The sequence below is a fragment of the Mauremys mutica genome, unplaced genomic scaffold (genome assembly GCF_020497125.1).
Source record: "Mauremys mutica isolate MM-2020 ecotype Southern unplaced genomic scaffold, ASM2049712v1 000891F_np12_obj, whole genome shotgun sequence".
Classification (NCBI taxonomy): Eukaryota; Metazoa; Chordata; order Testudines; family Geoemydidae; genus Mauremys; species Mauremys mutica.
In genome coordinates this window covers 1-70,892 of record NW_025423068.1, presented here as the reverse complement: position 1 = coordinate 70,892, position 70,892 = coordinate 1, and the positions used below count along the sequence as shown (strand labels likewise).

Genomic DNA, 70,892 nt, shown 5'->3' with positions numbered 1-70,892 from the left:
GAAAGGGTTAGTGCTGTTATACAAGGCACCAATGAGACCTCATCTGAAATATACCTCTACGTTCTGCCTTAAAGTCTGTGAGTCTATAAGCTGTGCCTTGTGTTGCACAGACACTGATGGAGATCAGGGCCCCATCATGCAGCACATGGCAGAGAACCTGACTGAGATCAGCAGCCCCATTGTGCTGGGCACTGCACAGACAGAGAGGGACAGTCCTTGCCCCAAAGAGATCACAATCCAAGTAGACAATGGGGAGGAGGAAAACAGAGAGGGGCTGTGACTTCCCCCAGGTCACCAAGCAGGTCAGGGACAGAGCCAGGAACAGACCCCGGTAACGCCAGAGCCACATCACCCGCAGCTTGGAAAGGTCCCCAGACCCCACTGTATTAGGCTGCAGGAAGAGGTGGTTTGTCCATAGATGCACAGGCTGTCTTGGCAGGCAGCTCAGCTGCGGTCCCTGCACACAGCTGGGTGTGTGGGTCATGGGTCAGGAGAAGTCAGTGTCCAGCCCTGTGGGGCTGTGCTCCTGGCTCCTACCTCCAGCACTCACTGCTGCCCCTCCCTTACCAGCTGCACTGTTCAGCCAGCCCCAGGCCTCTGGGAGGTCACTGCCCCCCCTCCCCTATCCCCTGCAAGCCTTCAAACAGGGACATGGTGCACCAGTACCAATCAGAGTGCACTAGTGTAAATTCTGTCTGTACTAAGGGTTTCCACCAGTGCCTAAAACACCAGGGTGGCAGAGACCTTCAGTGCCCAAAACAGCAGTACGGTGGCACTAGAACTGGGATCTAGTTCTAGCTCCATCACGGACAGCCTGGGTGACCTTGGACACGTCAATGTGTCTCCTCCCATCTTTAGTCTCTTTACCCAGCTGCCACTCACTGGGGTCTCCTCTCTCCAGAGCTGCTCACCACTACAGTCTGTGTGGGTGTCCCCAGAGCTAAGGCAGGTCAGCTCTGGAATAGTCTTACAAGGGGGGCTGGGGAGTCTCTTTCCCTGGAAGTTTTTAAGAACAAGTAGGACAAAGCTCTGTCAGAGACAATCTACATATACTTGGTCCTGCCTTGGCAGAGAGAGCTGGACATGACAACAACTTGAGGTCCTGTCCAGCTTTACATTTCTATGATGTTATGCAATATAGATACATAAAAAACAACAAGATGAAACCAAATAAAAACGTGGTGTCAGGCCATTCAAAAAACAACAACAAAAAACTACACTGCACAGCATAAAATGACACAATACTAAGGAGAAGAAAGCAACGCAAAGCAAACTAACACACCTTAGGATAAAAGTACACAACGCAAAAGAGCTCAACTCAATCCAACACAACGAAGACACCAAACAAGCTGAGGCAAAACAATGCACCATAAAACTATGCAACACAACATGGGGCAATCCCAGTTCCAAATGGCACTATGCAAAACAGCTCAGCGTAGAACAGGACACAGCACAAAAGAGAATTATTTCAATGTACGCCTGGAAGGGATCTTGAGAGGGCGTCTACTCCAGCCCCCTGTGCTGAGGCAGAACCAAGTGTTAGGCTATAGATATTCAGGCCTGTCTGCAAAGGCCTGTACTTTAAGAATGTAGATGTATTCTTATCACTTAGCTAGTTACAGAGGTATAAAAGAAGGAATCAAAGATCACTGTCCGTGGAATGGCCTTCTCTTACTGTGACAGGCTAAGGCCTTCAGCCAGTACAGTGGTGCAACGTGATCTGGGTCGGAGTCAGTGCAGTGCCAGACCCAACGGGGACATAGATCACAGTTGAGGTCTCTGAAGTGCCCAGCACAATAGAGGCAGTGGTTTGGGTCGCAGTCGTTCACTGCCTGGCACAAGGGGGGCCGTGATCTCGGTCCAGGTCTCAGTTTTACCTGGCACAACAGTGGGGTCTGATCTCACCTGCCGTCTCTTCAGTGCCTGGCAGAACAGGGCCCAGATCTCAGTTGGGGTCTCTGCAGCAGCTGTCAGAACAGGGCCACGCTCAGTACGATAAGAGCCCTGATCTCAGTCACACACCTGGAGAGAAAAGCGGGAAGATTTTTGAGCATTAGATATCAGTATTTCAGAACTGAGGAGAAAATGGGGCACAAACTAAATATTTGCCAATATAAGAGAGAAGCACCAACCTCTGGGAGATTTTGTGTCACCATTTAACAGTTGAAGAGAAAAGATGGGAAATTTGAGGGGATTATACAAGGATATTGAATCAACAACAGAATGGGATGGATTCTTCTTGCCCCACACTCACATGGCCGGCAGGGAGCCCTGGGTGATGTCTTTTCACAGGGGAAAGGAGTGGGGCTGGAGTGAGAAAGTCACTATCAGTGGGGAGGGTTGGCAGTGGGGTCTGGGAATGTGACTAGCAAGTGGTGGGGGGTGCAGTGTATATTGGAAAAGGGGTAAAAGAAATACAAACAAAACATGGTACTTAATTAAAATCCTGTTAGGGCTCCAAAAGGAGCATAGTAGATTGTGCTTCTTTTTCAGATCTTTGGAGCAGTGTTTTGGAGCAGAAGATGAAAGTGAACAGTAATAAGAACCCTGGTGGAAGTGAAATGTGTCCCTTTTGAAACAGTCTCTGAGCTGCTGATAGCTTTGAATCCAGAGGCAAGCCAAGAAAGACTCTGTGTGGATGCAATACCCAGCTGATGGGGGAAGGAGGAAACTGCCATTTGCAGCACAAAGAACCTGAGAATAATGAATGCATCTGGTCAGCAAACAAGCTACTAGAAGACTCAGATTATGGCCCCCCAGAAAAGGGAGGTGAAAAAACAAGTCAAGCCTGAAAATAAGGGGGACAGGTTAACCCTAAGGAGCGTGTGTGTGTGTGTGTACAGAGCAGAAATCTGAAGCTGTGGGAAACTGAGGCACGCCACCTCATAAATTTCATGAATGATCAGTGAGTGGGGTAATTCACTAGTCTGACTATAGAACAGAATAAGGCCAGCCTGAAGGTAATTCTTCTGTTTTTCCTGCAATTAGCAAGGAAATTTATAAAAGGAATTGGTATTATTATTAAGAAATAATCTGATCCCACCAGGGGGGTGGAAATTGTTTCTTTTGTTTTTCAGACACTCTACAACCATGCTGGCGCCAGCGGAAGAATAACCCAGAATACAATGGATCTATGTTTTGTGATGTTTGTCTGTGGTGTTGGTCTTGCTGCTAGCATGATGTGGGTGGGGGATGGCTTCAAAAGCCTGACCTGGGGGGAGAGGAAGATGTGTGTGGGAATGCAAAATGCTCAACTGGGAGGCCAGCACCTGGGTAATGGCTACTATGGTGCCTGGAAATAGAACGGCAACTAAGGTGGGCCCCACAAGCCCTATGGGAATAATGAGAAGGGGAGGAGCTCACTGGGAATCAATGGAGGGGTGATGAAAAATGGTGCACATCAAAGGAAATGTTTGGCCGTGCCCCTCTCCTATGACTATGCAGGAGCAGGATCAATGGCCTATGGCAAGGGGTGGACAATTGGGTGTACTGTGTAGGAGGGGTTTTGCTGGAAATGTACATATTTCTGGGGGCACAATTACACCAGCCCCAACCAAACTACACACATACACATGCTGCTATCTGGACTTTGGTGCACAAATGGATCTGTAAATCTTATTGCTGTGAATAATTGCCTATTTAGCCTTTGAGCTTTTTGTGGCAAGGCCTCTCTGTCCCTGTGGGCATGTCCACACTGCAGTCAGACACCGGCGGCTGGCCCGTGCCCGCTGACTTGGGCTCACACGGCTCAGGCTGTGGGGCTGTTTAATTGTGGTGTCCATGTTCCAGCTGGGGCTGCAGCCCAAGGTCTGGCCCCCTCCCACCTCGCAGGGTCCTACAGCCTGGCCCCAGCCCGAGCCCAGACACCTACACTGCAATTAAACAGCCCCTTCGCCTCAGCCTGTGAGCCTGAGTCACCTGGCATGGGCCAGCTGGGGGTTTTAGTGGCAGGGTAGAGATACCCTTGGTGTCTGTTCAGCACCTGTCACAATGGGGACCCTGATCTTGGTCAGTGTCTGTGCAGAGCCCTGCACAACAGGAAGCCTGATCTCAGTCGGGGGCTCTGCAACTCCCAGCATTACAGGATCCCGGATTTTGTTTAGGGCCCCTGCAGCATCTGGCAAAATGTGGGGGCAGGATCTCTGTCAGGGTCTGTGCAGTGCCCAGTACAGTGGTGGGGCGTGATCTGGGTCGGGGTCAGTGCAGGGCCAGGCCCAACGGGGACACAGATCTCAGTCGAGGTCTCTGAAGTGCCCAGCACAATGGAGGCAGCGGTTTGGGTCACAGTCGTGCGCTGCCTGGTATAAAGGGGGTCATGATCTCGGTCCAGGTCTGTTTTCCTGGCACAACAGTGGGGTCTGATCTCACCTGGGGTCTCTGCAGCGCCTGGCAGAACAGGGCCCAGATCTCAGTTGGGGTCTCTGCAGCAGCTGTCAGAACAGGGCCACGCTCAGTACGATAAGAGCCCTGATCTCAGTCACACACCTGGGGAGAAAAGTGGGAAGATTTTTAAGAATTCGGTATCAGTATTTCAGAACGGAGGAGAAAATGGGGCACAAACTAAATATTTGCTAATGTAAGACGGAAGAACCAACATCTGGGGAGATTTTATGTCACCATTTAACAGTTCAAGAGAAAAGATGGGAAACTGGAGATGATTTTACAGGGTTATTCAATCAACAACAGACTGGGACAGATTCTTCTTGTCACATAGTCACATGGCCAGCAGAGCCCTCGGTGATGTGGCTTTCACAGGGGACAGGAGTGGGAACTTGACTAGCAGGTGATGGGGTTGGGGGGGCTGCTGGGTTGGGCAGGGTGGGGGAGGGGAAGTAGCTGGGAGGGGAAACCTGGGGCGGGGCCGTCTCCATGGGGGACACTTGCTCCTCCCTCCCCTTCCTGGCCCTTCCCAGGCCCCGTTGCCAGCAGAGAGTGGCCCCCCCCAGCCCAGCCCAGAGGTGTCCCTGTCTCAGGGCCCCCCCAGCCTCTGCCCATTCACCCTCTGCCCAGCTCAGGAATCACTCGGGGGAACCATTTCCCACCCGCACAAGGACAAATCCCTGCAGGTGGAAATGGGGGAAACCCCCCAAACCTGAGACCTGAACTGGCCACTGGCGAAGGGGAGAGAAAACGGGGCACAATCAGGGGGGGGGGCAGGGAACTTCTCAGGGGTTGGGGGAGGGGGGGTCACCCTGGGCGCTGCTCGTGGCTCTCTAGGGAGAAAGGGGGCAGGACGGGGGAGGAGGGGGGTCCCCACGGGAGGGGGCAGCGGTAAATCCGAGGGGATCTCAGCCCCCCCCTTTCTCTCCCCGCTCCTCGGGGGTCACCTGCCCCCCCCCGGCCATGTCCGGGCTGCACCGACATTTCCCGCCCGCCCGATCTCACCCCCCAGCCCCGCCCCACGCAGGGACCCCAGGGTTAATGAAGGGCTCTCCCGCCGCGATCTGCGCATGCCCAGAGCTCCAACGGCACCAACCCTTCTCCGGCCCCCCCGGGAGAGGCTCCAACGGCCCCGCGCGAGACAGGCAGAGCCGCAGCGCCCAACGCTCCTTCACAGCCCGGTTCCGGCTCCCCGATGACGTCACTTCCGCTCCGGGAGAGTCAGGAACTACATCTCCCAGCCTGCCCCGGGGCCGCTTCCGCTCTCTCTTGCCCAGGGAAGGGAGGGTTCCAGGAGCTGTTACTGCGCATGCTCCGTGCGAGCCCCGCTAGGGCCGGAAGAACAAAGTTGCTGCTGCTGCCGCCTCCGCGTGAGCCGGGCCCGGGCTGAGCCGCTGCTGCTCCCCGGGGGGTCTGTGCGGGGGGGCCCGGCCGGGGGGGGTTTCTCCAGCTGGGCCCCGCCCCCCGGGCAGCCCCGGGCTCTGCCCGCCCCAGCCCCGCCCGGAGCCCCCGGTGAGTGAGAGACCCCGGGGGGGGGGGCTGGGGGGGCGGGCACGTGACTCTGCCCCGGGGAACCCGGGAGAAGCCTCGGAGCCGCCTCGGCCCCAGCGGAGCCGCAGCAGGATCCGACCCCCCCCCCGCTGGGATGGGGGGGGCGGGGCGGTGCATTAAATTGCTCTCAATAGCGCTGTGCTGGTCCCGGGCACTGCGCATGCTAAGTAGCAGCTGCTGAAGCCGTTGCCCTTCCCCTCTGCCCGTATCAGCCGGAATGTTCCGCTGGGAGGGGAGGGGCGGGGGCTGAGCAGGGAATTGATGGTGGGGGGAGTCGGGCAGGTGGGGGCGGGGCTGGGGGGGCTAAAGGGAAGATCCGGGCTGGGGGGGGGCACTGGAGTTGAGCTGGGGGCACAGGGGGGGAAGGTCATTGGGGTGGGAAATATGAATTGGTTTGTGTAGCCAGGAAATTCCCGTGGGGGGGTGGGGAGTTCACTGAATCCTGCCCTGTTTGTGCCCCGTCCTCCCACATACAAAGTCTCTCCAGCTTTTCCCCTTTTCCCCCTGGTCTCTCTGTATTTCTCAAGTGTCCATTCAAAATCTCTCCAATGGGGCAGCTTTTCCCACCCGTTTTATCTGCAGCGATTTGTCCTCATTTAGGTGGGAAATTGTTGCCCTGAGTCATTCCCCAGCACATGGCTGCCCCTGGAGTGGGGGTGGGAGGAGGTGCCCGTTCTCTGCCAAGGTGGGGATGAGAAGAGCACGTGTCCCCCATGGAGACTGTCCAGACCCCATTTCCCAATCCCACCACTGCCCCCAAACTACCAACACAGTTTCCCCCAGCCCTCAGTTGCCAGTCACCTCCCCGTCCCCCACTTCCACCCCCTTCCTTTATCCAGGGTGCCTTCCAGCTCCCCCCGCCCCTTAAATCAGCTCCTCACAGGGCTCCCTAGAAGGGAAGGAGAAAACTCGAAAGAGGTTCCTCCTGGCACTCACGTCCGTGAACCCAAATACTCCCTCAGTCCTCAAAGAGAGACCTGGAGAAGGAGACTTGCTGGAGCAAAGCCACAGGGGTCTCTGAGGTTTCCCTGGCCCCTCGCCCTTGTCCTGCCTGGCTGATGTCAGCATCTCTCTGTGAGGTCACCATCTCCCCACCACCTTGGACCAATAGTCTGAGGTCCTGCCAAAGGCCTTTGTGAGGTCACTGCCGCACCCCCTCCCTTGCTGGGCTAATGTCCTGCCCTGGCCAGGCCCTTTGGAGGTTTGAGCAACTCCCTGTGGATCACCCCACTCAGGGAGCTTTTCTGCAGAGCATCCTCAGATGTCTGAGCACACGAGTGCCATGGCAACGAACTGACACACATGACACCAAAATGAGATCATTAATATACTAACCTAGAGGAGAAGGACACTGCAGCATTAGTAGGGGAGAACCCCCTACTGAACATGCATTACACCTGGCAGCGTCAGCAGAACATATCGGCTACACAACTAAAGAAAGGGATCTGCACGTTGCTGTAGACCCTAATGAAGATCACACCCCACCACTGTACTGGGCACTGCACAGAACCTGACAGAGATCCTGGCCCCACATTTTGCCAGATACTGCAGGGGCCCTAAACAAAATCAGGGATCCTGTAATGCTGGGAGTTGCAGAGCCCCCAGCTGAGCCCAGGCTCCCCTGTTGGTCAGGACTCTGCACACTGACCAAGATCAGGGTCCCCATTGTAACAGGTGTTGAACAGAGACCAAGGGTATCTTTACCCTGCTATTAAAACCCCCCAGCTGGCCCATGCCAGGTGACTCAGGCTCATAGGGTTCAGGCGAAGGGGCTGTTTAATTGCAGTGTAGATGTCTGGGCTCGGGCTGGGGCCAGGCTGTAGGACCCTGCGAGGTGGGAGGGTGCCAGACCTTGGGCTGCAGCCCCAGCCGGAAAATGGACACCACAATTAAACTGCCCCACAGCCTGAGCCGTATGAGCTCAAGTCAGTGGGCACGGGCCAGCCGCCGGTATCTAACAAGTTTGCATGGAGAATTTGGGGCAAAACTGGGAACTGAACCCAGATTGTTTGAATTCTTGCCTCTCCCCTTAACCCCAGGCCCAGCGTGTGTGTGTGCAGCGTTGTTTTGGTCTGTGTTTGCCTTGCATTGGCTTCCAAGGGAGACTGTGGAATTTCCTTCATTGGAGGTTTTTAAGACCAGGTTAGAGATACACCAGTCTGGGAATGTCTAGGGATACTTGGTCCTGCCTCAGCACAGGCGGCTGGAGTAGACGCCCTCTCAAGATCCCTTCCAGGCCTACACTGAAAGAATTCTCTTTTGTGCTGTGTCCTGTTCTACGCTGAGCTGTTTTGCATGGTGCCATTTGGAACTGTGATCGCACCATGTTGTGGAGCAGTTTTACGGTGAATTGTTTTGCCTCAGCATGTTTGGTGCCTGTGTTGTGCTGGTTTGAGATGAGCTCTTTTTTTTTTTTTTTTCATTGTGTAATATTGTCCTAGGGTGTGTTAGTTTGCATCGTGTTTTCTTTTCCTCTGTATTGTCATTTTATGCTGTGGCTTTTGTTGTTTGTTTTTTCTTTTTTTTTCCTGAGTTTCCTGACATTATGTTGTGGTAGGTTTTACTCTGGATGTTGTGTTTTGTACGTATATATCGCATGGCATCCTAGAAATGTAGTGCTGGACAGAACCTCAAGATGTCATCAAGTCCAGCTGTCTCTGCCGAGGCAGGACCAAGTATCTGTAGATTGTCTCTGACAGAGCTTTGTCCTATTTGTTCTTAAAAACTTCCAGGGAAAGAGACTCCCCAGCCTCCCTTGTAAGACTATTCCAGAGCTGACCTGCCTTAGCTCTGGGGACACCCACACAGACTGTAGTGGTGAGCAGCTCTGGAGAGAGGAGACCCCGGTGAGTGGGCAGCTGGGGAAAGAGACTAAAGTTGGGAGGAGAAACATTGATGTGGCCAAGGTCACCCAGGCTGTCTGTGACCGAGCTAGAAATAGGTTCTAGTGCCACCGCACTGCTGTTTTGGCACTGAAGGTCTCTGCCACCCTGGTGTTTTAGGCACTGGTGCAAACCCTTAGTGTAGACAGAAGTTACACTAGTGCACTCTGATTGGTACTGGTGCACCATGTCCCAGTTTGAAGGTTTGAGGTGGTGGAGGCGGGGGGAAGTGACCTCACAGAGGCCTGGGGCTGGCTGACCAGTGCAGCTGGGAAGGGAGGGGCAGCAGTGAGTGCTGGAGGTATGAGCCAGGAGCACAGCCCCACAGGGCTGGACACTGACTTCTCCTGACCCAGGGGACACCTCCTAGCGAGGTGGTTTGTCCAGGGATGCACAGGCTGTCTTGGCAGGACAGCTCAGCTGCAGTCCCTGCACACCTCTTCCTGCAGCCTAATACAGTGTGCTCGGGGGCCCTTCCAAGCTGCGGGTGACGGGGCTGTGGAGTTAACAGGGTCTGTTCCTGGCTCTGTCACAGGATTGCATTATGTTTTGAAACAGGCATTTAAACTATGGGTTTTTTATTGTTTTGGGGGGGTAATGAAGTGAACTATGCACATTTCTTGCAGTTGTACTCTTTCTTCTCATCTGTCAGGTTTTCTTGATTGGTTCCTTCTGTAATGCAGGGTATACGTGCCCACCTCTTGCAAGAATCACACTGGACCTTTGATAAGTAACAATTAAGAAATGAAATCACAGAAGTTATAATGTTACACATACTTTGCATTCACTCATGCTGTTCCTTCCACATGGGAGCGTTACCTAATATATGACTATCAGCATGAAGAAAATGATTACTGTTGTGGAATTTTTACAGGAATTATGATCCTTAGCCAGTTTATGGCATATATTTCTCATTCAATCCTACATTTCTTACCATTGTGCAATCCTCAATTTCTTTTTCACAGTTGATAAAGTTGCAGTATATGCAGTAGTCCTCCACGCTTTCTTAAAAATAATTATAGTGTTATGAAATGATGAATATAATACAACCAACTCTGAAAATGCAAACCTTAATTTATTACTTGTCAATATTTTAATGCAGTCAATGGTTTGAACTTTTTTTTTCTTTTTTTGGAATCATATTTTCTCAAATTTTTACTTTACTGCACCTGTATCTAAAAATGCAAATTTCATTCAACTGGTCGATCAATAGCAATCATTCACCCCATTCAAATTTTTGAGTACTTAGAGATATTATTGATTCACAGTCACCATTATAGAACCAAACCTATGAGATATCCCATTTTAGGGGTATTAAAATAACTGTCTACTATGTGACAAAGTTCCACTCTTCATGTTATCTTCACATGTGCCCAATGAGTCCACAAGACATGGAAGAAAGTAATTACCTGACTCCTTCATTAGAAGAATTGCTATATGTCTTCTAAACGCAGTATTAGCCTCTTGTGTTGTTTCTACCGCACTGATGTCTTTGTGCTGCAAATACGTTTCTGCAACCTAACAACACAGATATTTAGAATACACATAAGTACCAGAGGTGAAAGTGGGCCGGTCCAGTGTACCGGTAAGAACTGTCCACTGGTTCCTTCCCGTACATGGCTGACATGACACTTCCGCTGTGGCAGTGCTTTATGCTTTAACGGTGCTGCCCCCTTTATCCCATCTCCCCCGCATCAGCGGCCCAGCCATAGGGTCCGACAATGCTGTTGAATGCTCCTGGCAGGGCTGCCTACAGTGGGGGAGCGAAAGGGGCTCTGGGTTACAGTGATTTACAAGCACCTGGTGCTCCTGGCCACTGCAGCAGCAGCAGCTGTCAGGAAGGGCTGGCTGGTAGAATCTGGTCCCCAAGCACCGCACCTTCCACTGGAGACCCCATCCCTTCTTGGGGCCAGAAGCGCACCCCGTACACCCTGGCAAGGACACCGGTGCAGTGCCCACTGGTAATCTCTGGCATTTACTTTCAACATGGATAAGTAAACATACATAACCAATATTAATGGCAATTTGGTATTGTGGAAGTAGGGAAAGAATTAACAAGGATTTGAAGGGATCTTTAATGCATGTCAGTCAGTTAGCAAGAGTCAGGCTAGTAGTTAGCAAGCGTTAGGCCACACTGTAACCCTAATGACGTGAGACTTGTAGAAGCGAGGATGGTGTGAGGCGAGAGGGAAAGAACTGTGTAAGGAGTTATTACGACCTTGCAACTGATAACCAAATATGTAGACTGGTGTTTCCTAGAAGTGAGAAAAATAAGATAGCAGGATGGCTTATGTATAAACAAAATGCAGTTGTTGCTCATTATTGTCTGTATTATTGCTTGTTATTGTCTGTAACAAAGGTATAAATGCTTGCTGTAATTGTTTACCTGTTGAGAGACCTGTCCGGGACTGGGGCGACCCTGTGTCCTAGGGCACTCTCTCCCTCTATTGTAATTACTGGAGAAATAATAAAGTATTTGATTTTGCTGCACCCAAAGAAAAAGCGAGAACTGAGTTTTTCTCCGACAGTATTCAATAACTTTAAGATGAGTGGTCCGCAGTTGTGGCCATCACTTTGTCTGGGTTGCAGAACAATTTTACTGTTCCAATCAGATGAGGATTTACTAGTTAATCGTTTGATAAAGTTTTTGAAATTTTTAGAGAGTACATTAGCAGACTGCATAAATGAGCTTTGCTTTCCTTTTTTCCCCCCTCTGGTTTCTGGACATAGATAAAAATCCATTCTCTCTCTTTTTAATTAGTAATTGAAATGACTTATTGCTCACATATATACACACTTGTTTTCATATTATTGTCTCACACTTACACAAAGTATCACCTGATTTGCTGTGCCCCATGTTGATGATAATACATTCTCAAACATGCAACATGCTACTGTTTTGTGTCCACATTCTGTGAAGTCTTTCCCCAGAGTCAAGTCACACAAGTTCACTCAAAGTCCATTATTAAGCATATTCAGTAGAAGTACATGCTGTTTCAATGTTTACTTGTAGCTAACAGAAAGATATTAGTCTCACTATTGTTACATTCCCTTTAAAAAAATTTCAGTGGAACAGTTAATGTCCAATGTAAAAGTAAGTATCTAATAAATCACCTCCAATTCCTCAGGCATGTTCTTTCATATCTGATCTCATCACACAAGGGGTCAATTATTAACAATTCCTTTTTTTCATCAAGGCTATCTGTAAGTTTCAATATATTCACAAATTTTATTGGTAATGAGATTTTTTCAAAAACTTTATACTGATTTATCAACAATCATTATGCAATTAACATATTGTCGTTTGTAATGTCTCAGTAACACACAAGATATAAGCATATTGTGAAATCAATCAATTCTTTACAGAATGTATTCTTCCAGGATACATGAACAATGTAAAGTGACAGTAGCAATTTTTTATAACATTCACATTCCTCTTTCCTTTGCATGCACTGAACTCACTGAAAACTCGCAACAAGGAAAATTATAGTACAATATAAAACATCTTACCGCAATAACCCAATGACCTGGTGTGTGGTAAGGAAGCAATAATATATCATTTTGAAGTAATTCACTCTGTTTATTTAAAAAATTAGAAATTCAATTATAGTTTCCAGTGAAGCAAACCTTGAAATATACATTATACTGTATTTCCCAAATTCATTACATGTATTACTATTAGACTACTCCTCCACATCAAACATACCACTGCATTTGCTGTTTCACACTGTGTTTAACTCACTGAATTAAATTGTGCTTTTCTCATGCTATGTATGAAAGTGTGTTAGCATTCCCCACTCCCAGCCCTATGCATGCTGGCTTGGGAATATCACTACTGTAGTGTCAGCTTTTAAGAGAGCTTCACATGCAGAGCCGTAACTAGGGATTTTTGCACACAAGGCAAGGAACAGAGGCAGCATGTCCGGCTCTTCCCTATTGGAGGGAAGGCTCCACCAACGAATTTCTGCAAAAGAGCCATATGTGCCGCCCCTCTCCATTGCTGACGACCAGCGGCAATTCGGCAATGAGTACCCCAGTCCCTCTCAGAGGGAAGGACTTGCTGCCGAATTGCCGCTGAAGGAGAGACTTTCTGAGCCCCTCACTCTCCGTGCCCGAGGCAAATGCCTCACTCGCCTTGCCCTCGTTACGGCAATGTTCACATGCACCACGTCTAGTATTACGGTAAGTTAAAACAAGCACCAGAACATTGGGACATTAATGCTCTATTACAGTGTTTGCATTAGCATATTAAAAGCTATAGCACTGAACAGACGAGTTAGGGCCGGCTTTAGGAAGTTTGGGGCCCACCCAATTAAAACATTTTCGGCGGGGCCCCAGCAGGGATGACTTAAAAAAAAGAAAAAAAAGTTAAAAAAAAAAAAGCCCCTTTCCTTTCTTAGCAACCGGTTCCCTATAAAAAGTTCTGATTTAAGGGATGTGCCAGAGTATGCATTTCTGGTACCAATAGGGTGACCATGTGTCCATGTTTAAAAATTACTCCCGGACAGCAATTTAAGAACCAAAAAGTCTGACATGTCTGGGAAAATACGGCAGTATGATAACCCTACCTACAGTTCTTTTTTACAAAGATGGGCCTGAACTAGAAATGACTCCGCTTCACATGTGTGGGTGCCCGCCACTCCCTGGGAGTGTGCTAGGGTGACCACATGTCCCGATTTTATAGAGACAGTCCCAATTTTGGGGTCTTTTTCTTATATAGGATCCTATTAACCTCCACCCCATCCTGATTTTTCACACTTGATGTCTGGTCACCCTAGGGTGTGCACATGTGTGGGTCCCAGCTGCTCTCTTCTCCCATCATTGAAGCAGGTATGCAGGGTTACTGCCCAGGGAATTGCAGGGCACCAGTGGACATGGGGCTGGCTGCAGGCAGGGCAAGGGGTGCAGCAATGGCTGGAGACGGGGGGGGGGCTGGCTGGCTTCAAGCAGGGCCATGGGGGGGGGGGTGCGGCATAGATTGGCAGTGCTGAAGACAGAGGAGTGCGGGAATGGCTGGCTTCAGGCAGGAGGGTGCAGCAGGGGTTGGCTGGAGACAGGGCAGGGAGTGGTTGGCTGGAGACAGGGCACGGGGTGCAGGTACAGGGGGTACAGACCACCCGGTATGGTAAGTGCTCCCTTCTCCTCCTCCCTCCCCCACCAGGGTAGCAGCAGCCGCCTGGGGCTCCCCTGCTTCCACAGACCTGGCCATGTACATAGCTGCCGGAGCCCTGGGGGAGCGGCGGGGCTCCAGGGGCTATTTAAAGGACTGGGGCGATAGAAGCAATGGGAGCCACGGACTTTTTAAGTAGCCCACAGATCCCCACAGCCCTACCCCAGGGCTCCAGCAGTGTGGCTGTGGTGGCAATTTAAAGGGCCCCCAGGCCCTTTAAATTGTCCCCTGGAGAAGCCAGGCCACCCCGGTACAGTGCACCGACTCTTGCCCATACACCGAACCGGGGCTTGGGCACGGGACCCTCTTAGGGGCAGGGCCCGATTCAGGGGAATTGGTTGAGCTGGCCTAAAGCCGGCCCTGCCAGTATATCCAGGACATTAGTAGCACACTTTTCCCCCACCAATACCTAGCAGTTGCACTGTCATCTCCCATAGCTACTTACGTTGCAGCTTTATTGTTAAAACTAAATTGGGAAGAAAGACGACTGATTCAGAACTTGTTTAATGGTTACTTTATTGCTGAAGGGTGTTGTGGGGTGTAGACTTGGAGAGAGGAAGGTTTCTATGATGTAGGCAAGATCAAGTATTTTATCCAAAACTGGTGCTGATCTCCTTGGTGTCTGACCTTGAGCTATTGTCAAAAGTTTGAGGGTGACTCTTCTCCTTCCTCATATTTTGGTTAGGATTCCATTGATAAAGGGATTGGCCTCAAATACCTGGTTGTAGGACTCTTCCACGGTGTAGTTTTCATCTTGGGTTGCCCGGTCCTAATTATATTAAAGCATGTACTTTAGTCTTTGTAATCATCTGTTATAACTCGGTAGCTTTTTATGAAGGCAGGAGTAAAATAAAAGTAGCTGCAATAGTTTCATACTTAACTAACACTGAAAATGTACATAATTTAAATCAGACTCCTAATCTTAATTTTTGCTTAATAAATAAATCCATAAGAAAACTATGTTGGGAAACTGCTATAGGGAAGTGCACTTCTCCTATATAGGTCATAAGGATCCTATCTGTCTGAAACTGGCTGCTCTTTCTTTCTTTGATCTGCAGAGTGACTGATGCTTTTCAGACATCAGTTGTGGGTACAGAAGGGTTTCATTGCATCTTCTCTCTTGGCACCAGCTACTGTTCTCCCTTCTTGTTGTATTGATAGTGGGTGGGTGTGTCTCACCTTTCTTTAAAATCACATATGCTAGGGACAGTCTTGTCCTCTTCTCCTCTCCTGATGTCAGTGTAGATGCAGGCAGTGCAAAGTGTACTAAAGTCATATAGTATCTCAAATGCAAAGCTGCATTTCAATGATGTGAGGTTTGAAGAACAATGTGGAACTAGCTGTTTTACGGGATGTCTCGATTTCATTCCTGTAGTAACATAACTGGTGATAGGAAAGCAGGGAGAGAGAGAGGTGTGTGCTCTGCAGGGCTGCTGGCCACGGGGCCAATGGGTGTGGGTGGGCTGGGTGGGATCTCTGGAGTCACGTCTCAGGGATCTGCCCCAATCCCCAGCACTGCTCCAGCTCTGAGCTGTCTCCACTGCCTGGGATCTGTGGGGCCCCACCTGCCTCCCCGGGGAAGAGCCACCTGGGACTGGTGCAGAGGCTGGGCCAGTCTCAGCCACTCACAGGGGACAGTGGGGGAGGGGGAGGCTCATCTGGGTCCTGAGGGAGCCTGGCCCGGGTAGGCTCTGCTCCTGCTCCAGCCTGGCTGCTTCCACCACTCCCAAGGGGCTGGAGTTCTCCTGCCCCAGAACCAGCTCTGGCTGCGCTGCCAGCTCAGCCTGGCAGACACAGTCACCTCACATCAGGGCCGGCTACTGTGGCTGGGGGTTAGGATGTGGGAGAGCAGGTCTCTAGTGGGTCTGGGGGGTGCTGGGCACTGGGGGGTGGGGAGATCTCTGTGTGTTGGGGGGCTGTCAGTGGGGGAGATCTGTGTGTATGTGGGTGCTGGGAAGTGTAGGGGGTCTGTGCGGGGCACCGTGCAGTTGTGGGAGGGCTGTGGGGGGTCTTCAGATGGGGGGCACTGGTCAGTGAGAGGATCTGGGGGGGGGGTCTGAGTGGGTGGGGGAGTGGTCTGGGAGGGCACTGGGCAGGGGGTTTGCGGGGGGTCTCTGGGTGGTGCGGCCGGGCGTAGGGAGCCAGAGGGGTGCCAGGCAGGGGGTTGGTGGGGGTCGCTGGGTGGTGCGGCGCTGGGCGTAAGGAGTTGGAGGGGTGCCGTGCAGGGGGTTTGCGGGGGTCTCTGGGCGGTGCGGCGCTGGGCGTAGGGAGTCGGAGGGGTGCCGGGCAGGGGGTTGGTGGGGGTCTCTGGGCGGTGCGGCGCTGGGCGTAGGGAGCCGGAGGGGTGCCGGGCAGGGGGTTTGCGGGGGTCTCTGGGCGGTGCGGCGCTGGGCGTAGGGAGCCGGAGGGGTGCCGGGCAGGGGGTTGGTGGGGGTCTCTGGGCAGTGCGGCGCTGGGCGTAGGGAGCCGGAGGGGTGGCGGGCAGGGGGTTGGTGGGGGTCTCTGGGCGGTGCGGCGCTGGGCGTAGGGAGCCGGAGGGGTGCCGGGCAGGGGGTTGGTGGGGGTCTCTGGGCGGTGCGGCGCTGGGCGTAGGGAGCCGGAGGGGTGCCGGGCAGGGGGTTGGTGGGGGTCTCTGGGTGGTGCGGCGCTGGGCGTAGGGAGTGGGAGGGGTGCTGGGCAGGGGGGTCTGTGGGGGTCTCTGGGTGGTGCGGCGCTGGGCGTAGGGAGCTGGAGGGGTGCTGGGCAGGGAGTCGGTGGGGGTCTCTGGGTGGTGCGGCACTGGGCGTAGGGAGTGGGAGGGGTGCTGGGCAGGGGGGTCTGTGGGGGTCTCTGGGTGGTGCGGCGCTGGGCGTAGGGAGTCGGAGGGGTGCTGGGCAGGGGGTTTGCGGGGGTCTGTGGGTGGTGCGGCGCAGGGTGTAGGGAGCCGGAGGGGTGCCGGGCAGGGGGTTGGTGGGGGTCTCTGGGTGGTGCGGCGCTGGGCGTAGGGAGCCGGAGGGGTGCCGGGCAGGGGGTTGGTGGGGGTCTCTGGGTGGTGTGGCGCTGGGCGTAGGGAGTCGGAGGGGTGCTGGGCAGGGGGTTGGTGGGGGTCTCTGGATGGTGGGGTGCTGGGCAGGGGGTTGGTGGGGGTCTCTGGGTGGTGCGGCGCTGGGCGTAGGGAGTCGGAGGGGTGCTGGGCAGGGGGTTGGTGGGGGTCTCTGGGTGGTGCGGCGCTGGGCGTAGGGAGTCGTAGGGCTGCTGGGCAGGGGCATGTAGGGGGTCTCTGGGTGGTGCAGCACTGGGTGTAGGGAGTCGGAGGGGTGCCGGGCAGGGGTTTGTGGGGGTCTCTGGGGGTGCAGCACTGGGTGTAGGGAGTCGGAGGGGTGCCGGGCAGGGTTGGTGGGGGTCTCTGGGGGGTGCGGTGCTGGGCGTAGGGAGTCAGAGGGGTGCCGGGCATGGGGTTTGTGGGGGTCTCTGGGTGGTGCAGCACTGGGTGTAGGGAGTCGGAGGGGTGCTGGGCAGGGGTTTGTGGGGTCTGGGTGGTGCGGCGCTGGGCGTAGGGAGTCGGAGGGGTGCCGGGCAGGGGTTTGTGGGGGTCTCTGGGGGGTGCGGTGCTGGGCGTAGGGAGTCGGAGGGGTGCTGGGCAGGGGGTTTGTGGGGGTCTCTGGGTGGTGCGGCACTGGGCGTAGGGAGCCAGAGGGGTGCTGGGCAGGGGGTAGCATGGTGCAGCATGGGCCTGCCCCCAAGGGGAAGAAGCACGATGGCAGTGCAGGGCTGGGCTGGACAGTGCGGGTCTGGCAGCTCCCGGTTGGTAAACAGGGCCCTTATACTGGGCTGGGGGGAGTGGGGCTGTCCCTGCCGTGCCATGATCCAGCTCCCATTGCCCCCGGCCAGCCCCTCGCTCTGAGGACCTTGCCCCCCTGCCCCATGTCCCCATTTCCCCCATGGGGACCCATAAATATGTTTAGCACCAGGCCCACAAAAGGTTAATCCGGCCCTGTTTGGGGTGCAGGCTCTGGGAGGGAGTTGTGGGGCGGGAGGGTTGCAGGCTATGGGGAGGCTGAGTGAGGGGGGCAGGCTCTGAGCTGGGGCAGGGGATGGGGTGCAGGGGGGGTGCGGACACGCGGGCTCGGGGGGGGAGTTGGGGGGCGGGGGGGTTGCAGGCTATGGGGAGGTTGAGTGAGGGGGGCAGGCTCTGAGCTGGGGCAGGGGATTGGGGTGCAGACACGCAGGCTCGGGGGGGGAGTTGGGGGGGAGGGTTGCAGGCTATGGGGGGTTGAGTGAGGGGGGCAGGCTCTGAGCTGGGGCAGGGGATGGGGTGCAGGGGGGGTGCGGACACGCGGGCTCGGGGGGGGAGTTGGGGGGCGGGAGGGTTGCAGGCTATGGGGAGGTTGAGTGAGGGGGCAGGCTCTGAGCTGGGGCAGGGGATGGGGGTGCAGGGGGGTGCGGACACATGGGCTCGGGGCGGGAGTTGGGGGGCGGGCGGGGTGCAGGCGAGGGGGAGGTTGAGGGAGGGGGGCAGGCTCTGAGCTGGGGCAGGGGAAGGGGGTGCAGGGGGGTGCGGACACGCGGGCTCGGGGGGAGTTGGGGGGCGGGAGGGGTGCAGGCTATGGGGAGGTTGAGGGAGGGGGGCAGGCTCTGAGCTGGGGCAGGGGATGGGGGTGCAGGGGGGTGCGGACACGCGGGCTCGGGGAGGGAGTTGGGGGGCAGGAGGGTTGCAGGCTATGGGGAGGTTGAGTGAGGGGTGTAGGCTCTGAGCTGGGGCAGGGGATGGGGGTGCAGGGGGGTGCGGACATGCGGGCTCGGGGGGAGTTGGGGGGCGGGAGGGTTGCAGGCTATGGGGAGGTTGAGGGAGGGGGGCAGGCTCTGAGCTGGGGCAGGGGAAGGGGGTGCAGGGGGGTGCGGACACGCGGGCTCGGGGGGGGTTGGGGGGCGGGAGGGGTGCAGGCTATGGGGAGGGTGAGTGAGGGGGGCAGGCTCTAAGCTGTGGCAGGGGATGGGGGTGCAGGGGGGTGCAGACATGCGGGCTCGGGGGGAGTTGGGGGGCGGGAGGGTTGCAGGCTATGGGGAGGTTGAGAGAGGGGGGCAGGCTCTGAGCTGGGGCAGGGGATGGGGGTGTGGGGGGGGGAGGACACGCGGGCTCGGGGAGGGAGTTGGGGGGCAGGAGGGTTGCAGGCTATGGGGAGGTTGAGTGAGGGGTGCAGGCTCTGAGCTGGGGCAGGGGATGGGGGGCAGGGGGGGCGGACACGCGGGCTCGGGGGGGGGAGTTGGGGGGCGGAGGGGGTGCAGGCTATGGGGAGGTTGAGGGAGGGGGGCAGGCTCTGAGCTGGGGCAGGGGATGGGGGTGCAGGGGGGGTGCGGACACGCGGGCTCGGGGGGGGAGTTGGGGGGCGGGAGGGTGCAGGCTATGGGAGGTTGAGTGAGGGGGGCAGGCTCTGAGCTGGGGCAGGGGATGGGGGTGCAGGGGGTGCGGACACGCGGGCTCGGGGGGGAGTTGGGGGGCGGGAAGGGTGCAGACTATGGGGAGGTTGAGTGAGGGGGGCAGGCTCTGAGCTGGGGCAGGGGATGGGGGTGCAGGGGGGTGCGGACACGCGGGCTCGGGGAGGGAGTTGGGGGGCGGGAGGGTTGCAGGCTATGGGGAGGTTGAGTGAGGGGGGCAGGCTCTGAGCTGGGGCAGGGGATGGGGGTGCAGGGGGGTGCGGACACGCGGGCTCATGGGGGGAGTTGGGGGCGGGAGGGTTGCAAGCTCACCGGAGGGTAAGAGAGGGGGGCAGGCTCTGAGCTGGGGCAGGGGATGGGGGTGCAGGGGGGGTGCGGACACGCGGGCTCGGGGGGGAGTTGGGGGGCGGGAGGGGTGCAGGCTATGGGGAGGTTGAGTGAGGGGGGCAGGCTCTGAGCTGGGGCAGGGGATGGGGGTGCAGGGGGGGTGCGGACACGCGGGCTCGGGGGGGGAGTTGGGGGGCGGGAGGGGTGCAGGCTATGGGGAGGTTGAGTGAGGGGGGCAGGCTCTGAGCTGGGGCAGGGGATGGGGGTGCAGGGGGTGTGCGCACACGCGCTCTGGGAGGGACTTGGGGGGCAGGAGGGGTGCAGGATATGGGGAGGGTGAGTGAGGGGGGCAGGCTCTGAGCTGGAGCAGGGGATGGAGGGTGCAGGGGGGTGCGGACACGCGGGCTTGGGGAGGGAGTTGGGGGGCGGGAGGGTTGCAGGCTATGGGGAGGGTGAGTGAGGGGTGCAGGCTCTGAGCTGGGGCAGGGGATGGGGTGCAGGGGGGGCGGACACGCGGGCTCGGGGGGGAGTAGGAGGGCAGGAGGGTTGCAGGCTATGGCGAGGTTGTGAGAGGGGGGCAGGCTCTGAGCTGGGGCAGGGGATGGGGGTGCAGGGGGGTGCGGACACACGGGCTCGGGGGGGAGTTGGGGGGCGGGAGGGTTGCAGGCTATGGGGAGGGTGAGTGAGGGGGGCAGGCTCTGAGCTGGGGCAGGGGATGGGGGTGCAGGGGGGGTGCGGACACGCGGGCTCGGGGGGGAGTTGGGGGGCGGGAGGGTTGCAGGCTATGGGGAGGTTGAGGGAGGGGGGCAGGCTCTGAGCTGGGGCAGGGGATGGGGGTGCAGGGGGGTGCGGACACGCGGGCTCGGGGGGGGAGTTGGGGTGCAGGAGGGGTGCAGGCTATGGGGAGGTTGAGTGAGGGGTGCAGGCTCTGAGCTGGGGCAGGGGATGGGGGTGCAGGGGGGGTGCGGACACATGGGCTCGGGGAGGGAGTTGGGGGGCGGGAGGGGTGCAGGCTATGGGGAGGTTGAGTGAGGGGTGTAGGCTCTGAGCTGGGGCAGGGGATGGGGGTGCAGGGGGGTGCGGACACGCGGGCTCGGGGGGAGTTGGGGGGCGGGAGGGTTGCAGGCTATGGGGAGGTTGAGGGAGGGGGGCAGGCTCTGAGCTGGGGCAGGGGAAGGGGGTGCAGGGGGGTGCGGACACGCGGGCTCGGGGGAGTTGGGGGCGGGAGGGGTGCAGGCTATGGGGAGGTTGAGTGAGGGGGGCAGGCTCTGAGCTGGGGCAGGGGATGGGGGTGCAGGGGGGGTGCGGACACGCGGGCTCGGGGGGGGAGGTGGGGGGCGGGAGGGGTGCAGGCTATGGGGAGGTTGAGTGAGGGGGGCAGGCTCTGAGCTGGGGCAGCTCAAGGGGTCACAGGCGGGGTGCGGACACGCGGGCTCGGGGAGGGAGTTGGGGGGCGGGAGGGGTGCAGGCTATGGGGAGGTTGAGTGAGGGGGGCAGGCTCTGAGCTGGGGCAGGGGATGGGGGTGCAGGGGGGGTGCGTACATGTGGGCTCGGGGAGGGAGTTGGGGGGCAGGAGGGTTGCAGGCTATGGGGAGGTTGAGTGAGGGGGGCAGGCTCTGAGCTGGGGTAGGGGATGGGGGTGCAGGGGGGTGCGGACACGCGGGCTCGGGGGGGGGAGTTGAGGGGCGGGAGGGTTGCAGGCTATGGGGAGGGTGAGGGAGGGGTGCAGGCTCTGAGCTGGGGCAGGGGATGGGGGTGCAGGGGGGTGCGGACACGCGGGCTCGGGGGGGGGAGTTGAGGGGCAGGAGGGTTGCAGGCTATGGGGAGGTTGAGGGAGGGGTGCAGGCTCTGAGCTGGGGCAGGGGATGGGGGTGCAGGGGGGTGCGGACACGTGGGCTGGGGGGGGGAGTTGGCAGCTCGGCGCTGTAGCAGGGGAAGGGGCTGCGGGGGTTTCACACGGACACAGACACTTTCCCACAGTCCCAGGGCGGGAGGCAGAGCCGGGGGGGAGCGGGGGGGTCTGGCCGGTGTGTCCCGCACTCGGGCTCCGGCCGGAGCAGGGGCCGCCCCGCAGCGCTGGCACACACCGAGCGGCGCTGCGGGGTCGGAGCTCGGACAGGCGGGGGGGGGGGGGCGGTGCCTGGAGCCCCGGGACCCCGCCCCCCCCCCGGGCTGACACGCGGCAGAACCGAGACAGCCGGTGCCCCCCCCGCCCGGCCCCCCCGGACCTGCGCGCGCAGCGGGGGCTCGGCCCGAGGGGCCCCTGTTCCCCCCCCCAAACGGGGGTTTGTCCCGCACAGGGTCTGGCAGCGGCTCCCCCCCCCATTTCCCCCCCCAGCCCCCTGCAGCAACTCGCCCCCCCCCCCCCCCCGGCCAGTGAATTTCTGCCCCGCTCAGCCCCTGGCAGCCCCGCCCCCCGCTGCGATTTGCCCCCCCCAGGAGCGGGCAGCGAAGCGCCGGGAGCGGTGAGGGCAGCGGCGACAGCTGCCGTAGCGAATCCGGAGCGGGGGCTGTTTTTGGCGTTACACCGGCCCCGTCACGTGACCCCTTCCCCCCCCCGTCCCCCGCGGGGTGCGTCACTTCCGGCCGCTGCGGGGGGAGGCTCCGGGCGCGCGGCAGAACCGGTAAGAGCCGAGCGGGGCGCGGGGAACAGACACCTGGGCCCGAGACCCCCCCCCCCCGCCCTGGGCCGGGCCGGGAGCTGGGGCGGGGCGGGGGGTCCCGGTGCGGCCTCCGTAGCGGGGGGCGGGGGGGAGAAGGTGAGTGTGTGTCCGTGTCTCTCCCCTGCCCCTCCCCCACTGCCGCCCCCTCCCCCCCCCGGGCTCCCTGCGGCCCGTGTGACGGGGGGGAACCGTCACTGCCCGCGTGCGCTGGAGCGTCCCGTAAAATCCCCCCCGGGGCCCCTCCCCCCGCCCCTCCCCCCCGCGCTGGGGGTTTGTCTCCCCGCTGCCGGGGGCGGAGTCTGTGACCCGTTTTCCCCCCAACTCTCAGACACGGATGTAAAACATCCCAACCCCCCCCCCCCCCGCCCCGTTCTCCCGCCTCCGCTGCTGCCGCCGGACCGGGCCGCGCGCGGGGCCCCGCCCCGGTAACGGGACTGCGCGAGCCACCGCCCGGATCGACCCCTGTGCCCGGGTCCCCCCCGCGGGACGGGGCCTTGGGGGCCAACGGCGCCGCCCCCCCCCCCCCGTCAGACACGGATGGGAACCGTTCAGATCTTAGCCCTGATCAACACCTGCCCCGTGGGGGGGGGGGGTTGGTTTTTTCCCTGAATTGCCTGACGTGACGTTATGTTGTGGTGGGTTTTATTCTGTGTGATTTGAGGAATTCAGCAACTTTTTATTCATGCAAATGACACTCAGCAATAAGAGAACTTTTCTTCTGAAGTATTGTGAGCATCACACACCAGTCACACTCAGAGAGAGGTCAGGAATCAAAGCACCGTAGCCCTGTAGGAAAAAAAATTCTGGAACAGGCACCTTTTACAAGCAAGATATTTTACTTACAATTGGGCTTTAATTTGTGTGGAAAGAAATACTTTATGCAGCACAAAGGAGAGTTACAAAAATGTATTACTCTTCATTGGCTCGACACACAATATCCTCCCCAAAATTCACCTCAGGAGTGTTGATTGGAACTCGTGTAGATGAATTAATTTTCTTGTTATCAGTTGCTTACCTTGTGACATGTATTCTCTGCAAATCTCAAAGATTCATATAAAATAACCTAAAAATTTGCCCCACTTTCTCTCAACTTGTCTATTTCTAAGTGACTATGCCCTGAGTTTTTCCTTGTCTCTATTTATAAATTACTAAAAAAAATAAATCTCAGATTTACACCTTTTCTCAGATTCTTGACTATGGATACAAAATGTGTCCTTATGTTGTTCATTTCCTCTTTATTCGTTTATCAAATATTGATGTGAAATACACTCAGATTTTACCCCATATCAACAACTGATATAAAATCCCTCTGATGTTCCACTTTCCTTTCACTAATTTACAAAAATGGATCCAAAAATCCCTCTGATTTCCACCCTTTCTTTTTCATTTCTGAACACTGATCTCAAATCTCAGGTTTTCCCTTTCTCTATGTCATCATCAAATGTCAATTAAAAATCCTCTCCGGTTTGGGGCTGGATCCCCATGTCTCTAAATCCCAGCAACTTCTTCATTGGAGGGAACCTGTTGCCCCGAGTCATTCTCCATCCTGGTTTTTGCAGGGGGTTAAATTGCCCAGAGATCATCTTTCCCGTCTCCTTTGAGAATCATTTCTTCCTCCTTTATCTCTGTTAAAATGTTTGCCGAAGAAAGAGACCAGAGACACGTTTAATACCCATCAAATTCAGAGGCCACCCCCTGTTTGGGGATCAGTGGTTCCCAGCTGATAACAGGCGAGTTGGCTGAATCCTTTTCTTTTCTCCAGCTGGCACGGGATGAGGAGGTCTCTCTGAGTGCAGTGTGGGTCCAGGAGTTTCCCAAATCCCATGACAAATGCTCTTCAGGAGGGGTTCATTCCCCCTGTGCTAAGATGTAGCCACCTTGGGGTGGATCCAGGGTGGCCATTATTTGCTAGTGACAGGCCATGGAAGTTTCTTACCTTTCTTGCCCTCCAGGCCTTCCATTCTCCTGTTAAAGAAGCATCCCCCAGGGCTCCCTCTGTCTGTGCGACTGGCCAGCAGGAGGCAGTGATAACTCTCTATCCACTTAGCAGACACTGTGAGGTAACCCTGTTGCTCTGGGGGCAAGGGGTGTCTGTATGAGGAGATTGCAGCTGGATAGGAAGATGCATTGTGGTGGGGGGAGGTGTTTGGGTGGCTGGGCAGGGGGTACCCTAGTCAGGTTGGTGGGTTCTGGAGGTTTGGGGTTTTGAGGGGTTGTTATGATGTGCCCAGCCCTGAGGCTATGGGTCATGAAGGTGGGTATTGCTGGGATCCTGTTGGCTGCAGAACGAGGGGAGGGGGGTGTCTCTGGGGAGGCGGGACAGGAAGTTAGAGGGAGCCTGGTGCTGTGCCAGGGGCTCTGTCTGGGCTTCCCCAGCTGGCTCCTGGGATCGCTGCCGTGCCCAGTGCACAGAATGTGTGTGGGAGAATCCCCGGTGCTAGGCCAGGGGGTGCCCCTGTAAAGCATCAGGGGATCCTGCAGGGGAGCGGAGGGTGTGCCAGGCAAAGAGCAGGGCAGATCCTGCTGGAGGGCAGGGGAGGATCCTAGGCAGGCAGTGAGGGACTGAGTTCCCAGTGGGGGTCCCTTTTGGGGGGTCCCTGGCTGCTGGGGGCTCTTGGTGGGGGGAACCCTTTGAGATTCCCAACCTGACAGTCATGGTCTGGTGGGGCTTCCCTGGCCAGTGGGGCTCTGAGGGGTAGCTGAGGTCCCTGGCTGGTGACTCTGGGGGCTGCGTCCCAGGGAATAGCTGCTGGGCCCCTGGCTGTGGGAACTTCTACTAACCATGATCCTTCTCGCTGATCAACTTGTGCCAGAGTCCTGGCTCCAAGCACTGCCGGGCATTCCCCAGTCACAGGCCCTGTCAGTGTGATAACTTTCTGTCCACTTTTCAGTCACTGTTCGTGTGAAATCACAGATTTTGTTTTCTCCTCTTTTGACAACTGCAGGAACTTTTGGTTCCGTTTGGAAAATTTGTGCCCCCCAGTCTTTGTCCTCGATCTGGGGGGTGAGGGAGGTGGGAAGGGGGTCAGCACTGCCACACAATGGTCTCTTCCACAGCGTTCTGGACTCATTCTTTCTGAACTCTGGTTTCATTGAGACCAATGTTAATCCAGAGTCACTGTATGGAAAGACAAGAAGTGACTCCAGATGGACAGTGAGGCAAATGAGATCAGCAATTCTCCCTGTGAGGAGGAGCTCTCATTAGCTGCTCTCCCCAGAGAGCTAAAGGAGGGAAGCTGCTCAAACGCTCTGTCCCTCTCTGCTCAGGATACTGGGGTTCAGCTTCCTGGGTCAGACGCTGCAGCCTCCATTGTGATCTGGGAGACCAGGCTTAGCAGCTGCTGCTCCCCCAGCAGGGTTCTGTGCTGGGAAGTGACCTGAATTAAAGCTGCTTCTCTGCCCGGCCCAGGGGATGACTTTCTCCAGCTGGTCCTAGCCCCCTAGGGCAGCCCTGGGCCCTTTTAATACTAAATTCTGATCCAGACATTCCAAGTAACTGAAAGAAACGAAGGGAAAATGCTGGGGTCTGGCCTTAAAATGACTCTACACAAACAGACCCCCCCCCCATTTCTCGTCCAATTAACAATTGCAGGAGCAAATCCAGCCATGGGGGAGCAAACTACCCAGGAATGGGACTTTCCTACCAGACGGGCAGGGAGAGGGGAAAAGGAGATAGAAGGAGAAAGAAAGACTGAAAGGGGCTGTGTGAGAGAAGAGTTTGGAGAGAGATTTCCAGATCTCTAATCTGCCCAGACAGATGTATTGCTGCACCCTGGATAGAGTCACTTTCCTGTGGAAAAGATGAGAATCAGACAAAGGAAAATCCAGTTCCTGACTCCATATCCCTACTGCTGGGGTGTGGCTGCCGTGGGGTCAGTGTCTGAGGGAATCCCCCACAGTGACTGCTTTGGTTCTGCTTTTTTCTAGCCTTGTGTTCAGAGACTTTGTTACGGGGTGAGGGGAGGGAGACAGGAGGTTAAAAATGTCTCTGTGGGCTTAGCCTGGCAGGAGAGGCCAGGTCTGCACCGTATAAAGAGATCAAGCCTTTCTGAGCATGGCAGACTCTAGGGTGCCTGTCTGCAGGGAAAGGGCCTGGGGGAATCATGCTGTGAAATGAATTAAAGCCTTTTCTGAAACCTTCACAACTGCCCTTCTCGCCCTGCCAGGCTGCAGAATAACGTCCATGTTTCGCTCCAGTTCTTCCCGTCCTCTCATTGGACAGGGGAGAGAAATGGCTGCAGAGGAGCCAGTTCAGGTAGGTATGATCAGGGGGTTGCTGGTGGGTTCCTCCAGGGGGGGAGAGGGACAGCAAATACGTGGGAGATGGGAAGGTTTGCACAGGCTGGTTTGGAGGTTGCAGTCTGGTTTGCAGGAAATGCACAGGGTGGAGAAAGGGAGGAGGACAGGGGTGTGCTAACCCTGCTGGGAGTTATTTAATATGTGGCCTAGATTCTAGGAACAGACCCAGGAGGTTCGGCGGTGGAAATGCTCTAGTTTGTGGAGCAGAAAATAACCCAGCTACGTGGGGCTGGGAAAACTGACCAGACTCATAGTGCTGGAGCCCGACCTGACTAACCAGCGGCTGCTGTGAGATATGAAGGGGGCACCCACCAGTGAGGCTTAGGGGAGCTTCCCCTCCCTTCCCATCCAGCTCTTCAGAATGGGGAGGGTGTTGGGCTTCCTACCAGGGAGCTGTCCCTGGACCCTGCTAGGGGCTCCATCTCCTGAATCAGTCAGTGGCTAGTACGTGTGTGATGGATCTGCTGGGAGAGAGGAGGGACTCTCGCTTCGTCCCCTCACCCTGGTTTTTCCTGGATGCTCTGAGCAGGGTGGGGGTGGAACTCTGACTGCAATCCACCCAGAGTTTCTGTTTGGCTCCTGTCCTCCATGTATACGGGGGCTGTGAGTGGGGCAGCAGTTACTGAGTGTTGGACTCTTGCTCTTTCAGGGGCCGGTGACCTTCGAGGAGGTGGCTGTGTATTTCACCAGGGAAGAGTGGGCTCTGCTGGACCCCACTCAGAGAGCCCTCTACAGGGATGTCATGCAGGAGAACTATGAGAATGTGACCTCGCTGGGTAAGGGTTCCTGTCCCCTCTGTTCTTGGAAGGGGAAAAGAAGGGACATGGTTCACGGCAGCTCCACAATGCCACCTCTACTCTGCCCTGTTTCAGCATCACCCCAATATGCCAGAGACACACACGCTACCAGAGACCCTCCCCTGCTGCAGAACACTTTGGGAAAAGAGCACAGGAGCCGTACCGCATAGTGTAAAATATCTCCTGTTTCCTCAAGTAAAACTGAGGGTTAGGTGTGGCATAATCAGCAGAAGCTTCCTACCCCTGACCTCTCAAACCCTGAGCCTTCTCCACCCAGACCACAATAATGCTTGGGGTGTAATGAGCAGGCTGCTGGAGTCAGAGCTGCTGGCCCAGGGTCACTTATCACACAGACAGTCCGTGCATCCTTGACTGCTGGCTGGGGGTATCCAGAGAAGGAACCTCAGTGGCGGATTTAGCGTTAGTGGGGCCCTGTGCTCAGCTCCATTTTAGGGGTCCCTCCTTGGGACATAGGCAAGAAAAAGAACATTCTCTCATTTCCCTCCCACCCCCATTTTTCATTCTTTTTTTCCCTTCCTCCTCCTCCTCCTGTAAGTAATAGGAAGTAAATGAAAATAAAGTGAGGTACATTGATTGTTTTTGTCATCTAACCGATTTTTCCACAGACCACTTGAAAATTGCTGAGTCTTGGTGCACCACTTAATGATCTTTCCATATATTGTTTGTGCCGTTAGCTAACTATTTTAAAGCGCTTTGGATAAGAGCCCTTTATTAAAAATTAAAAATGTTGGAGTGCAGGGTCTGGCCAGGAGTTAGGGTGTGGGAAGGGGCAGAGGGGGTTGGGGTGTGGAGCACTTACCTGAGCAGCTCCTGTTTCATGCGAGCAATGCAGGTGGGGATGTGGGGGGGCAGGAGTCAGGGTGGGCAGGAGGCTGTGTGGGGGGGTGTCAGGAGTCAGGGCTGGGGGTGTGTGATTGGCAGGGGGTGGGGGATAAGTGGTTATGGGTGGTTGCAGGAATCAGGGAGGGCAGGGAACTGGGGTGTGTTTGAGAGGGGTGAAGGAGTCAGGGCTGGGAGGGAGTTGGGGTGCAGGAGCAGCTGGAGATTGGGGTGCAGGGTCTGGCCAGATTTTAGGATGCAGGAGGGAGCTCAGGGTTGGGGCAGGACGTTGGGGTGTGAAGTGCTTACCTGGGGCAGCTCCCATTTGGTGTGAGGGGTGCAGATGGCAATGTAGAGAGGGGTGTGCAGGAGCTCCCATTTGGTGCTCAGGGAGCGGTTGAGGATGTGCGGGGGGTGCAGGAGTCAGAGCATGGGGTGTGAGGGCTCGTTATGTGGGAGGGGATGCAGGAGTCAAGTCTGGGGGCTGGGAGGGTGGGCTGGGGTACTGGGGGTGCTCCCAGCCCCCTACCCTGAGTGGCTCAAGCAGGGGCTGGGGGCAGGGGGGTATGTGATAGGGGAGTGCTTTGTAAAGCAGTGAGCAAGTGACCAGGGAGCTTTTCAAACAGGGCTGCTAATGGGGAGTTTCGTGAGGGAGTTTGGAAGGGGAGTGGGAAGGGGGCGAGGTGCTCTTGCCATTCTTTAAAACATTTAAGCTATAATACAAAACTTCTTGATTGAAACAAAAACCCTGTTGTTAACCTAGGTAGCTGTAAGAGAGAATGCAGGCAGAAGCCCAGCAGCAGAGTGGGGGCTATCCTGTTTATTGCTCTCAGTGTAGCATATGTGATTACCTGCCCTGTGGGCGGGTGGCTTACGTGTGCATTCGGTGCAAGGAGCTCCTGGCCCTCAGAGACCGCGTGGAGGCTTTGGAAGCCAGGGTGGTGGAACTGGAGACGCTAAGGGAGGCAGAGAAGTATGTTGAGGAGGCTTTCCGGGACACTGCAGATTTCTCCCACCTCCGGTCAGACAGCCACTGCACTGATGAGGAGGATGAAAGGCCCAGGGAAGGAGAGCTGTCAATGGGAGCAGAGGGAAACCTTCCCATAATTGGGACCTTCCTCCCAGATGGTGTTGGGGTAACCTCTTGCACTGAGGTTACCTCTCCGGGGAGGGAACCCCAGGCATTAAGAAAAGGCAGCTGTTAGTAATGGGAGATTTGATCATTAGAAACAAGGATAGCTGGGTTTGTGATGACCCTGAGAACCGTATGGTGACTTGTCTGCCTGGTGCAAAAGTTGCTGATTTCTCAAGGCATCTAGATAGATTTATGTGTAGTGCTGGGGAGGAGCCGGTGGTCGTGGCACATGTAGGCACCAGTGACATAAGGAACGGTAGGTGAGACGTCCTGGAGGCCAAATTTAATCTGCGAGGAAAGAGACTGAAATCTGGGACTTATATGGTGGCATTCTCAGAAAAGCTTCCAGTTCCATGTACAGGGCCAGGTAGGCAGGCAGAGCTTCAGAGTCTCAGTGGGTGGATGAGATGATGGTGTAGAGAGGAGGCGTTTAGATTGATTAGGAGCTGGGGAAACTTTGGGGATGGGTGAGCCTATACAGGAAGGATGGGCTCCACCTAAACCAAAGTGGAACCAAACTGCTGGCACTTAACATTAAAAAGGTTGCAGAGCAGTTTTTAAATTAAGAGATGGGGAAAGCCAATGGCTGCAGAGGAGCGCGTGGATCGGACAGAGACTTGTCTTAGAGGAGAGTCTAGTGATAGAGATTTTCTAGTTCTAGTCAGCAGAGAGGCTGGAAGAGGATAAAGTAGGGGCCAGATCAGACGAGAAGCATTCACACACACAAGAATCTGACACATCAGAAAAGGGCAGACAAATAAACAGTGGCAAGTTTTTAAAGTTCTTGTACACAAATGCTAGAAGTCTAAATAATAAGATGGGTGAATTAGAGTGCCTCTTGTTAAAGGAGGTTATTGACATAATAGGCATCACAGAAACCTGGTGGAGTGAGGACAATCAATGGGACACAATCGTTCCAGGGTACAAAATATATCGAAGGACAGAGCAGGTCATACTCGGGGGGTGGGGAGGGGAGTGGCACTGTATGTTAAAGAAAATGTAAACTCAAATGAAGTAAAAATCTTAAATGAAACCACATGTTCCATAGAGATTCTATGGATAGTAATTCCAGGCTCTAATAAGAATATAACAATAGGGATCTGTTATCGACCACCTGTCAAAGACAGTGATAGTGAGGATGAAATGCGAAGGGAGATTAGAGAGGCTATCAAAATAAAGAACTCCATAATAGTGGGAGATTTCAATTATCCCCATATTGACTGGGTACATGTCACCTCAGGACAAAATGCAGAGACAAAATTTCTGGATACTTTAAATGACTGTTTCTTGGAGCAGCTGGTATAAGAACCCGCAATGGGAGAAGCAACTCTCGATTTAGTCCTGAGTGGAGCGCAGGATCTAGTCCAAGGGCTAACTGTAACAGGACCGCTTGGAAATAGTGACCATAATATAACAACATTTAACATTCCTGTGGTGGGAAGAACAGCTCAACACTGGCATTTAATTTCAGGAAGGGGAACTATGCAAAAATGAGGGGGTTAGTTAAACAGAAATTAAAAGGTACAATGACTAGAGTGAAATCCCTGCAAGCTGCATGGACACTTTTCAAAAACACAATATTAGAGGCCCAACTTAAATATATACCCCAAATTAAAAAACACAGCAAAAAAACTAAAAAAGAGTCACCGTGGCTTAACGACCATGTAAAAGAAGCAGTGAGAGATAAAAAGGCATCTTTTAAAAAGTGGAAGTCAAATCCTAGTGAGGTACATAGAAAGGAGCATAAACACTACCAAATTAAGTGTAAAAATGTAATAAGAAAAGCCAAAGAGGAGTTTGAAGAAAGGGCTAGCCAAAAACTCAAAAGGTAATAACAAAAGCAGGAAGCCTGCTAAACAACCAGTGGGGCCACTGGACGATTGAGATACGAAAGGAGCGCTTAAAGATGATAAAGTCATTGCAGAGAAACTAAATGGATTCTTTGCTTCAGTCTTCATGGCTGAGGATGTTGGTGAGATTCCCAAACCTTTTGTGGGTGACAAATCTGAGGAACTGCCACAGATTGAAGTGTCACTAGAGCAGGTTTTGGAACTACTTGATAAACTTAACTGTAACAAGTCACCAGAACCAGATGGTATTTACCAAGAGTTCTGAAGGAACTCAAATGTGAAATTGGGGAACTATTAGCTATGGTTTGTAACCTGTCTTTAAATCGGCTTCTGTACCCAATGACTGGAAGATTGCTAATGTAACGCCAATATTTAAAAAGGGCTCTAGAGGCGATCCTGGCCGTTGCAGACTGGTAAGTCTAATGTCTGTACCAGGCAAATTAGTTGAAACAATAGTAAAGGAATAAAATTGTCAGGCACATAGAAGAACAAAAAATGTTGAGCAAAAGTCAATATGGTTTCTGTAAAGGGAAATCATGTCTTACTAATCTATTAGAGTTCTTTGAAGGGGTCAACAAACATGTGGACAAGGGGGATCCAGTGGATATAGTGTACTTAGATTTCCAGAAATCATTTGACAAGGTCCCTCACCAAAGGCTCTTACATAAATTATGTTATCATGGGATAAGAGGGAAGATCTTTTCATGGATTGAGAACTGGTTAAAAGACAGGGAACAAAGGGTAGAAATCAATGGTAAATTTTCAGAATGGAGAGGAGTAACTAGTGGTGTTCCCCAAGGGTCAGTCCTAGGACCAATCCTATTCAACGTATTCATAAATGATCTGGAGAAAGGGGTAAACAGTGAGGTGGCAAAGTTTGCAGATGATACTTGTGACGATGCGGTTCTGGTGGGACCCAACTGAGAGTGACACATCGCTTAAAACAGGGCAGTTACAGCCCAAGGCTGGGATTTTTCCACCTCTAAGGCAAACCAAACCAGCCAGACAAAGAGGACTTTAGTTTCACCTCACTGGTTAACCACAGGTCACACGAGCAATTCCCTTAGACACTCCAGTCTTCCAGTATCACCACCAGTGCACTCGTCCGGGGGATGAATGGTTATGAAAACCAACACCCCAATAAAAGAAAAAGGTTCGATCCCAAAGAATCAAGCCCCAGACCCAGGTCAATATACACATCAGATCTTACCCACAAATCACGCTGTTGCCAATCCTTTAGAATCTAAAATCTAAAGGTTTATTCATAAAAGGAAAAAGATAGAGCTGAGAGCTAGAATTGGTTAAATGGAATCAATTACATGCAGTAATGGCAAAGTTCTTAGTTCAGGCTTGTAGCAGTGATGGAGTAAACTGCAGGTTCAAATCAAGTCTCTGGAGTACATCCCTCTCTGGGATGGGTCAGTCAATCCTTTGTTCAGAGCTTCAGTTTGTAGCAAAGTTCCTCCAGAGGTAAGAAGCAGGATTGAAAACAAGATGGAGATGAGGCATCAGCCTTTTATAGGCTTTTCCAGCTGTAAGAACACTTCTTTGTTCTTACTGTGGAAAATGACAGCAAAATGGAGTCTGGAGTCACATGGGCAAGTCCCTGTATACTTTGCTGAGTTACAAGGCATATCTGCCTTCTCTCAATGGGTCAGTTGAATAGCTGATGGTCCTTAATGGGCCATCAAGCATGCTAGGCAGAGCTAACACCAACTTGTCTGGGATGTCTCCCAGAAGCACAGCATAAGTTGGAAATACAGACAGTATAGAGCCAATACTCATAACTGCAACTACAAAATGATACGTACATATAGACACCATAATCATAACTAGCAACCCATAACCTGGTCTTGGACACCTTATATGACCCCCTTTACATAAGATTTGGTGCCACTACAGGACCTTGGTTGCAAACATGTTCTATATGGTCCCAGATTATATCAATAACGTTACAATACTAAACTGCTCAAGATAGTTAAGACCAAAGCAAACTGTGAAGAACTTCAAAAAGATCTCACAAAACTAAGTGACTGGGCAGCAAAATGGCAAATGTGTATAAATGTCAAGTAATGCACACTGGAAAAAATAACCCCAACTATACATACAATATGATGGGGGCAAAATTAGGCTGATCAGGAAAAAGATATTTTTGTCATTGTGGATAGTTCTCTGAAGACATCCAGCAGTGTGCAGAGGAAGTCAAAAAAGCAAACAGGATGTTAGGAATTATTTAAAAAGGGATAGACAGTAATACAGAGAATATTTTATTGCCCTTGTATAAATCAATGGAAATAACTAATTTAGACCCCATCATTTTATATGTATATTTGGGATTATGTTTGCCAATGGGCTGCAATGTGTTATCCTGACATCTAGTACTGCTGAGATTCTGCATTCAGTAATATCCCTGCCCTTCCTGTTCCCATTCTCCATTGAACCCCATGCTTATGTTTCCAGCTTCCCCAGGACTCTGTCTTTGTCTCTGGACCCATCTGTCAGCAAGAAGCAGTGCCAGGGAGACTTCGATTTCTGGGACGTGGATTTACTTTCTGTGTGTTTTAGGAGACTCTTTGAAATTGAGTGTCTGTGACATTAAGCACAATACAATCTGGACTGTTAACAGCTGTGTCCCCTCAGTTCCCCAAGCTGGGGTGCCTTTTACACTGCTCTACTGTGAGAGCAGCCACTCCAGGGCAGTTCACACGCATTCTCCAGCATGTAACTCGCTCCCAGCTACACAGTATTGAGTGCTGCTAGTCAGTGACTCACAAATTACAGTACCCCACAGGAGAACCCCAGAAAATTCTCTGCTCCCAGACTTCCCCCAGAAATGTGCATCTTGCACTGTCCAGCACACTCCTGAACAATGGGAGCTCATATGAAATCTGTCATTTCATCAGTGGAAAATGACATGCACCAGCCTTGTTATTCCAAATGGAGTTTCCAACACACTTTAATCCAAACACACTGGTTTGATTAAAAAAGGAAACAAAATTATTAACTACTGAAAAAAAAGATTTGAAGTGACTACAAGTAATGAGGCATAAAAGTCAGAATTGTTTACGAAAGAAATGCAAAGATAAAACACAAACTAATGTTTAACTTAACAAGCTAAAAGGGATTTAAAACAAATGTTTCTCTCACCATCTGAGACAGGCTGGTTCTTCTTCGAGTGATTGCTCCTATGCATTCCATGTAGGTGTGCGTGCCGCGCGTGCACGGCTCTTCGGAACATTTTTACCCTAGCAACTCCGGCGGGCCGGCTGGCGCCCCCTGGAGTGGCGCCGCTATGGCGCTGGATATATACCCCAGCCGGCCCGTCCGCTCCTCAGTTCCTTCTTTCCGCCCGTGACGGCTAGTAGGAACAGTGGAGTGCTCCCTTACCTCCACAGCCCTAGCGTTCTCCATAGATTTAGTGTATATAGTTGTTAATAATTTGTTAAAGTTTTCTTGTTATAGTTGTATAGTTAGTTGTATAGTATAGTAGTTAGGGAATTAGAGGGGTTAGCCCTCTTCTTCCGCCCCGGTGCGGGCTTATGCCCGGAGCACCGGGATTCAAGCCCTGCGTGGCTTGCCAGCGGCCCATGCCGGTGAGTGACCCGCACGACTCCTGCCTCCGCTGCCTCGGAGAGTCGCACAGATCGGATAAGTGCCCGATTTGCGTAGCCTTCAAGCCGCGTACGAGAAAAGAGCGGGACTCTCGTCTTAAACAACTCCTTATGGAGTCGGCTCTCCAACCTCCGGCGCCAGCTCCATCGGCGCCGAAGCCTGCCTCCGTGAGCAGCGCACCGGCAGCACCGAGCCGCTCCGGTGCCGACGCCTCTTGGCACCCGGCACCGAAGACCCGGCACCGCTCCCTCTCCCCGGGGAAGAAGCGCAAGGTGCCGAAGACGGCCTCTGCGAAGCAGCAGCAGAAGCCGTTAGCCCAGCCGCCTCCGACGCAAACGGTACAGGCTGAGGCAGTGCACAAGAAGTGCACCGGGCCGTCGACTCCGGCGCCGCAAGGCCCGTCGAGTCCGGCACCGCCCAGCTCCCTGGTACCTACCGAGGAGGAGCTGAGGCTCCCGTCCACGCCCGAGGCGTTCGCGACGGCGAGGGAGCTGATCGACCTCACCGCTGATACAGGCCATCAGCTACCGGTACCGCCGGTGCGGACACTCAAGCCGCTGATGATGTGCCCTCCTTCCCCTGGCGGCCGAGGTGATCGCGGCACCACGATCCGGTCTCGATCCCGATCTCGCTCAAGGCGACGGTCACCAACGCACCGGGCCCGATCCATGAGACGGTCAACGTCGAGACGCCGCTCCCCGTCTCGTCGCCGGTCGCAGTCCCGGTACCGCTCCCAATCGCGGTACCGGTCGCACTCCCGCTGACGCTCCAGGTCCCGGTCGCCGAGTCACCGGCACCGCACCAGGTCAGGCTCCAGGCATCGCGGGCGACGTCGAGAGTCACGCAGCCGCTCAAGGCGCCGCCGCTCGCGCTCGAGGTCCGGCTCCCGGCACCGCCGGTCGAGCTCCCGGCGCCGCGCCACGCGCAGATCCCGCTCGCCTGTTAGACCGCATGACGACCGGCACCGTCCTTCGGCACCGGAGAGACAGTTTACTCCGGCACCGGACGTCCGCCCGGGAACCGCTACGGCTCCTCCCTGGCCTTCGAGGGAACCCTCAGTTGCTTCCCCTGAGGGCAGTGCGGTAGACTTCCGAGCGGGGTCTCTTCCGCAGGATCATGGACCCCAGCAGTGGGGATTTTGGGTACCCTGGGCCCAACATGAGCAAGGGCCTCCCCTTCCTCCGAGGCAGCCAGGCTCGGCGCGTTCGGTGCCAGTGGCCACTATCAGCAGGCCACCCCCGTCTCCAACGCCACAGACCGCCGCTCATGGCACACCGTTGGGGCATGAGACACTGGCACCTGATCGCCCAGAGGCAGAGCAGGCACCTGAAGAGGTGCTGCCAGGTCACTCCTCGTCCTCCTCTACCGACGAGGCTGTGGCAGGGGCGTCACCATCAGAACCCCCGCCTATTGACCTCAAGGCGCATCAGGACCTTCTCCGGAGGGTAGCGAAAGCCATCAACCTACCCGTCGAAGAGGTCCAAGAGGTCGATGACCCCATCACGGATGTCGTGGGAGCAGACGCCCCCGTGAGAGTAGCGCTGCCTTTCATCCGCACAATCCAGCGGAACAATGCCGCCATCTGGCAGTCGCCTTCCTCCGTCCCTCCCACGGCGCGCGGAGTGGAGAGAAAATATTCCGTCCCGCCCAAGGGGTACGAATACCTCTATGTACACCCAACCCCGGACTCTCTGGTTGTCCAGTCCGTGAACGACCGGGAACGTCACGGACAGCCTGCCGCTGCGCCGAAGTCCAAGGAGTCCCGGCGCATGGACTTATTGGGCCGCAAGATTTATTCGGCGGGAGGCCTCCAGCTCCGCATTGCAAATCAAATGGCCCTACTATCCCGATATACATTTAACATCTTGGGATGCCTGGGAAAATTCGCGGAGCTGACCCCGCAGGACTCCCGCCGAGAATTCTCGGCGCTCCTGGAAGAGGGAAAGCTGGCCTCCAGGACCTTAATCAAAGCGGCGGTGGACTCAGCGGACTCGGGGGCCAGAACCGTGGCGTCCGGGGTAACCATGCGGCGCATTGCGTGGCTGCAGTCTTCCACTTTGCCGCAATACAATACACCCTCCAGGACCTCCCCTTTGAGATGCAGGGTCTATTCTCTGAAAAAACTGACACGAGAATTCAGACCCTAAAGGACGGACGAGTGGCGATCCGTACTTTGGGAATGCATACGCCGGCCACACAAAGGCGATCGTTCCAGCAGCAACCCTATCGGCCCGTCCCGCAGGCCACGTCTTGGCCATTTAATAATCGAAGGGCCCCCTTCCGCCGCAGACCGTCAGGGGGGCGTCGTAACCAGACCCAAGGCTCGTCCAAGGCTCCTCAAGGTCCAAAGCCGGCCTTTTGATGGGACGCCCGAGGACGGCCCACCACTCTCCCCCCAGGATCCATCCCTTTTGTTTTCAAGTCGCCTTTCCCGCTTCCTCCAGGCGTGGTGTTCTGTAACATCGGACAGCTGGGTGCTCAACACCGTCCAGCACGGCTACCGCCTACAGTTTATTTCGCCCCCTCCCTCCCACCCACCTTCCCCGTCCCTCTTCAGGGACCCCTCTCACGAGCAAGTCCTCTTACAGGAGGTCCAGTCTCTGTTGAGCGTGGGTGCCATCGAGGAGGTGCCTCCCAGCAGGCGGGGCAGGGGATTCTACTCCAGATACTTTCTCATCCCCAAGGCGAAAGGAGGTCTTCGTCCCATCTTAGACCTCCGGGAGCTCAACAAGTACCTCTGCAAGCTCAAGTTTCGGATGGTAACCTTGGGGACCATTATCCCTTCCTTGGATCCGGGAGATTGGTTCGCCGCCCTCGACATGAAGGATGCTTACTTTCATGTGGCAATTTACCCCCCCCACAGACGCTACCTGCGCTTCATGGTCAACGAGGCCCACTACCAGTTTGCGGTGTTACCCTTCGGCCTCTCCACCGCACCGAGGGTATTCACCAAATGCATGGCGGTCGTGGCTGCAGCCCTCCGTCGTCGTCGAATTCATGTATACCCATATCTCGACGACTGGCTGATTCGTGGCCGCACCCAAGAGCTGGTGGCGGCTCAGGTGTCCGAGATACTGCATCTGTTCCGGTCTCTCGGCCTACTTATCAACGCCGAAAAGTCCCACTTAGTTCCGGCGCAAAGAGTGGAATTCATAGGAGCAGTCCTCGACTCCAATCTGGCCAGAGCCTGTCTCCCTCATACTCGGCACGAGACGTTGGTCTCCCTTATACGGACACTGCATGCCTTTCCAACAACAACGGTGCGGTCCTGCCTACGTCTCCTAGGTCACATGGCAGCGTGTACGTTTGTGACCGCGCACGCAAGGCTGCGACTTCGCCCGTTCCAAATGTGGCTGGCATCGGTGTACCGCCCTCATCGCGACCCCATGGATATGGTGGTGACGGTGCCAAGACCCACTCTCCAGACGCTCAACTGGTGGCTAAATCCGGACACAGTCTGCGCAGGGGTTCCGTTCCGCCCTCCTCGACCGTCGATCACCCTGACCACAGACGCGTCGGCGCTTGGATGGGGAGCTCACATAGGAGACCGGCACACCCAGGGTCTCTGGTCAGCCCAGGAGCTCTCCCTCCATATCAACGTCCGGGAGCTGAGAGCGATCCGTCTGGCGTGTCTCGCCTTTCGGACCCACCTTCAGGACTGCTGTGTAGCGGTGTACACGGACAACACCACAGCCATGTTCTATGTCAACAAGCAGGGCGGAGCTCGATCCTCCCCGCTTTGCAAGGAGGCGATGCTCCTCTGGGACCTTTGCGTGACCCACTCGATTTGCCTCGAAGCGTTTTTTCTGCCGGGGGTGCAGAACACGTTGGCCGACCGTCTGAGCAGGTCCTTCGCCTCCCACGAGTGGTCGCTTCGCCCAGATGTGGCTTACGCAATCTTCCAGAGGTGGGGGTTTCCCCAGGTAGACCTCTTCGCCTCCCGGGCCAACAGGAAGTGCCACAGGTTCTGCTCCTTCCAGGGTCAAGCTCCAGGCTCCCTCTCAGATGCGTTTCTCCTGCCATGGACGGACTCCCTCCTTTACGCGTTCCCTCCGTTTCCGCTCGTCCACCGAGTGCTACTCAAGCTTCGGAGGGACAGGGCCCGCGTAATACTCGTCGCTCCGGCCTGGCCAAGACAGCACTGGTACACCCTGCTGCTCGAGCTGTCAGTTCGGGATCCCATTCCCCTTCCGTTATGGCCGGACCTCATCACTCAGGACCTCGGCAGGCTTTGTCACCCGAACCTGCAGTCGCTGCATCTTACAGCTTGGTTCCTGAGTGGTTGACCGACGCAGAGAGGGGTTGTTCGGCGGCGGTGCAACAAGTTCTGATGGAAAGCAGGAAGCCTTCGACGCGCTCTACCTACCTCGCGAAGTGGAAACGCTTCGCGCTCTGGTGCGACCAGCGAGGTCTTAACCCATTCTCGGCCCCCATCCAGATCGTCCTCGATTACCTCTGGTACCTGAAAGGTCAAGGTCTCGCGATCTCGTCCCTCAGGGTGCACCTGGCAGCTCTGTCAGCCTTTCGACCCGCTATAGGAGGTCGCCCCGTCTTCTCCAACCCAATGGTAGCCCGCTTCCTTAAGGGGTTAGACCGTCTCTACCCTCAGGTGCGTCCTCCTGCTCCGACTTGGGATCTAAACCTGGTTCTCGCCCAGTTGATGGGGCCACCCTTCGAGCCCTTGGCCACATGCTCTCTGCTCCATCTTACCTGGAAGACGGCTTTCCTCGTAGCAATCACATCCGCCAGACAAGTCTCGGAACTCCGCGCCCTGACGGCGGGTCCCCCGTATACCATCTTCCACGGGGACAAGGTGCAGCTTCGGCCACACCCGGCCTTCCTCCCCAAGGTGGTGTCGGCCTTCCACCTCAACCAGGAGATCTTCCTCCCGGTCTTCTTCCCGAAGCCGCACGCCTCACCTCGTGAGCAGCAGCTCCACACCCTGGACGTCCGCAGGGCCCTCGCTTTCTACATTGACCGGACGAAACCCTTCCGGCGTTCGACCCAACTGTTTGTAGCGATCGCAGATCGCATGAAAGGCGAGCCGGTTTCCTCACAGCGGATTTCATCCTGGGTGACGGCCTGCATACGAACGTGCTACGAGCTTGCTCGCGTCCCCCCGTGCCGACTCACCGCACACTCGACCAGGGTGCACGCTTCATCGGCCGCCTTCCTGGCCCATGTTCCCATCCAGGACATCTGTAGAGCGGCCACCTGGTCTTCAGTCCACACCTTCGCTTCCCATTACGCGTTGGTGCAGCAGTCTCGAGACGACGCAGCCTTTGGCTCCGCGGTATTACACTCTGCCACGTCTCACTCCGACCCCACCGCCTAGGTAAGGCTTGGGAATCACCTACATGGAATGCATAGGAGCAATCACTCGAAGAAGAAGAGACGGTTACTCACCGTAGTAACTGGTGTTCTTCGAGATGTGTTGCTCCTATCCATTCCAGACCCGCCCTCCTTCCCCACTGTCGGAATAGCCGGCAAGAAGGAACTGAGGAGCGGACGGGCCGGCTGGGGTATATATCCAGCGCCATAGCGGCGCCACTCCAGGGGGCGCCAGCCGGCCCGCCGGAGTTGCTAGGGTAAAAATGTTCCGAAGAGCCGTGCACGCGCGGCGCGCACACCTACATGGAATGGATAGGAGCAACACATCTCGAAGAACACCAGTTACTACGGTGAGTAACCGTCTCTTTTCCTTTCAGCCAGGACTCCCCCTAACCTGCCCCTGCCGCCCACATTCAGTTCTCCAGGAGTTGTCATGAGCAGAGGGAAAGGGGGGAGAGAGAGAGACTCTCATGCATTTTCCTCACCTCTTTTTATAATTCAGTCCTTTGTACTAGAAACCACTTGAGTTCTCAGCTGAGTCATGGTGACAGGCTGTCATAGATACGAGCTTCAAGTGTCCCTGTGATGGAATGTAAATGTCTTCTTCACACCTTCCCCATGGTGGAGAATGGCTATTTGACCAGCTGTTTGCCTTGCTGTCTCTGAGGAACGTAAGGTTAGAGTTGCAGCTTTTTCAGTAATATACTGTAAAATCTCATCACTTTCCATACAATGTTGCTACACAGTTTAACAGGAGGATATTCAGTAGATTATGTCTTTTCAAATGGTACCTCACAAGCCCTACAGTGATAAATGAAGGGGAGGGGAGGGATCTCCCTTTTATAAACACCCAGCCAGCCAGTGGGCTGTAAAATCCCTGTTGGTGCGAGTTCTCTGCTTGCTTTACCTCTAAAGGGTTAACAAGCCAACAGGGTTTAAAAAAAAAAAGTATTGGGCACCTGACCAAAAGAGCCAATGGAAAGGCTAGAACTTTTTTAAATGGGAAAGTAACTTTCCCTTTGTCTGTTGTTCTCTGGAGAAGGCGACACGGAGTAGCAATGCTATGTAAGGCTTGAAACAGGTATGAAAATTCACCTTCCATACCTAAAAGAAATGATTTGGATAGGGAATGTTTAGATAGACACAATCAGGTTTATTTTTTATTTTGGCTTTTGGATCTCCTCGGTGCTATCCCAGATGCTTTTGTTTGCTTGTAAGCTTTAAGCTGAACCCCCAAGAAAGCTGTTTTGGGTGCTTACAAAAATTTTCTTTTAAGATGTAGCAAAAGCCTAAGTTCCAGATGTATTGTTTTCCTTTTCAATTTTAATTAAATTTTCCTCTTTTAAGAACAGGATTGGATTTTTGGTGTCCTAAGCGGTTTGTGTGTGTTGTTTGATTAGCTGGTAGCCACAGCTAATTTCCTTTGTTTTCTTTCTCAGCTCTTTCCCAGAGGGGAGGTGAAAGAGGGTGCCCCAAAGGGAAGAATTCTCAAGTGCTCCTTCCTGGGTCCAAGGGTTGGGGTTTTTTTGCATTTGGGTGGTGGCAGCATTTACCAGACCAAGGTCAGAGAAAAGCTGTAACTTTGGGGCTTTAGTACAAGCCTAGAGTGGCACAAATTAATTTGTAGAATCCTGTTGGGCCCCCACTTTCTGCACTCGGAGTGACAGAGTGGGGATTCAGCCCTGACACATACTATGAACAAAATTGATCATAATTTTCTAGAAGAGTGAACATAGGGGAACAGACTAGCACAGTGTCTGTGTGTTCCCAACATATATGTGGGTATTATAGTCCCTCACAAGCAAGGTGTTCGGCATCTTCAAACACCTGAGGAACCGGTCCTGGGAATTCACTGATTTATTAAGTGACACTGTATGGAATTGAGAGACACTTTATATTTATTATTATTATTATATTATAAATACTGTGGCAAATTGCCGGTACTGTTATGCTGGGTCTCGCGCTTTCTCTTCTTTGGGGAAGGTTCAGGGCGCCACTGCTTGCCTCTGAATCGGTATTTTAATTACCCCACTAGTGTCCTTGAGGAGGGGAGTGGAGAGGGAGGGACCTGGGCCCGCCCTCTTCTCCAGGTCCCAACCCAGGAGCCCTGAGGTTAGTGGTGAACCATTTGAACTGGCGGTTCCTTCCCCTGGGCTACTTCCCTCTCCTGCCCTTCAGCTTGTGGAGGGGCTTCTTGCCCTCCTTCTACACAAGCCAGGTGCCCCTTACCTAGGGTTTTTGGATTTCTCAGCCCACCACAGCACTCCTGCAAACTTTCCTTTTGTCTCTCTTCAAAACTGCTCCAACCAAAACTTCCTGCTCCAACTCCCACACCGTCTGACAGAAGCAGGGGGGTTTTATCACCTGACTGGCTGCTGGGGCTCTAATTGGCTTCAGGTGCTCTAGTTAATCTGTAGCAAACCTTCCTCCCCTTGCAGGGAATAAGGCTCCCTTCTAACCCTCTCCTGCTGCCCTCTGGCCATGCTGTATGCCCCTGAGGCCATGCCTCAAGGAATCAATCCTGAACCACTTAAAGGAGGGGAAAGTGATCAGGAACAGTCAGCATGGATTCACCAAGGGCAAGTCATGCCTGACTAACCTAATTGCCTTCTATGACGAGATAACCGGCTCTGTGGATGAGGGGAAAGCAGTGGATGTACTATTTCTGGATTTTAGCAAAGCTTTTGATACAGTCTCCCACAGTATTCTTGCCAGCAAGTTAAAGAAGTCTGGGCTGGATGAATGGACGGTAAGGTGGATAGAAAACTGGCTAGATGGTCGGGCTCAACGGGTAGTGATCAATGGTTCCATGTCTAGATGGCAGCCGGTATCAAGTGGAGTGCCCCAAGGGTCGGTGCTGGGGCCGGTTTTGTTCAATATCTTCATTAACGATCTGGAGGATGGTGTGGACTGCACCCTTAGCAAGTTTGCAGATGACACTAAACTGGGAGGAGTTGTTGATACGCTGGAGGGTAGGGATAGGATACAGAGGGACCTAGACAAATTAGAGGATTGGGCCAAAAGAAATATGATGAGGTTCAACAAGGACAAGTGCAGAGTCCTGCACTTAGGATGGAAGAATCCCATGCACTGCTACAGACTAGGGACCGAATGGCTGGGTAGCAGTTCTGCAGAAAAGGACCTAGGGGTTACGGTGGACGAAAAGCTGAATATGAGTCAACAGTGTGCCCTTGTTGCCAAGAAGGCTAATGGCATTTTGGGTTGTATAAGTAGGGGCATTTCCAGCAGATCGAGGGATGTGATCATCCCCCTCTACTCAGCACTGGTGAGGCCTCATTTGGAGTACTGTGTCCAGTTTTGGGCCCCACACTACAAGAAGGATGTGGATAAATTGGAGAGAGTCCAGCGGAGGGCAACAAAAATGATTAGGGGGCTGGAGCACATGACTTATGAGGAGAGGCTGAGGGAACTGGGATTGTTTAGTCTGCAGAAGAGAAGAATGAGGGGGGATTTGATAGCTGCTTTCAACTACCTGAAAGGGGGTTCCAAAGAGGATGGATCTAGACTGTTCTCAGTGGTAGAAGATGACAGAACAAGGAGTAATGGTCTCAAGTTGCAGAGGGGGAGGTTTAGGTTGGATATTAGGAAAAACTTTTTCACTAGTAGGGTGGTGAAGAACTGGAATGGGTTACCTAGGGAGGTAGTGGAATCTCCTTCCTTAGAGGTTTTTAAGGTCAGGCTTGACAAAGCCCTGGCTGGGATGATTTAGTTGGGTTTGGTCCTGCTTTGAGCAGGGGGTTGGACTAGATGACCTCCTGAGGTCCCTTCCAACCCTGAGATTCTATGATTCTATGATTCTATCACATTGTGTACTGAGAACTCCAAGGCTTTTCCATGCCATGTGCTGTGAAGCTTGTGTTTGGGACACAGGAATTAGAAGCCACTTGGCAAAAGGAATATAAAGGGCAGCTGCATCATCTCCATTTTGTCTTCAATTCCTCTTCCTACCTCTGGAGCAACTTCTCTACAAACTGAAGGCCTGAACAAAGGACTGAATAATATGGATGTGTACCAGAGAGCCTTTCAAGCCAGTAACTCACCAATACTGCTAAGAACCAGATGTATAGATTTCTGAATGTGTCTGACTGCTTTCCCATTTAACAACTCCCTATTTCTTTTTCTTTTATAATAAACCTTTAGTTTAGATGCTTTCTTGCTTATAAACCTTTAGTTTAGATGCCAATGATTGGCTGGCATCGTAGTATTTTGAGTAAGATCCAAACCTATACTGACCTGGTAATGTGGCTGACTCTGGGGTCAGAAGAACACTTTGTTTATGTGAGCAGAGTTTTTAAATAACCTCTCACTGTGCTGGACCTAGGTGCTGATTAGGAGTCAGAGAACTGGAATGCAATAAAGGGGGCCGTGTGATTTCTTTTTTCAGTTTCTCGATAACCAGTGTCGGGGATCAGAAGCACAGTTGGTGACTGGTTGGTGAGTTTAACTTCCGTGATAACCACCAGTTTGGGGAGCCTCTGCTCTCCCTTTTTCAGCCTGCCCTGGTCTTGGCATTTTCAGTGAGGACTAGCCCAGGCACACCGGGTCACACTAAGTATTAAAGTTAAATTAATAGAATGTTTTTTATGAGAAAGTTTTATGAAATCAACAGAACTCCTTTGTTTTCTTTCATCTGAGCAGGGTTTCCATTTTCCAAACCTGATGTGATCTCCCAGCTGGAACAAGGGGAAGAGCCATGGGTCTCAGACCTGCAGGGATCAGAGGGAAAACAGACCCTGAGATCTCCCTGCAGAGGTGAGGAAACATTAAACCAACTCTGAGTGTGAAAGTGCCTGAAGGAAACATCTGGGATGCCCTACCAAGCCCTTGAGAGGTGTCTCAGTTCATTATTGTTGCCAGCAGGGGTCATGTCCTCAGGGTAACTATAGCTCATGGCTTCCCGTAGATTCTAGCAGACACCAGGCAGTAGCTTCCTCCCTTCCCCCTGAGAATTTGGATGGGATTTGAAAGCCAAATTGATCCCCTCCTCTCTCCTGTTTTGGGGAATAGTATGGGGGAGTTCAGTTTGTGATTTTTATTTGACCTCCCTCCAGCACTTAGTTTGTTTTGGCTTTTCACTTTTCATCCCTGTTTGATGTTTCTGTCTTTTTCACAGCAGGTGATGCAATGGCATGTGAGAAAGAGGAGCAGAATTCTCAGCAGAAAAATGTTCAGCAAGTGGATAAGCACAGAGCATTATTGCAAAGATCAAAAAGCAATGTGTCCAGGAGTCATGAGGAGGAAAAATCCTGTGAGATTCAGCACAGACCAGAAAGAGAACAAGGAAACCAGCCGGGGGTGAAAATGGGTAAACGTATTTCCTCTCATGGAACTCAGAAGGACCTCAAGGAAACCACAACAAAGCAGGAAATCATCATTGGAAAGAGAAAAAATACATGCACAGAGTGTGGAAAAAACGTATGTGACTACTCAGCCCTTCTTAATCATCAGAGAATCCACACAGGCGACTGGCCCCATGAATGCTGTGAGTGTGGGAAAACCTTCACTCAAATATCAACCCTTTCTGTTCATCAGAGAATCCACACAGGGGAGAGGCCCTATGAATGCTCTGAGTTTGGGAAAAGCTTCAATCAGAGCTCACACCTTATCAAACATAGGAAAATCCACATGGGTGAGAAACCTTATGGATGCTCTATGTGTGGGAAATGTTTCTTTAATCATTCAGGTCTCATCTTACATCAGAGAATCCACACAGGGGAAAGGCCCTACAAATGCAGTGAGTGTGGGAAAACCTTCACTCAAATATCAACCCTTTCTGTTCATCAGAGAATCCACACAGGGGAGAGGCCCTACGAATGCAGTGAGTGTGGGAAAACCTTCACCAGCAGCTCAGACCTTTCTAAACATCAGAGAATCCACACGGGGGAAAGGCCCTATGAATGCTGTGAGTGTGGGAAAAGCTTCACTAGCAGCTCAGCTCTTTCTGTTCATCTGAGAATCCACACGGGGGAAAGGCCCTATGAATGCCGTGAGTGTGGGAAAAGCTTCAATCGCAGATCAGCCCTTTCTGTTCATCAGAGAATCCACACAGGGGAGAGGCCCTACGAATGCCGTGAGTGTGGGAAAAACTTCTCTTGGTGCTCAGCCCATATTCGCCATCAGAGAATCTGCAAGGGCAATGAACACCATAAAACCCTCTAGGGCTATCAATTTTTTGTCTTTAATACTTTTCCTGATTCCCACATAGTAACTTTTTAAATCTGTTTGAACTGTTTGCAGCACTGTTATCCCTCAGCTTGGCCAGATGAGTGGCCCATTTATGCCTTTTGTAGTTTGCCTTCTTTTGAGGTGGGCCCATTTGTCCTTTCTATCAACTCAATTATCCCACAAGTAACTGGAGTGTGCCCTTCCTATGAGGAACCAGGGAGCATCACATTTATACCATTCCTCCTATTGCAAAGTTATTGTTAGTCACCAGTGATACAGATTGTATCCTTGCCAGTTGTTCTCACGTTGCTCTGGGTTGTGCTGAAGAGCAGTTACATTGGGAATTTTTCATATTATAGTTAAATAAAGAGGAGCAGGGGAAAAAAGTGTCATTTCAGCCTCTGTGACACTGGAAGGAGATGGGGTGGTTCAGAGATTCCCTCCTTCCCCATCACTCCAGAACTGTTACATTTTGGCTTCTCTGTGCAGAGTTTATTTTCATCACATTCTATCCCTCCACTTCTCAAAATGTCATGTGAGGAAGAGTTCTCAGCTGTCTGTGCTTGGAGGTGATGCTTTGATTTCTTTCCTCCTATATCAGAGTCGCTATGACTGGAGCTGAAAGTGTCAAAGACCTGGAAGGGGAATTTAAATGGATCCCAAACACAGTGTGATTATTTGGCGTTTAAATTCCAGGTTTCATCTATTGGTAAAGCCACTTCTGGCAAGAGGACTATTTCGTCTCCCATTATGGGGATTCTGGGATACTTACAATTTTGTAAATAACATAACTGGCTATTGAGAGAGTGCTGAGTGAAGCTGCTTTGAATGGATCAGAGGAGAATGTGATGGGAGAATCTCTTGTCCTGATTCTAAATAATCAGATGTAACCTGCTCTGGAATTTCTCTTGATACTTTCATTGCCATGTATTCTGTCTCTCTGTGATGTGGGTTTCTCTCTTTCCTGAAGGCTGTTTGCTTACCCAATTGGATATTAGTTCAGGTCGATAGGACGTAGCTCAGATTTCTTGGAGAATGGAAGACAAATGACCATTTCCTAAAGTCCTCATTTGTCACTTCAGCTTTGCTTTTTCCCCACCCGTCCATGATGACAGTTCAAGTGCAGTTCTGTCAACAGTGGAGAACTCTCCAATTTACTGCACATGCTAACAAAGAAACAGCAGTGATTTAAAATCTCCATTCGGAAATGGTGAACAACAGCAGAACCCCAACTAAGAAGGAAGTGCATATGATCACAGTGTAGTTCAATTATTTAAGTCAGTATTTTCTCAGATGATTTGGGGAGAGAATTCCACATTAAGTGATTTTTAACTTGGCAAAATGCCCATGTATTTGGTTCCCGAAGCATTTTTGTAACCCATGCCCCACAGAAGATCTTTCCTATTCGGAATGCTCCCCTTCATGATGCAGATGTTGAGGAAAGAGAAGTGGTATTTTTGTTCAATTTATCCTTAATAGATGCTCAAAATGTGTATAAAATGAAATCAATGTTGGAAATCTAATAGCAGCAGAAAAATAGCTCTTTTTAAATAGAAATTCTAGCTCTGGTAACAAAGATTCTGATCCAGGCCTGTATCCAGTCCCTTGCCTGGACCTGTGTCACCAAATTAAAGAAAAGCTGGGCACGTTTCCGGAAGCCATTGCTTACGACACTGCTGAGATTTTGAGTGATTTTGTAAAGGATTCTACTTCTGAGAAGTGTAAATTTACCCTAAAAAGGGCAAGGAAACAAAGGGCGTCAGGAATGTATGTTTTTTCGGATGAGGCAAGAAAAGGGAGCAGCATTGTCCCCCTTGGGTAGCCCCTGTTCAATTCCAGGTCAGAAAGCAAAACTCTTCTGCAAGTACAGTTGTGTGGCAATTAAATGATGACCCTAAAATTTCATAAAAGCAAAGAACGCTGAACAAAAAAGTGTGGGAAATACAGATGTATCTGAGAAAATGGCTTGGAATGAAGGAAGACAAAAATTGATCGGTCGAGAGAAAAGGCCCTGTTTCCCCCTAGTTTGGAACTTCTCTCACAACTACTGGAATAGAAAAGCTAAACAAATGATGCTCTATTGTTGCAAAGGAGATTGAAGTGAGGCCATTTTCTCCAGATAAAAGAAAATGGTCATGTCAGGAGTGGGATTTGAAACCACGTCTCTATGCAGAAACCAGAACACCCAAGAGAGAGGAAAAAAGAGTCTTAAAACTGGCACTTTGGACCAGTCCACAATCCTAACACTACAAAGAATGTGACTTATCAACCCTAGTTTTCATTAATATTTGATGACACTCTTTAGGGAGGCCAAGATGGCACATCTCTTTCAACTCCTAGAGACCTTCTCCAGCACAGCTGATTTTTAGGCACACTCACCCGGACCTAAAGTTACACGTTTCCTGGAGTTCCATGAGTTCTGCCGTGTTGGAATCTCCCTGCTCACGTTTTAAGCGAACAAAAGATGGGTGCTGGCATTCTGAGACCCTCAAAATCCTGCCCTGGGAGCCAGGCAGTTAAGCAACCAGCATCCACAACCTCTACCACACTAGCATCCTGTCTGGCAACAAATCACTTATCAATAGCTGGGGTAGGAATTCCTCATTTCTTTGTTGTTCTGTCACTGTAGTCTCCACTTTCCTATTGCTTGTCTGCATAATCTCTGTCTGGTTCTGTGATTGTTTCTGTCTGCTGGATAATTAATTTGTTGGGTGTAAAGCAATTAAGGTGGTGGGGTAGATAACCATGTTACAATATGTTGGGATTGGTTAGTTACATTTCAGTAAAATGCTTGGTTAAGGTATAGCTAAGCAGAACTCCAGTTTTACTATATAGTCTGCAGTCAATCAGGAAGTAAGGGGGGGAATGGGAATGGGGGTAGAGGAATTGGAGTTATGTTTTGCTAAGGGGGGAATAGGAAGAGGGAATGGGAACAGGGACACAGACAAGCCTCTGTGGTGTCAGAGCTGGGAAGGGCGATACCGAGGAAGGAAATTGGAATCGTTGCTTGCTGGAAGTTTACCCCAACAAACATTGAATTGTTTGCACCTCTTGAACTGCGGGTATTGCTGCTCTCAGGTCATGCGAGAAGGACCAGGGAATGGGAGGGTGATGGGATAACCCCTCTAAGAAGTACGTCTTTCAGGGTGTGAAAAACCCTGGAATCAGTATAATTAAGCTGCCCTAAGCCGTGGTTAGATAGTGCTAAATGAAAGGAAAGATTGTTCTGTCAATGTAGCTATTACAGGGATGGAAAACCCCTCCACTCACTGTAGCAACTGTCTACTCCACAGTGCTAGAGCAGTGTCACAGCAGCATTTTAAGTGTAGACAGCCTCAGAGTGAGACCAGGTCTGGCTCTGTGGATGCTCAGGCACTACAACAGGAGCAGTGACAATACACTAATGCTTCCGTAGTTGGCAGGATTCAAACTTGCCTGGGGAGACCCCGGTGGATTTCGAGTCCATCGCCTTAACCACTCGGCCACAACTACTTGATGTATAGGTGTTTCACTACACAATGATTCTGTTCTCACTGAATTGTCACTTCCCATTGCTCAGACCAGCTCTCCCAGCACACTCCTGGCTGTGCATTAGTGTAAGTGTGTCCATGGCTGAACAACAAGAGTTCCTGCCCATTTCCCTTCCAGCTGGAGCATGATTAGAGTGTGTTTGTGGTTAATGACATTGCTATAGATTGTTGTTCATTCCCCACACTGACAATTCAGACCATCCCGTTCCTATTCGAATCTCCACCAGATCATGCCAATAGCCGGAGTCAGGATTTCTCTGGGGCACTGAAATGTTTCAGGGGGTTGGTGCATGAACTCAGCCTTGCATCCATCCCTGATGTTTCATGGACTAACAACAGCAGCGTAAAGAAAGAGCTGATCCAATATCTCACTGTCAGAGGTGAAGGTAGCCTCGTCCCGTCTGCATGACCATTGCCATTGCAGGAGAGAAGGTTTCAATGGAATCGAATGCCCTGGCTCAGACAAGAGACACAGGAAGGTTTTGCTGTTCATGGATCTGTGCAAAGGAAATTGTGTCTGTCATAGAATCATAGAATCATAGAATTTAAGATCAGAAGGGACCATTATGATCATCTAGTCTGACCTCCTGCAAGATGCAGGCCACATAAGCCGATCCACCCACTCCTGAACTAATTCTCTCCCTTAACTCTGCTGTTGAATGCTCCAAATCGTGATTTAGAGACTTCAAGTAGCAGATAATCCACCAGCAAGCAAGCCCTGCCCCATGCTTCGGAGGAAGGCGAAAAACCTCCAGGGCCACTGCCAATCTACCCTGGAGGAAAATTCCTTCCCGACCCCAAATATGGCGATCAGCTGAACCCCGAGCATGCGGGCAAGACTCTACTGCCAGACCCTCTGAAAAAGGCTAACAATATCCCAACATTGACCCTTTGTACTAATTACCAGTGTGGCACGTTTGACCTATTGACTAACCCCGTTATCCTATCATACCATCTGTGTGAAATCGAGGAGGGAAATGAAACGTCCACATGGTGGCCCAATGACCTAAGGAATGTGGGCGATGGACTCCGGCTGGGAAATGATTTTACAGGATCAATGTATTGCCCTGATTAAAAGCTATGGCTAAAAGGCAACCCCTGTTGTTAGTACCTGAGCCTGTGTAGGGACACCCGAGTGGGTATCAAGTCCATTGCCTTAACCAGGGGTAGTCGATTATTTTATCAAGGTTCAAATTTCTTGGTCAAGGTATAGTCAATGTATAGATGCCAGAGAAAATAAGACACTGATGATCAGAAGAATATAGAAATATTTTGCAGTCACTATGATAATTGTTTTGTGTTTCACTCTTTATATATGGCACCACCTTCCTTCCCTTTCGACTTCTAGTTTACCAAGGGTAAAACTAAACATCTCTTCAGATACCAGGGCGTTTGTGTTCATTCCTGCTAGCTACACAGGGATTTGATGTAGCTGCTTTCAATCCTCCTGCTCTGCCGGGATAAGTAACGTTTCAGGCTGTCACTGAACTGAAGGAGGGAGATCATTTTTTGACAGGTTACGCCTCCTCTTAAAGGTGTTTGTCTGGCAGCCTTGGTTCCCAGGTCTCTCCTGAGGGAAGAGAGTTTCTTTGCAAAATACCAAACCTTTTAACAGAGCGGAGGGAAAGGCAACGGCCGCATGATGAGGCCAATATGTACCACAACATGATTCTTTTATGTGGGATGACTCTGAACACTGACTGATCTGCACTCTCTTGTGTTTGAAGAGATGTTTAGTTTTGCACTTGGGAACCTATAAGGCTGAATCAATGTTATGGATAGTGACACTGCGATTGAAGGCCAGTCCTCGCTTATAGACAGCCTCCCAACCTGAAGCAAATACTCACCAGCAACCACACACCACACAACATAAACACTAACCCAGGAACCTATCCTTGCAACAAAGCCCGATGCCAGCTCTGTCCACATATCCATTCAAGTGACACCATCATAGGACCTAATCACATCAGACACGCCATCAGGGGCTCGTACACCTGCACATCTACCAACGTGATATATGCCATCATGTGCCAGCAATGCCCCTCTGCCATGTACATTGGCCAAACCGGACAGTCTCTACGCAAAAGAATAAATGGACACAAATCTGACATCAGGAATCATAACATTCAAAAACCAGTGGGAGAACACTTCAACCTCTCTAACCACTCAGTGACAGACTTGAAGGTGGCAATTTTGCAACAAAAAAACTTCAAAAACAGACTCCAAAGAGAAACTGCTGAACTCGAATTAATATGCAAATTAGATACAATTAACACTGGGCTAAACAGAGACTGGGAATGGTTGGGTCATTACACTAATTGAATCTATTTCCCTATGTTAAGTTCTGCTCACACCTTCTATGGGCCATCTTAATTATCACTTCAAAAAGTTTTTATTCCTCCTGCTGATGATAGCTCATCTCAATTGATTAGACTTTTCCTGTTGTTATTCATACTTCCACCTTTTCATGTTCTCTGTATGTATAAATATCTCCTGTCTGTGTGTTCCATTCTATGCATCCGAAGAAGTGAGCTGTAGCTCACGAAAGCTCATGCTGAAATAAATTTGTTAGTCTTTAAGGTGCCACAAGTACTTTGCGATTGAAGGGTGATTTAAGGTTGTAAAAATTGTTAAAAACACTGAGCTTAAACGTGAACTGCCTGTTATTAAAGGCTGGTTTCCCCATGTCGGTTCCATAAGCTCTGCTAGAAAGGCCCTGGGTTCTCTCCTGCCTGGGTGGGAACTAGAGGGAATCGTCCCCTGCTGCCCTTGGCTCCAGGCTGATTTTTCTTGGGACGGGGCATGGAATTGATTTGTTTGCTGTCGAGAAGGGACCCAGGCCAGTTCTCAGGGAACGAGAACTCCCAGCATCTGCCCAGCCCAGGCTGCTGCCATGTCCCAGCCTCTGTTCCCCTGGGGGCCCTGCATGTTTGACTCTAGAGCAGGCCTGGAGCAGCAGCTGAGGCAGAGGACACCTGGGCTGGGCAGATAGGAGGGAGTTTAGCAAGTGGAAATGGTAAAACCGCAGTGAAGTATTACCTTGGACTTGACGGCATTTCTCCATTGGTTTGTCTGCTTTGGGGCAGGGACAATGACACGTCCTGCTGCATTCGTCATTTCAAAGGGTGGTTTAGGATTTTCATTCTCAGACACGGTGCACAAAGCAGGACTCAACCCAGGGTGCAAACGAAATGAGCCACTCACAGGTTCTGGCAGCCACAATGAGCCTTTGGTGTGAGAGCTCAGACCTGCCCCTGTCCCAGAGGGAGTGGGGGTGTCTACAAGGGGCTTGGACTACTGATCTGTCAGCACCTAACTCCCAAACTTTCAGTAACTCTATCACCAGTGCCCGTGCGTGTAATTTAAACCATGAGAAAAACCACACTAAGCTAGACCAAAGGCCCATCTAGCTCTGAATCTTGTCCTCTGACAGTAGCCAATAGCAGGTGCCCCAAAAGCCACCACTGGGAGTGGAACCCAGGATCACCTGTTTACAAGGCAGGTGCTTTAGCCAGCTAAGCCATGGTGCCTGCCTGGGTGTAAGACATAGTGTCTGCCCACACCTGACTCCCTGCCATCTCCACCAGGACCTGACAAGCTTTCCTTGTGTTTCGATTCTGCAAAGCAGAGGAGCAGGTGACGTTTTCCTTGCAAGCTGTGTGTGTGAGTGAATCTTTGGCCAGGTTTGCACTACAAAGTTGTTTCAGCAGAAATATAGTGCTCAGGTGTGTGAAGAACACACAACGCTCCCTCGGTCGGCAGCTTGGTGTGGCTGGTGTACACACTGCAATGCCACGTCTGGCGACAAAATAAAACCTGTTTTGGTGACAAAATAAAACCACTTCAATGAGAGGCCTAGAGCTTTTTGCAGCAAACTGAAAGTGACAGAGTGCCAGTGTAGATGCTGCTGGTCATTAAATCCCCATAACTGGCCTCCGCCAGTATCCCACAATGCCCGCCGTGAACTCACCTGCCCTGCATTCCTGCTAAAGAGGCTGGGCCCCTCCCCTTTCCTAGCTCCAGGAAGTTCTGGCAGCTGAGCCTGCTGCTCTGCTCCGGCAGCCAGGAGCAAATCACTGCCGTGGAATGCTGCTCTCCGGCCCTGCGAACACAGAGCAGGGGGCGGGAACTTCCATACATGGGGGGGCCACCGGCATCCGAACTGTGACACCCCATGACACTCCTTCCCTCGAGGAGGCTCTTACCTTCTAAACAGGGACGGCTGTTTTCTAGTAAAATCACTAAAAGGGAAGGAGAAAACTCGAAAGAGGTTCCTCCTGGCGCTCACGTCCATGAACCCGAATACTCTCTCAGTCCTCAGAGAGAGACCTGGAGAAGGAGACTTGCTGCAGCAAAGCCACAGGGGTCTCTGAGGTTTCCCTGGCCCCTCACCCCTGTCCTGCCTGGCTGATGTCAGCATCTCTCTGTGAGGTCACCACCACCCCCCAACACCTTTGACCAATAGTCTGAGGTCCTGCAAAAGGCCTTTGTGATGTCACTGCCACACCCTTCCCTTGCTGGGCTAATGTCTTGCCCCTGGCCAGGCACTTTGCAGGTTTGAGCTACTCCCTGTGGATCACCCCACTCCAGGAGCGTTCGTTCTAGGCAGCAAGCCGGCTAGACAGGAAAACATCAGATACTGCTCCCAATGCTACACTCAGTTTTTCAGAAATTAGTCGACTTTATGGCCAGAAGAGACCATTAGAGCATCTAATCTGACCCCCTGCATATCACAGGCCTCCTGTAGGACACAAGAGCTACTTTTGGGGCAAAGACATTCCAGAAAGGCATCGAGTCTTCATGAAATAACATCAGGAGATGGAGAATCCACCACTTTCCTTGTTAGCTTGTTCCTGTGGTGAATCATCCTCACTGTTGAATATTTGTGCCTTAGTTGTAATATGAATTTGTCTCTTTTCACCTTCCAGCCATTGGATCTTGTTATTACTTTCTCTGCTATTTTAAAGAGTCCTTTAATACCCAATCTTTTCTCTCCATTAAGGCACTTCAACACTTCAATGAAGTCACCTTTCAATCTTCTTTTGATCAGCTAAACAGGTTGAGCTCTTTCAGTAGCTCCCTAGAAGGCATTTTTCTCCAGCCCTCAGAACATTTGGTGGCTCTTTGCTGCCCCAGCTCCAATTTCACAACATCTTTTTCAAATGAGGACACCAAAGCTGAAGGCAGTATTCCAGTATCAGTCTCACTGATGCCGTGTCACCTCCTGTGACGTTATTGACATAATCTGTAACTGTATAGATCACCGTTGCGACCGCTGTTCTATATTTGCAGCCAATATTGTAGAAAGGTGTCGTGCAAGGGGTCTATGGAGAGGTTCTGATTGATTGATTATAATGCTATCTCTAGATGTGTATCATTTTTTTAGTTGACGTTATGAATATTAGCTCTATGCTGCCCGTATTTCAATCTTGTGCTCTGCTTCCGGTGTCAGTTCTGTCTAGCCTGCTTGATAGCCCATTAAGGACCATCAGCTATACAATCGCCCCATTGAGAGAAGGCAGATACGCCTTGTGACTCAGCAAGGTAGCAGGGACCTGCCTATGGAGAGAACTCTAAGGTTTTTCTATGCCACGTGCTGGATAGAGTGTCCTTGGGACAAAGAAAGCAAAGACCATATGGCAAGAGACTATAAAAGGCTGATGCCTCGTCTCCATCTTGTCTTCAATCCTGCTTCATACCTCTGGAGGGACTTTGCTACAAACTGAAGCTCTGTACAAAAGACTGAATGACCCATCCCAGCTTTGAATAGACTCCAGAGACTTGATTTGAACCTGCAGTTTATTCCATCACTGTTACAAGCCTGAACCAAGAACTTTGCCATTACTGTATGTGAAGGGTTCAAAGCCATGTGCATTTTATATAACAACCTGGTCTATGGATTGTGCCAGTTCTTTTCCAGACCCAAAGTCCAGATAGTGACCAGCTAAGAGAAAGCTGGGGTAAACAGAAAGCCTTGCTTGCTAAGATAGGCCTGGTCAACAAATTGCCAGGTGTTGGAGCTTAGAACTAAATGATTGTGTCTTATTCAGAATTGCAGACTGAACAAAGAATCCCTATTCCTATTGTGTTTGTTTCTTCTCTAGGGAGACATTCTTCCCACAGATCCAACCTTGAGTTTATGAAAAGTTGGCACGTCAGTATAAGATATGGCATCCTTCCACCTCCCTTCCAAGGGACCAATGCCTGCCTTAAGACACACAGAAAACAATCTTTATTGCCATATACTTTCACTCTTTCTTTGCTTTAACCCCTAGGAATGTACCTGTTGGACAATCAAAGGAGTTGCTCCATTCCTATGGATCCCAAATCAGAATTCAACATATATATTTTATACTAATAACATTTTATCAAAGTATTAATGAAATGTTAACTTGGTAACTTGAGACCATGGGTGGAGACATTATCTAATCTGTTAATCATTGGCTAATGTGCTTATCCTGTCTTGCAAAACCTGTCCCAGGGTGTGGAACTGCCTAGCCTGTCACTTTCCCCCGCCCATGGAAAATCTATATATTCTATTGTAATTAATTAATTAACAGTGTCTCTGAGCCTAATAAGCCCACTCTGCCAGCACTGTGTGTAATAAAGCCCTATTCTTGACCTCTACATGGTGTAGAGGTATGTCCTTCACAGACACCTGCTGAATAAAGAGGAGATGCAGCATCCAGCTTGGCTGAATGTGTCTCCTCTCCCCACAGCTTGGTGATCTTTTGAGGAAATGGAGAAGACTGCCTTTGCCTAGCTGTACATCGCTTGCAAAAGAAACAGGTCTTTTTGGTGACAAGTGTTGAAAGGAGCCATTAGACAAATGTGGAGACAGGAAAAATGTCCCCAAATTGAACTGGCATCTGTGGATGCTGAAGCCACAACACAGAGCACTAAACACTATATGAGAATGGATGGTGTCAGAAGAGTCTCTACCAAAGCCTTTTCCCACCAGCAGGGGCCTCTCTGTGCACAGAACTCCTGGTAGCGTGATGGCTGCAGGCAGTGGAGAACTCCATTTTGGCATCTCTTTTGTGGTGAACATCTGCAGTGGCTATTAAAAGGTCTCTAGATAGTGATATTTGGGAAGAGCTGGCTGAAGAACCTTCCTACTAATCAGGAGAGCCTGGCTTGGCCTGCCAGTTCTTCCTTGCCGAACCTAGTGTGTCTGTTGGCTCCTTTTTTTGTATCTCTTTTCAGAAAAAGAAAAGATCTGTCAGCAGAATCCTTCTAAGTGCTTGTTCAAGACAGAGAGAGCCTTCCTTGCGGCTAAGTCTTGGTGCCATGGGGCATGCCTCACTGCAGCACCTCCTGCTGACCATCCTAGCAATTAGCTCTGGTTCACCGGTGCGCCTTCATCTAGTAGCGTCTGGCCACCATCTGTTCTATCATTAGGACCCATGTTGCTCTCAGGCCTTCAGTGCCCTCTTATGGACACAGCCCTCTGGCTGTGCCCCACTCAGTTCTCTCCCCCCTGCTGGGGGGGGGGGATGTCCTCTACCCAGACACTTGCCTCAGTGGCCGGCTGCAGTCCAGGGTGTCATAGGCGGCAGGTTCGTATAATTTTTGGTGGGGCCCAAAATGGTGGTTCCCCGCCCCCCCTGCTCTCACCCTGTAAGTTGATATAAAATGAAGCTACAATGCGTCTGCACCACAAGATTACAAGGGTCAATTGAAACTCAGAAGCAGCACTTGCCTGCTTCAATATACAGTATTAAATTTTGTTGCACCTGTTGTGACAAAGTGGGAATGTTCTTAATATTTTCTCTGAATACTGTGTGGGTGCCTCAGTTTCCCCTGCAAAGTGCCAACTGACGGTGTTGGGGACAAAGAGATCAGGTGGGCTCCTTGTCCGGAAGAGACACAAAGGCCAGATGAGGGAGTGTCAGTTTGGAGCTGGCTGGGAAAATCGGGAGAGGCCCAGAACTTGGGTCTGGGCTTCCCACCCCCCAAGATGGACCTGACTGAGGGGTCCTGTTTTCTGTACTTACAAGCTCTGTTTTAGACTGTATCCCTGTCATCTAATAAACCTTCTGTTTTACTGTCTGGCTGAGAGTCACATCTGACTGCGGAGTTGGGGTGCAGGGACCTCTGGTTGCCCCAGGACTTGCCTGGGCAGACTTGCTGCAGAAAGTGCATGGTGTGGAAAGGCATGCTGAATGCTCTGAGGTCAGACCCAGGAAGGTGTAAGCTTCTTGCCCTGGAGACAGTATGCTCAGAGAGGAGGCTCCCCCAGAGTCCTGACTGGCTTTGTATGGAGTTGTTCCAAAGCATCCCAGCATCCCCTTCCACACCATGCGCTTCCCGGAAGTCTGCACAGGCACTGACACTCCCTCCTCTGGCCTTTGTCTCTTTTCCAGGCATTAGGAGGCCACCTGATCTCTTTGTTCTCCAACACCTTCAGTTGGCATCTTGCAGGAGAGTGGCCCAGGCCATCAGTTGCCTGGAGGCAGGGTTGCAGCCATTCTCTGTGCAGACGGCATCACACTGGCCCTCTAGGGCTTTACAACAATCACACCCCCTTATCCCACCATCTAGAGCCTTAAGAAATGCATTGGGGAAACTGAGGCACGCAGACAGTATTCAGAGAAAACACCTGTATACAACCAGTTACATACTTTGAAGGGTGTAAAATAATCAAATATTGTGCTAAATACAATGATACTCCAAACTGACCACCAAATTTAAGTTACATGTTTTTCCCCTCAGGTGAGGGTTCTGGGTTGGGGCTGGGGATGAGGGGTTCACAGTGCAGGAGCGTGCTCAGTGCTGGGGGTGCAGGCTTTGGGGTGAGGCAGGGCTGAGGATGAGGAACTTGGGGTGCAGACAGGCTGCCCCAGGGCTAGGGCCAGAGAGGACTCCCCATCACCACCACTGGCAGCAGCAAGCTCCAGGGGAGGGACCCCTCGTGCCCCCCATGGCGCACACACTCTGCACATGCTCCTAGAGCCCCTCTCAGGTCCAGAAAGCTCACTCCCCTCCCCTATGATGGGTACTGGGGCGGGGGCACAGGTGGCCTTCCATGTTGCTGCCCCTCACCATAACTTCACTGTGGATGGGGCTGCCCCTTGCCCAGCATGGGGCAGAAGTGGGGTAGGCAGGGTGGTGGTGGCTATGGGACGGGGGAGCAGGGTGTCATAAAATTCACCCAAGCCCCAGCTGCTCAGGTCTAGGAAGTCTCCCTCTCCCATCCCTCCTGTGGCGGGTGGGTGCTAGGGGAGGGGGCATTGCCTTCACATGTGGCTTCCTGCCTCCCCTGTGCAGCCTGCTGTGCCTCACTGGGGGTAGGAGTAGGGGCTGGGGGGGGGAATCATAGGGTCAAACACTCAAACATAATAAAAAATCATAGGGTCAAACACTCACGGAAGCCCCAGCAGCTGCTAAGGTGATAGGTGAATGATGTCTGTCTCCTGGCCTGTTTGTGTCTCCTCCAGGTAGGGGCAGGAGAGGGGAGGGGAGGGGAGGGGAGGCCCCCTCCACTCCACTCCCCTCCCCCTCCTGAGTGCTTCAGCAGTAGTTAGCATTCCTCTTATGTTAATGCTGCAGCCCTTAGGCTATGGCAGCAGCAGCAAAGGAGAGAGAGACGCGCTGTGCGCTCTCTTTACATTCAAGCAGGGAAGCTCCAGGGAGGGGGAAAAATCTAGCTCCAAATATTGGTGGAGCAGAGCCCCTGAATATGAATATTCCTGGGGCTTTAGCTCCAAGAGCCCATATAAGTTGGCACCCATGCAGGGTGTAGCCACCTGTGTCAGTGGCTACTGAGGCAAAAGGTGTGAACCTCCAACCCTGCCATCTGTTTCCCTGGACCATTTCCCAACAGATCTAGAACCTTCCTCCACCTTTGTATAGGGCCTTAGTCTGGCAGTAGTCAGCCAGAAGGTCACTCATGCACCCACTACCCCAGCAGTACTCTGATCATGGTGCCCCGCCCGCCTGCCTGCCTTCCTTCTTTCCTGGCAGCCAATCCTCCCTCCTCAAACTCCAAGGAGTGACTAACTCTTGCTGTGCTGAGCAGCTCTTTATATATGGGCTGCTCCAGCAAGCCTTCTCCTGATTGGCTCTCCCAATAAGCCCTTTCTTGATAGGCTGGGTTCTGCACAGCCTCTTCAAGGCTGCCTTAATCTTTCTCCTGCTTGTTTGGGGCAGACGGCCCACCACACGTGGAAAGTGGCAAATGAGAAGTCTGGAGCTGAAGGAAAGGTTACCATGACTCAGAACTGAGCCGAGGTTGCTGCCACTGAAATACAGATTACTAACCATTATATGATCACAGTGACTGGTGGGAGAGGCACATGTTAGAAGACCTCTGTCTACTCAGCTGTGGCTTTCTGTGCACAGAGAGCCAGACACTTCAAGGTCTGCAAGTCTTGAGGGAAATGGGGAACGTCTGTACTTTAGAATTTGCAGGTGTTAACTTGACCCATCAAATGAAACAGTTGCAAATACCTTCTTCAGGCAGGCACCATGGCTTAGCTGGCTAAAGCACCTGTCTAGTAAACAAGAGATCCTGGGTTCAAGTCCCAGTGGTGCCTTGGTGTATGCCTTTTGTCTCCTCTGCTCACATTTTCCTGTGTCTTCCTAGGAAACAGAAGAGGCCTCCCTTGGTATCCAAGTCATTGCTTGCTAAGGAAAAGGCTTCTTTGGAGAGAAGCATTGGAAACAATCAAATCACAAACCTGGAGTTGATGAAAACGCTGCTATGACTGGCATTGGCATGGCGGTTGCTTCGACTGCAATTGCTGCAACACGAGAGCCTGCGCCACACATCCTTGTGATTCCCTGGAGATGTTCACACACAGATGTCATGTCACCTTCCTTTTGATTGTCATTGATGAAAAATGGAGCGGTTGGGAGAAAAGTCCCAGAGAGTTGCACCGTGGCTAAGCTGGGTGACTCACCTGCCAGGTAAAGTGGAGTTAGGGATGCAGCTCCCAGTAGTGCCTTAACAAATGTGTCTGCTCTTCCCACCTTTTGGTGGATCTTTTGCGGAAACAGAGAAGACTGCCTCTGCCTTGCAATGCAAATGCTTGCAAAAGAAACCAGTTGTTTTTTCTGACAAGTGTCAGAAGGAGGCACATAAGAAATGTGGAGACAAGGAAAAGGTCATCGTAACTCAACTTGCATCCATGGCTCTTGAGGCCAGAACGCAGAGCACTAAGCACTGTACGACCACAGCAAAATCTAAACTTTACACCTTATTACACTAGGCAGTAGTTAGGTCAAGCAATGTTCTCATCCTACTGGATGTTACCCTCCTTAATACATAGAATTCCCCCTAAAACCTGGATTACTGTCCTCAGATGACCTTCATTTTCTCAGGATTCCTGCTGCTTCCAGCATAGGTGGGGGAGGAGAAAGGCAAAAACATGATGCCACAGTCTCCTATTTTATATCCTTAGTTCAAGTGTCTAGAAGACACTTGCCCAGACGTGTCCGGGTGGGCTTTGCTGAGTCACTAGGTTGGGGAATCCTCCTGGTGTGGTCTTGTGCAACTGAGTCATAGACTTGAGCGGTCCCCACAGTGTTGTGTTTGGGCATCTGTCACTGAATTGGAAATCCCTTAATTACAATTCCTCTGCTGATTCATGGCTGTTGAATACCCTCCTCGGCAGGGGTCACTAGCAAAATTATAGCCTATTTCAGTAATGACCATACAGCAAAATGCATAACTTCACACACCCTCATGCTATACATATTTGGACAGAATAACCGATTTCAGCAGATCATGACTTTTCATATGATAACTTACATGGAATGGTTGGTAGGACATATCACAGCCATATAGGAATGATGACTATGTGAGCTACAGGGAGCTATTTTGAAGTACATCATGTCACAAAAGCCTCTAGAGACTGGCCTTTGGGAAGAGCTGGCTGAAGAGCCTTCTGAGTAACTGAGAGATCCAGGCTTGGCCCTGCCAGTTTGTGCTTGTGAACTAAACTTGTCCGTTGGGCTCCCTTTTTTGTGTCTCTTTCACAGAAACAGAGCAGAAGTTCTTGGCCAATCCTTGAAAGTGCTTGTTCAAGACACAGGGATCCTCTGTGCTGGGGCAGGGGTAGGGGTGCAGGAGGTGCTCGGGGGTGGAGGTGCTTACCTCGGGCAGCACAGCTCCCAAAGTGACTGGCACACACTCCCCTCCGGCAGTAGCTCCTAGGCAGTGGGATACGGGGGCGGGTCAGCTGTGGCGTTTGCACTCAGGGCTGCAGGGATATGCCGGCCACTTCCAGGAGCAGTGTGGCAGGGAGGGAGGGGGCAGAGTGGGCAGGGAGCCGCCTTAGCGCTGCCGGCACATCTCCGTGTGTCACTTGGGGAGGCATCAGGTCTCTGTGGGCTGCCTGGGGCAGGGGCAGTGGCCGAGGGGGATCGGGCCACCCCTTTGCCTCCTCTCTCCAGGCTCCCAGCCCATCTTGCCGGCCGACAGGGATTTTAGGGTGCAGCAGCGCAGGGAGCAGGAAGGGCGAACCACAGCGGCTGCCTCCCCACCACATGCAGGAAAATGGCTTGACCTGCTGGCCCCACGGACTAAGGCACCAGGCCTCCAGCTTGCCCCATTCGACCCAATGGGTTGATCTTGTGGCCAGAATTATTTGCAGTCGGGATTTCCCCCAACAGTGCCCCACAGGGGTCCAGGGTCAGCTCCAGCACAGGCCACACAGGAAGGCTTAATGCTCGAGCTGCAGTGCATGCTGGGCAGGCTCTAGGCCGGGCTCCCCATGGCAGGAGAGAAGAAGACGACTCAGCCCCTGGAGGGGCAGGCTGGGGCTTCCTGGATCCCATTTGCTCACAGCCAGCGCCCTGCCCCCACTCCCGTGTCATCAATGGCTCCCCCAGGTCAGCCAGAATGGAGCAGCGGTTTTCACTCCACCAAGTCCACTTATGGCTTACAGGCAACTCCCAGACCCACCATGTCGGCCAGAAAGGAGCCCACTCAGCCTCGCCATTGCTGCTTTTCCTTCCCCCCAGAACCCCGCTTCTCCTGGGCTGCAAGTAGCCACCCCTGGGAAGCCAAGAGGCAGGCACAGGATTCTGCCTCCCAGCAGCCAACCGCACCTCCCCCGGCTTTGCAGAACGAATGGTGACGCTCTACTAACCCCACTTAGCCGCACTGAGGCGCTTAGCTTCTGCCCTGCCTTCCTCAGCTCGACTTTCCTCTTTTGCCCCATTCCTGCCTCACTTCCTCCTTTGGCAAGTCACGCAGAGGAGGCCAGCAGGAAGAGCCGGCCTCCACCGGCCAACCTCCAACAGCAGAGGAGGCCAAGCCACAAGCCTCCAAAAGGTGACACGCCGCACTCCTCTAGGTTCTCCAGCCTGACGCCAAGGTGCTTTCTCCACTGCTGTCAGCACCCTCTGTCATGCAGGGGTTGGAGTTATCCCACGGACAGGCCAATAGGAGAAGGCGGAGGCCTTCCTGAACAACAAGGGGATCTGGCAAAAGGAAGCGGGTATGTTTATACCTGGTTTTGAACCAGCGACCGTTTGCATGTTAGGCAAACGTGATAACCACTACACTACAGAAATTCCATCTGCTTGGCTTTTGCTCATCCTGGCACAGACCGATGGACAAACCTGGAGAAAGTGGTGACAGCCCTTCAATAGGTCAGCTGGCAGAGCAGAGGACTGGAGCGGGCACTCAGGAAGTCGTCCTTACGTCGCCCTTGTGACTCCAGCTTGAGGGAGAGCTGCTTTTTCTTCCCCTTGCTGACAAAGAGCAAGAGAAGAATGAAAGGTCAGGTGGGCCAACTCGGTGCAGAAGCCCATGCTGCCTTTTCCTGCTGCATAGCCTGAAATGAGGGACTCGTGGCAGTTAAAGGCACTGCTGCACTTTCAGAAAACATCCCACCCGTGCACAAAGCGGGATAGAAGAGCCTGTTAGTCTAGCACGCTCCCAACTGAACTACTTCAGCAGCTGCTCGGTTTCTTTTTGGCCTATTACTTTTCTGTCTGGGATGTTTTTGTCAGTTGTGGCACAGAAAAAGGACATCATTGTGAGCGGCCCATGAAGGCAAGATTCACTTTTGCCTTCCTTGCTCGGCTTTACTTGCTTCCTCGCCCTATTCCTGCCTTAGTTCCTGGGTTACCTGAAGGCGACGGGGGACCAGCAGTACCAGGAGGAAGTTGGGCAGCTAGACCCTGGTGGCAAAAGTCCTGCCACCACTTGCCACCCCACTCTCTTCTCCCAGCGTCACATATTGGCCACCAGGGACTTGGTGCCCAGCAGCGCAACGGAAGGCAGTGGACAGAGCCACCCTCGCCTTGAAGCTCCGGCTCATTAAACCACATCTTCAGTCGCTGATAGCCAATGAGAGACCGACATCGCTTGCTATTTTAGCACTTGGAAATGCCATTGGCCAATCTTTGGATTTCTTTAATGCTGCGCTTCAGTTCATGGGGGAAAGGCGAGAGAAGCGATCTTTCAACTAAAGGCCTGGGGTTAACATCCTAACGCTGTCTCCTACTGTAACACTATTTAATACCGGCCCACCCTGTGCTAGTGACAGTTCCATTTCTAGATGTTAGTACATTTCAGTTACCATTAAAATGAAAAAGTTTCTATATGCTTAAAGAAAATGCATTTGTTTTATTTGCTTATATATGGCATGAATAAATACAGGTTTACAGAACCTAGCCTGCAAATTTATCATCTTATATGACAGAGAGAATCATGCATTGAAATTGTGCGTCAAAATCATGAGCTGAGCTTCAAATGCAATAAAAATAAGATATTCAAAATTTTAACAATTGGGGATGGGGAACCAAGGACACTTCTTGCCTGGGAGAGGCACTTGGTCTAGGGGAGGCTCTATCAGGGAGAACAGGAGTTAGTCTCACACGCCTATTTCCAGGCTGTTATCTGTGGGCGCCCTGCTCTGGGGGAGGGATCACGGCAGCCCAGACTCAGGGCTGGAACAGGCCCCGGATTGAGGGGGTGGCTGCAGGGTTTGCAGCGCTCTGATGGCTCAGACAATGTGTCTCCCCAAAGCCTCAGATCTGTGTCCCCAGAAGGCTCCTGCGCTGCCTCCGCTCCTCTCACAGTCTATAGCAAGGAGCAGCAGCAAGGGTCAGGGATGAGCCATAGGGCACTAGGTGGGGGGCAGAGGGTTCAGGAGCCCAGAGTGTTTGCCTGTCTGGGCATTTTGGCTGAGACCTCAGGGACACATTGTGAGGCAGAATCCCAGGCATCTTATGAAAGGAGCATAAGGACGTAAGAACAGCCAGACTAGGTCAGACTGGGTCCATCTAGCCCAGTATCCTGTCTTCCCATAGCGGCCAAAGCCAGGTGCCCCAGAGGGAATGAACAGAACAGGGAATCACCAAGATTCCCCTGTCGCCTATTCCCAGCTCCTGGCAAACAGAGACTAGGGGCACCATCCCTGCCCATCCTGGCTCAGAGCATGTCCTCCATGAATTGATTTAGCTCTTTTTTTGAACCCTGTTATAGTCTTGGCCTTCAGAACCTCCTCTGGCAAGGAGTTCCGCAGGTTGACTGTGCGTTGTGTGAAAAAATACTTCCTTTTGTTTGTTTAAAACAGGCTGCCTATTCATTTCATTTGGTGACCTCTAGTTCTTGTGTTATGAGAAGGAATAAGTAACACTCATTTACTTTCCCCACACCAGTCATGATTTTATAGACCTCTAGCATATTTCCCCTTAGTCATCTTTTCTCCAAGCTGAAAAGGCCCAGTCTTATTATTCTCTCCTCATATGGCAGACACTCCATACCCGTTTCTGAACCTTTTCCAATTCCAATACATCTTTTTTAAGATGGAGCGACCATATCTGCACGCAGTATTCAAGATATGGGCGTACCATGGATTTATACAGTGGCAATAAGATTTTCTCTCTTATTCTCTATCCCTTTCTTAATGATTCCCAACATTCTGTTCGCTTTTTGCCTGCCGCTGCACATTGAGTGGATGTTTGCAGAGAACTATCCACAGTGACTCCAAGATCTCTCACTTGAGTTGGAACAGCTATTTTACATCCCATCGTTTTCTATGTAGAGTTGGGATCATGTTTGCCAATGTGCATCACTTTGCATTGATCAACATTGAATTTCATCTGCCATTTTGTTGCCCTTTCACCTAGTTTTGTGAAATCTCTTTTTAGCTCCTCCCAGTCTGCTTTGGACTTAACTATCCTCTGTAGTTTTGGATCATCCGCAAATTTTGTCACCTCGCTGTTTAGCAGAAGAGACCATTAGAGCATCTAATCATATAATCATAGAATATCAGGGTTGGAAGGGACTTCAGGAGGTCATCTACTCCAATCTACTGCTCAAAGCAGGACCAATCCCCAACTAAATCATCCCAGCCAGGGCTTTGTCAAGCCTGAGCTTAAAAACCTCTAAGGAAGGAGATTCCACCACCTCCCTAGGTAACCCATTCCAGTGCTTCACCACTCTCTTAGTGAAAAAGTTTTTCCTAATATCCAACCTAAACCTCCCCCACTGCAACTTGATACCATTACTCCTTGTTCTATCATCAGGTACCACTGAGAACAGTCTAGATCCATCCTCTTTGGAACCCCCTGTCAGGTAGTTGAAAGCAGCTATCAAATCCCCCCTCAGTCTTCTCTTCTGCAGACTAAACAAGCCCAGTTTCCTCAGCCTCTCCTCATAAGTCATATGCTTCAGCCCCCTAATCATTTTTTGTTGCCCTCTGCTGGACTCTTTCCACTTTTTCCACATCCTTCTTGTAGTGTGGGGCCCAAAACTGGACACAGTATCCAGATGAGGCTTCACCAATGTCTAATAGAGGGGAATGATCACATCCCTCGATCTGCCGGCAATGCCCCTAATTATACAGCCCAAAATGCCGTTAGCCTTCTTGGCAACAAGGGCACACTGTTGACTCATAGCCAGCTTCTCGTCTACTGTAACCTCTTGGTCCTTTTCTGCAGAACTGCTTCCTAGCCATTCGGTCCCTAGTCTGTAGCAGTGAATGGGATTCTTCCGTCCTAAGTGCAGGACTCTGCATTTGTCCTTGTTGAACCTCATCAGGTTTCTTTTGGCCCAGTCCTCTAATTTGTCTAGGTCCCTCTGTATCCTATCCCTACCCTCCAGCGTATCTATCACTCCTCCCAGTTTAGTGTCACCTGCAAACTTGCTGAGGGTGCAGTCCACACCATCCTCCAGATCGTTAATGAAGATATTGAACAAAACCGGCCCCAGGACCGACCCTTGGGGCACTCCACTTGAAATTGGCTGCCAACTAGACATGGAGCCGTTGATCACTACCCGTTGAGTCCGACGATCTAGCCAGGTTTCTATCCACCTTATAGTCCATTCATCCAGCCCATACTTCTTTAACTTGCTGGCAAGAATACTGTGGGAGACTGTATCAAAAGCTTTGCTAAAGTCAAAGGATAACACATCCACTGCTTTCCCACCATCCACAAACCCAGTTATCTCCTCATAGAAGGCAATTAGGTTAGTCAGGCATGACTTGCCCTTGGTGAATCCATGCTGACTGTTCCTGATCACTTTCCTCTCCTCTAAGTGCTTCAGAATTGATTCCTTGAGGACCTGCTCCATAATTTTTCCAGGGCCTGTGGTGAGGCTGACTAACCTGTAGTTCCCCGGATCCTCTTTCTTCCCTTTTTAAAAGATGGGCACTACAGTAGCCTTTTTCCAGTCATCCAGGACTTCCCCCGATCGCCATGATTTTTCAAAGATAATGGCCAATGGCTCTACAACCACATCCGCCAACTCCTTTAGCACCCTCGGATGCAGCGCATCTGGCCCCATGGACTTGTGCTCATCCAGTTTTTCTAAACAGTCCTGAACCACTTCTTTCTCCACAGAGGGCTGGTCACCTTCTCCCCATGCTGTGCTGCCCAGTGCAGCAGTCTGGGAGCTGACCTTGTTTGTGAAGACAGAGGCAAAAAAAAGCATTGAGTACATTAGCTTTTTCCACATCCTCTGTCCACTAAGTTACCTCCCTCATTCAGTAAGGGGCCCACACTTTCCTTGACTTTCTTCATGTTGCTAACATACCTGAAGAAACCCTTCTTGTTACTCTTAACATCTCTTGCTAGATGCAACTCCAAGTGTGATTTGGCCTTCCTGATTTCACTCCTGCATGCCTGAGCAATATTTTTATACTCCTCCCTGGTCATTTGTCCAATCTTCCACTTCTTGTAAGCTTCTTTTTTGTGTTTAAGATCAGCAAGGATTTCACTGTTAAGCCAAGCTTGTCGCCTGCCATATTTACTATTCTTTCTACACATCAGGATGTTTTTTTCCTGCAACCTCAATAAGGATTCTTTAATCCTTTAGAGGATTGGAACTGATTTCAGTGGAGGCACATGTTTGCTAGGTTTTTATGCATTTGCACAGGAAAACATTGAGTGTTTCTATTCATTTCAGGGATCCCTATTCAGTGGAACTCCTGAACATAATGGAAATGCCATTATTTTTGTTGAAGGAAGAGGTTTGTAAGGGGGCACTTGGATTTGAACCAAGGACCACTTAAACTGCAGTTAAACACTCTACCACCGAGCTATACCTCCATGACTGCTGTGTCGGTAAGTCAGAGATCTTAAAGATTTTGAAGGACAGGCCCTGCCTCAGCAATCTCCTGTTCTGTTCCCAGACCACAGTGCTTTTAAAAATGGGGTTTGATTAAACTTATAGATCCATGTAAACACCACAGCTTGCACACCCACCCACATAGCTTCCCACAGTGACATAGCTGCCACCTCTTGGGGAGATGGATTAACTACACGGACGGGACAGCTCTCTCCCCTCCGCTTAGAGCATCTTCATTATTTATGAATAGGTGGGAAATAACCTCCTGAATGGACAGTAACCAATTTATCAAATATTGCTGGGTCTGCATTCAATATGGGTACCTGGTCGTATTGGCTGGGTCAGTAGGAGCATTGCCGGCAGATCGGGGGAAGTGATTATTCCCTTCTATTCGGCACTGGTGAGGCCACATCTGGAGCATTGCGTCCAGTTTTCCCCCCCACTACAGAAACAAATTGGAGAGAGTCTAGGGGAGGGCAACAAAAATGATTTGGGGGCAGGGGACTTACGAGGAGAGGCTGAGGGCAGGGCCGCCCGGGGGGGGGTCAGGGGGGGCAATTTGCCCCAGGCCCTGCAGGGCCCCCATGTGAACACAGGATTCTAGAGTGTTGCAACTTTTTTTTATGGAAGGGGCCCCCAAAATTGTTTTGCCCCAGGCCCCCTGAATCCTCTGGGCTGCCCTGCCCAGACCACCCCCTTCCCTCGTTCTCCTCCCTCCGAGGCCCCACCTGTGCTCCGCCCTCACTCCCACTGGCCACTTCCCACCCCTGCTCTTCCACTGTGGCTGAGGCCTGCTGGTCCACCTTCCGCTCGCTCCTCTCCTCCCTGAAGGCCTCCTTGTGCCTCTCCACCCCCTACCCCATGGCCTGCCTGCTGCCCCCACATCTCTGCCCCTCCCCTGAGACCAGCCCCGCCCACCGCCCCCACCTCTCTGCCCCTCCCCTGAGACCCGCCCTGCCCACCGCCCCCACCTCTCTGCCCCTCCCCTGAGACCCGCCCTGTCCACCGCCCCCACCTCTCTGCCCCTCCCCTGAGACCCGACCTGCCCACCGCCCCCACCTCTCTGCCCCTCCCCTGAGACCAGCCCTGCCCAGGGCCCCCCACCTCTCTGCCCCTCCCCTGAGACCCGCCCTTCCCACCGCCCCCACCTCTCGCCCTCCCCTGAGACCCGCCCTGCCCACCACCCCCACCTCTCTGCCCCTCCCCTGAGACCCTCCCTGCCCACCGCCCCCACCTCTCTGCCCCTCCCCTGAGACCCGCCCTGCCCCCCGCCCCCACCTCTCTGCCCCTCCCCTGAGACCCGCCCTGCCCACCGCCCCCACCTCTCTGCCCCTCCCCTGAGACCCTCCCTGCCCACTGCCCCACCTCTCTGCCCCTCCCCTGAGACCCTCCCTGCCCACCGCCCCCACCTCTCTGCCCCTCCCCTGAGACCCGGCCCGCCCACCACCCCCACCTCTCTGCCCCTCCCCTGAGACCCGCCCCTGCCCACCACCCCCACCTCTCTGCCCCTCCCCTGAGACGAGCACTGCCCATCGCCCCCACCTCTCTGCCCCTCCCCTGAGACCCTCCCTGACCGCCGCCCCCACCTCTCTGCCCCTCCCCTGAGACCAGCCCCGCCCACCGCCCCCACCTCTCTGCCCCTCCCCTGAGACCCGCCCTGCCCACCGCCCCCACCTCTCTGCCCCTCCCCTGAGACCCGCCCTGTCCACCGCCCCCACCTCTCTGCCCCTCCCCTGAGACCCGACCTGCCCACCGCCCCCACCTCTCTGCCCCTCCCCTGAGACCAGCCCTGCCCAGGGCCCCCCCACCATCTCTGCCCCTCCCCCTGAGACCCCGCCCTGCCCACCACCCCCACCTCTCTGCCCCTCCCCTGAGACCCACCCTGCCCACACGCCCCCACCTCTCTGCCCCTCCCCTGAGACCCACACCCTGCCCCCCGCCCCCACCTCTCTGCCCCTCCCCTTATACCGCCCTGCCCACCGCCCCCACCTCTCTGCCCCTCCCCTGAGACCCGCCCTGCCCACTGCCCCACCTCTCTGCCCTCCCCTGAGACCCTCCGTGCACACCGCCCCCACCTCTCTGCCCCTCCCCTGAGACCCCCGCCCTGCCCACCCGCCCCCACCTCTCTGCCCCTCCCCCGAGACCCGCCCTGCCCACCGCCCCCACCTCTCTGCCCCTCCCCTGACCTGCCCTGCCCACCGCCCCCACCTCTCTGCCCCTCCCCTGACCTGCCCTGCCCACCGCCCCCACCTCTCTGCCCCTCCCCTGACCTGCCTGCCCACCACCCCCACCTCTCTGCTCCGCCCTCCCCTGAGACCCGCCCTGCCCACCCGCCCCCACCTCTCTGCCCCTCCCCTGAGACCCGCCCTGCCCACCGCCCCCACCTCTC

The 70,892-nt window shown here is 52.6% G+C and overlaps 1 long non-coding RNA gene and 2 other non-coding genes across 3 annotated transcripts; 1 reads left to right on the top strand and 2 right to left on the bottom strand.

The window, feature by feature from the left end:
• Positions 1-9,404: 9,404 nt before the first annotated feature.
• Positions 9,405-10,330, bottom strand: LOC123357652. Its single transcript, XR_006575584.1, has 3 exons — positions 10,223-10,330; positions 9,748-9,818; positions 9,405-9,534 (listed from the first exon to the last, which is right to left on the bottom strand). It is a non-coding gene; the product is annotated as an uncharacterized LOC123357652 (long non-coding RNA).
• A 39,518-nt stretch (positions 10,331-49,848) lies between these two features.
• TRNAS-CGA lies at positions 49,849-49,930 on the bottom strand. Its single transcript has one exon. It is a non-coding gene; the product is annotated as a tRNA-Ser (tRNA).
• A 10,502-nt stretch (positions 49,931-60,432) lies between these two features.
• Positions 60,433-60,506, top strand: TRNAT-AGU. The gene has a single exon. It is a non-coding gene; the product is annotated as a tRNA-Thr (tRNA).
• The last annotated feature ends 10,386 nt before the right edge of the window (positions 60,507-70,892 follow it).